The sequence below is a fragment of the Dermochelys coriacea genome, chromosome 2, assembly GCF_009764565.3.
Source record: "Dermochelys coriacea isolate rDerCor1 chromosome 2, rDerCor1.pri.v4, whole genome shotgun sequence".
NCBI classification, from domain to species: Eukaryota; Metazoa; Chordata; order Testudines; family Dermochelyidae; genus Dermochelys; species Dermochelys coriacea.
The window spans coordinates 125,636,540-125,697,487 of NC_050069.1; the positions used below are offsets into that span (position 1 = coordinate 125,636,540).

Here is a 60,948-nt window from a genome sequence, read left to right on the forward strand (position 1 = left end):
CTCAGATGTTTCCAAACAGTTTCCAGAGAAAAGTTGTTTCCAAACCAGATGTTTCCAAACACAGTTAGCAGAAGTGCTTCACCTTCTCACTACCTTATGCAATTTAACATTACAGGACTGTTTCCCTCTTTCACATAGAATTCCCTTCTAACTTACTTACTATTGTTTAGGCTTTGCTCTGTATCACTGAAAGGTTTGTCAAGGTTTGTGATCATTACAGACAAGTTTACAATGTATTTAGAGCACACTTGGGGATCAGTTCACTCTTTCCAGGTGAACCCCCTCTCCCGCACTCAAGAGATTTCAGGGCCTGATTTATGGCTTCAGGTGAAACCATATACTGTAATTGTAAACAACGTACCATGTTCTTGATCCAAAACCAAGTAAACCTGCCTCTTTTCAGCTGAGCTGTATTTGCAGTTTTGGGACTCATTCAAACTTCAAATAATATTCAGGAGGTGTAAACCCATGTGCACCAAAACCAAAGAAGAATTCGTCAATCCACTTGATGGCCTAAAACTGTTCCATTTCACACAGTTCCAGTGAAGAGGAAAGAGTTTCTGGGAAAGAACAAAATAGCTTTTGCCCATCAAAGAGTGAATAAAAAATTGAGTTAATTCTATGACCAAAGAAAGGAAAAACAGCAACTATGTTGCTCAGGGATGTGATCATATGACCAAAACTCTCAGGATAGATAGTGCTATGTCACCAAGATGGCTTCTCCCATTGACACAGCTACTGCCTCTTGGGGAGGTGGATTAACTGTGCCAATGGGAGAATTTCTTGTTGGCATAGATAGAGTTTTCAGTAAGCACTACAGCAGCGTAGCTGCACCGGTGTAGCACTGTAAGTGTAGATGAGTGCTGAGTGTAAATGACAGCATGGAGTACCTTATGTTCATAGCCTTATTATTACAGTTTGCATTAAAGTGGCACCTAGAATCCCAACTGAGATTAGTGCCTCATTTTCCTGTGCACTATATAATAGTGAGAGGCAGTCTCAGCCCCCAACAGCTTAACATTTGAACAGATAAGAAAAAAGGTGAGAGGTGAAACAGCGGCATAGAGAATTGAAGTGACTCACCCAGGCTCACTCAGCAGTTCAGTGGCAGAGCTGGGAATAGAATCCAAGCCCCTTGACTCCCAGTCTGGTACCCTATTAAAAAAGCCACATTACCAACAGTTGTAGTCACATTGCTATTTTTCAGTTTCTCTGGAGTCTTCAGAAAAGTGATATACGTGATAGCAACATGTTAACTAAAATTCTCTTGTTATTTAGTTTTATGAATCAATAAAACAACCTAGAGTGAACAGCATCTGTCCCTCTTTCATGAGCACAAGATAGATATTTACAATAAGTGCCTCTTGTTTATATAATGGTTCCTTATTTAAAGTTATACCTAGATACAGTATCTTTATTTAGAAGGTATCAGTGAGTAAACACTTTGTTGGGATTCCCTCTGAGACCTTGTCCATTTGGCTTATCCAGAAAACTTTGTCCAGTTCTGGGAGAACACTCATCCAGTTCTCTAGGGGATCCAAAACACTCACTTCAGCTCCAGATTTCATCACTCAGGTTCCTTTATTTGGCATAGAACAAAGCTATACTGAGCTGATCAGACTCAAGCATAGGGATGGGTATATGGAATACCGCACATCCAAAGTTACACAGAAACCCTCTCCTTTGACATACCGTCTCTCATTGCATTTACTATACATTACAAAAAACATATTTTGATTGGCTTGATCACTTTGCAGGAACCAATCCCTGTGCAGCATACTCAACCTTCTCTTTACATTCCTAGTTTATCTTGTCCATTGCTAATAAATGGTCCCCTGCGTGTTCTCCCTCTTGTCTTAACTGGCTCAGACATTGTGTCTTTTTTAGCCTGACCTATTTACTTCAGCCTAATTCTCTGTTTACCCCATAATTCTATCCTCCAAGAAATGAGGCCTCCCTCCATGTGTTAATTTCTCATGTCAGGCCAGGCCTCAGGTATACCTTAATGTCTTAGAGCTTGTCTGCACTGGCACTTTACAGCACTGCAACTTTCTCACTCAGGAGTGTGAAAAAACATCCCCCTGAGTGCTGCAAGTTTCAGCGCTGTAAAGTGCCAGTGTAGACAGTGCACCAGCTTCCTGTGCTGGTAGCTATGCACCTCATGGAGGTGGTTTTTTTAGCTCTCTCCCAGCACGATGCTGCAATTACACAAGCCACGGCAGTGCTTTAATATTGCCAGTAAACACGTGCCCTTAGTTAATCAGAGTTTCATCTCTTGCAACACAACTGCATCATTGTCCTTTATGGCTCTCTTATTCTAAGAATGAGAGAAGAATGTTGATTAGTCAAAAGATGTCAACATCCCATTCACTGATATGTAACAGCACATATATCACTATGATACAAGCCTACATCTACTGTGGATGAATTTTTACACATAGAAGAAGTTTTCAGACCTGATCTATTGCCTTCCAAATAAAATTTCTCTTCTCATTGAGCTGAATTTAAAAATGTGAATGGCCTTTTGCCCCCAATTTTTTTGTAGTTCAGTGTTACAAAGTTGCTTGGTCAAAAATGAGACAGATCAAAGTAGAAATGAGAGGCATTTTCCATGGAGATTTAACAACTACTTATTAGTTATTGTAGTCGACCAGGCACTCATTGTGATAGGTGTTGTGCAAACACAATCACATTCTTTGTTTTTTCTGCCTAAAATACGTAGCGATTAGCCCCCCTGGTAACTATTCAAAAATAGTATTTCTTAACACTTATTAAACAATGTGGGATAAAAGATTCCATAGGCTTTCCCTTTGTATATGTGAGTGTCATAATTGAAATCTTAATGAAATACGACTAGTATTGAAAAACCAGCTGGCATAGTATATACTACTGTACTAATATTCAAACTGGAACAATATTATAATCTTCCAGTCCCACAAGGAACACCTTACTTTGATATACAGAAAACTTCTGTGTGTGCATGTCTGTGAGAGAGAGTGCACGTGTGAGCTGAGATATATTTGTGAATTAATGAAATTTTAGGAGTAAGGATGGATCATGCTGTCAGTAACTTCTATTAAAGTCAGTGCGAGCTAGGTGAGTGCAACTTACCAGACAACCCAACAATGCGGCAGTACCACTTGGCTTGAAGTGGTTTCCATTATATACAAGGTTTACAGTTTTGTTCAATGGCTCTCAGCACCCCAATATAAACATTGTTCCAATGCCACAGGGACAACCTACTCCTGGAAGCAAAAAGAGGGAAGAAATTTGCAAAATTTTGGCTTTCAAAGCACATAGGAAATAACGACTTCCTCAACAAACACACCCTAATCTTTCACTTTGTTCACAGGATTCAAATAAAAGGCAAAAAACCAGTAATCCTGAATGCTGAACTGCCCTTGAGCTGAATTCCATCTGAAGTCATGAAGAATTGCAGAAGGAGACCCTAGGAACAGAGTGTTTCAAGAAGCGCAAAATTGGTCCTCTTAACATTACATCAGCTCATCCCTGCCTGTATGTGCAAAAAGAATTACAGGGAAACCTGCATTAAATAGAAAGTCCTTTGCCTGCTGCCCAGCTGAGTACCTGGTCCGGGCCTTGGGAAGATGAATTGGTGAAGGGGGGGGAAAGAGTCTTTCCCCCAGTCTATGGAGCCAATGGTCCTTCTGCTATCTCGTATAAGGTGGAGGCTGGGAGGACCCAGTCAGCAGTGCACTGCCCAGTTCTCTCTCCTGTTCCTCTTTTCCATTACCTCCTAGACAGCTATGTTGATATCTACATTCTGCAGGGATGTGTCCCCCCTTCAAGGTCTCCTTGGAATCCCAGTCCTCCTTGTGCAGCAGTACTGCATCAGTTCCTCGCCCAACTAAGTCAATGTAGCCAGGGGCCAGGGTGGGATTTGCCAGCAAGAAACTCCCCTAGTAGTCAACTACCTGTAAGACATCTTAAAGCTCCCTCTAAGATTTCCCATCAAATGTTCCTCAACTTTGAGTCTCACTTCTGCTAAGCAAGGAGTTTCTTGCTGATCCTCTGAGTGTTAATTGAGCTCAGGTCTCACAGTACACAACTGATATTGCCTCAAGTAGTTCTTGAACTGAAACTGCAATCAGTCCAGCACTTCTGCCTACTTAACTCAAAGGGCCAGATCCTCAGCTGTTGTAAATCAGCATAGCTCCACTGAAGTCATCCCAGCTAAGCAATTGGCTCAAGAGTGCTTAGGACTCTTTCCTCTAAGTGCACTGTTTCCTTGTCTGTATTTCTCAGCCATTTGCCTAATGAGATACATTAAGTTTATGATATATAAAATGCCATGATATTTCTTTTTAACAAGCCCCTGGGCTGCTTTTAAACCATCTCATCCTAATTTAAATAGGACTGAGCAGGAATAGTGTACACGTGTCCTCAATGCATTTGTCAGTTTTGTTGCTTTGGGGATAAAAAAGTAATTGAAACTGTTTATCTCCGATATTCTATTTCACAGCTTTTATCATCCTAAACTTTGGGCTCAGTCTTCAAGCCCATTGTACTCCTCTCCCAGAAGCACTAATTAAAGTATTTAGCCTTTCAGTGCTTGAACAATGCACAACATTAAAATTGCAACAGGTTCCATTCGATCATTTCTGGTTTATTACAGTATATGCTGCTTGCACCTATGAGGAAATAAGAGCAAAAAGACAATGCTGCCTTTGTATTCTGCAGTTGTGAGTCTATCACCAGAATACTGGGTCCAATGATAATGTCCATATAAGATGTTGAAAAATGAGCTACAAGAGATGAACTACAAGAATGATTCCAAAGTTACAAGAGACGCCTTCCAATGACATACAAAAGGATCTCAAACTATTTAGCTTATCCAAGGAAGGATTAAGATGCAATTTAATTAAAGTCCATTCAAGGAAAAGATATCTGACATTACAGGGCTTTTTAATGTATCAGACAAGGCATAACAAGAGGACAGAAAAAATCTGGAAGCTGAGGACAGAAAAATTCAAGCAGCAATAAATGTTTCAAGCAAATAAATATGGTCGATTTGGCTCATGACAATCATAGTACCAGAATATCTTCAAAAAGTGCAATTCCCCTAAAAGGTTAATTTTAGGATGAAAGGATTTAATTAACAACAACAACAACAATAATACACTGATGACTACTGAATCCTTTGTCTTCCCTGTGCATGAAAAAGTGTACAGAAAATTCTCTGTTGCCCCTGCAGAACTGGAACAACTCATTTCTTCACAACCCATTTTACTGATATTAGGGAATAAATGACAGGTTTCAGAGTAGCAGCCGTGTTAGTCTGTATTTGCAAAAAGAAAAGGAGTACTTGTGGCACCTTAGAGACTAACAAATTTATTAGAGCATAAGCTTTCGTGAGCTACAGCTCACTTCATCGGATGCATTTGGTGGAAAAAAAGCTGGTGTTTTTTTTTCCACCAAATGCATCCGATGAAGTGAGCTGTAGCTGACGAAAGCTTATGCTCTAATAAATTTGTTAGTCTCTAAGGTGCCACAAGTACTCCTTTTCTTTTTAGGGAATAAATGTCTGTTACTTAGGACATTTATTTGTAAAATTAGCTCTAGTAAATCCTTCTTCTCAATAGAGTCTTCTTTGGGATTATTGATTTCCAAAACTTTTAGCAATAAAAAGCACTTACAAAAGATGTTAAAACATCAGTGGGGCAATATTGTCTGATAGATTTTTTTTTAAATTGATTGCAGTTTCCAAATGCATCCAAACAAGAAGCTGGATAGCAATTATGAGGTCCAAGTATCACAAGCAAAACTACCATTTTTTTTTAAATGAAACCTTAGAATAAAGAAATCTACAAAATAACCTTTGGATAGAAAGCAAACCCTATTGCTTGACTATGGCATATAAATCATGACCATAAATTATACAAAAAGAAAAGGAGTACTTGTGGCACCTTAGAGACTAACAAATTTATTTGAGCATAAGCTCTCTAAGGTGCCACAAGTACTTCTTCTCTTTTTGTGAATACAGACTAACATGGCTGCTACTCTGAAACCCATAAATTATACAGAATGTTACAAATAGAATATATAATTGAGAAGGAAATTGAATAGATAATTAATCTTCAGTGCCCAATTCATCTTTATCTTTAGAAGTAATCTGCATGGAAGGAAAAGCTTTAACTTAAGTATAATTGAAAAATAATTGTTTCCATCTTTACTTTGAGGAAGCTTAGTGGGGAACAAGACTAACATCTTGAAACCAAAAGATAAGAATTCAGCTGTGTGAGGCTAAAATCTTTATTAGTCTTCATGTTCCTAGAGACATCCGAGAATATATGAATGTTTTAATTAAAAGAAATGGCCTTGTTATTTCTGAACTTGATCCATTAGCTTTTCCATTAGCAATGGGTAACAGAAAATACTATCTATTATGTGTAACAGCTTTCACTAGTGGAAGTAGACAAAAGAACCTGATTAGGAATCCCATAAATTTAGATTTATACAGGGAAGGGTTCACGTTTCAGTTGCGTCTTATACTCTTTATTCAACAAACAACAACAACAGGTAAAAATAACATGGATACGGTTGGGTCACAAATAGCCATGTTTACTAACTTAATACAAACATTCCAGGCCTAGCTACATATATACTGCTGCTCCGACTGGTTTTTTATTAGCTTCTAAGGCCTGGTCTACACTACAAGTTTATATCGGATTGAGCAGCATTAAATCAAATTAACCCTGCACCTGTCTACACAACGAAGCCATTTTTTTCGACATAAAGGGCTCTGAAAACCGATTTCTGTACTCTTCCCCAATGAGAGGATTAGTGCTGAAATCGACATCACCGTTTCGAATTAAGGTTAGTGTGGACACAATTCAAAGGTATTGGCCTCCGGGATCTATCTCATTGTGACAGCTCTGGACAGCACTCTGAACTTGGATGCACTGGCCAGGTGTACAGGAAAAGCCCCAGGAACTTTTGAATCTCATTCCTGTTTGGCCTGGCAAGCTCATCAGCACAGCTGACCATGCAGTCCCAGAATCGAAAAAGAGCTCCAGCATGGACCGAACGGGAAGTACTGGATCTGATCGCTGTATGAAGAGAGGAATCCATGCTATCAGAACTACGTTCCAAAAGATGAAATGCCAAAACATTTCAAAAAATCTCTGAGGCCATGAGGGACAGAGGCTACAGCAGGTACGCAACACAGTGCCACGTGAAACTTAAGGAGCTCAGACAAGCGTACCAGAAAACCAAAGAATCAAACGGACACTCCAGGACAGTGCCCCAGACATGCCGCTTCTATGCTGAGCTACATGCAATTCTAGGGGGGCCACTACCCCACCCCTGTCCATGGACTCCGATGATGGGGTACTCTCCGCCATGCCTGAGGATTTTGCGGATGGGGAAGATGATGAGGAGGAAGACAAGCTTGAGGAGAGCACACAGCACACCGTTCTCCCCGACAGCCAGGATCTTTTTATCACCCTGACCGAAATACCCTCCCAACCCAACGAAGCCGGAGAAGGGACCTCTGGTGAGTGTACCTTTTTAAATATAATACATGTTACAAAAGCAAGTGGTTTTTAATGATTAAGTAGCCCTGAGGACTTGGGATGCATTCGTGGCCAGTACAGTTACTGGAAAAGTCTGTTAACCTGTCTGGGGATGGAGCAGAAATCCTCCAGGGACATCTCCATGAAGCTCTCCTGGAGGGACTCTAAAAGTCTTTGCAGAATTTTTCTGAGGAAAGCAGCCTTAGTCCATCCTCCATGGTAGGACACTTTACCACGCCATGCTGGTAGCAAATAATGTGGTATCATTGCATGACAAAGCCTGGCAGCGTATGGTCCCGGTGTTTGCTGGCATTCAAGCAACATCTGTTCTTTATCTCTCTGTGTTATCCTCAAGAGAGTGATAACATTCATGGTAACCTGGTTGAAATAGGGGAATTTAATTAAGGGGACATTCAGACGTGGCCATTCCTACTGGGCTGTTTGCCTGTGGCTGAAAAGAAATCCTCCCCGCAGTTAGCCACGAGGTGTGTGGGGGGGGCATTGGCCCTGAGCTGTTCGTGTTTGGCTAGCAGGGATCTTCCCTGATACCAGCCATGTGGTGCCATGAGAGGTAAAGCAATCATCCCAGAGAATTGGACAGGGGCAGGGGATTAGTTTGGTTTCTGCTGCTGCACGTTAACAGGAAAACCACAGCACTAAATGGCCAACTCAATGAGCTCTGCTTGATATGGGAGCGGAGGGCACTGCTGTTATGAAGGTTGCAGAGGCCGAAAGACTACGGCTTACCATGGCCGCCTGCAAGCCGAATTCTGTTGCCTGGCATTGCGTGTGTGATCTCTAACACCAAAGCCCCAGGCACTCAATATAAGATGCAAAATGCGACCTTGTACCAAAATCACATGTGCTATGTAATGTGAATAGTGTTGTTCACCGTGAAAGAGTATAGCCATTGTTCTCTAAAATGTATCTTTTAAAATACTTCACTCCCTTTTTTTCCTCCAGCAGCTGCAAATGTTTCAAGCCTCCCTTCTCTGTCCCAAAGGCTATCTCAGATAAGGCGGTGAAAAAACACACACACGATGAAATGTTCTCTGAGCTTATGCAGTCGTTGATATAGCACTGATAGAGCTCAGCAGAGTGGAGGGACACAATAGCAGAGTACAGGAAAGTGGCCGATGAACATGAGGAGAGGTGGTGGCACGAAGATCAGAGGAGGCATGAGGCAACGCTGGGGCTACTGCGGATCAAACTGACATGCTCGGGCGTCTAGTGGAGGTGCATGAACAGCAGGATCACAGACTGCCACTGCAGCCCCTGTTTGACTGTCCTCCCTCCTCCCCAAGTTCCATAGCCTCCTCATCCAGATGCCCAAGAACACAGGGGGAGGCTCCGGGCACCCAACCACTCCACCCCAGTGGACAGCCCAAGCAACAGAAGGCTGTCATTCAAGAAGTTTTAAAGTGGCCTTTTCCTTCCCTCCTATCCTCCTCCCACACCTCAGCCAGGCTACCTTGTGAGTTATCTCCCTATTTTTATAATCAATTAATAAAGAATACATGTTTTTTTAAACTATAGTGACTTTATTTCCTTTGCAAGCAAGCTGTGATCAAAGGGGGGAGGACGGGTGGCTTACAGGGAATTTAGAGGCAACCAAGGGGGTGGGTTTTCATCAAGGAGAAACAAACAAAGTGTCACACAGTACCCTGGCCAGTCATGAAACTGGTTTTCAAAGCTTCTCTGATGCGCAGCACTTCCTGCTGTGCTTTTCTAACCGCCCTGGTGTCTGGCTGCTCGTATTCAGTGGCCAGGCGATTTGCCTTAATCTCCCACCCCGCCATAAACATCTCCCCCTTACTTTCACAGAGATTGTGGAGCATACAGCAAGCAGCAATAACAATGGGAATATTGGTTTTGCTGAGGTCTGAGCGAGTCAGTAAACTGCGCCAGCAACCCTTTAAACATCCAAATGCACACTCTACCACCATTCTGCACTTGCTCAGCCTATAGTTGAACAGCTCCTTACTACTGTCCAGGGTGCCTGTGTACGGCTTCATGAGCGAGGGCTTTAAGGGTTAGGCTGGGTCCCCAAGGATAACTAAAGGCATTTCAATATCCCCAACAGTTATTTTCTGGTCTGGAAAGTAAATCCCTTCCTGAAGCCATTTAAACAGACCAGAGTTCCTGAAGACATGAGCGTCATGAACCTTTCCCAGCCATCCCACATTGATGTTGGCGAAACATCCCTTGTGATCACCAGTGCTTGCAGCACCATTGAAAAGTACCCCTTGCAGTTTATGTACTGGCTGCCCTGGTGGTCCGGTCCCAAGATAGGGATATGCGTTCCATCTATAGCCCCACCACAGTTAGGGAATCCCACTGCAGCAAAGCCATCTAGTATGCCTGCACATTTCCCAGAGTCACTACCTTTGATAGCAGCAGCTCAATGATTGCATTGGCTACTTGCAACACAGTAACCCCTACAGTAGATTTGCCCACTCCAAATTGATTCCCAACTGACAGTAGCTGTCTGGTGTTGCAAGCTTCCACAGGGCTATTGCCACTCACTTGTGAACTGTGAGGGCTGCTCTCATCTTGGTATTCTTGCACTTCAGGGCAGGGGAAAGCAAGTCACAAAGTTCCATGAAAGTGCCCTTATGCATGCGAAAGTTTCAGAGCCACTGGGAATCATCCCAAACTTGCAACACTATTCAGTCCCACCACTCTGTGTTTCTTTCCCGGACCCAGAATCGGCATTCCATGGCATGAGCCTGCCCCAGTAACACCATGATCTCCAAATTGCTGGGGACCATGGTTTTAGAGAAATCTGTGTTCATGTCCTCATCACCGCACTGCCATCACCTCCTTGCCTGGTTTTTCAGGTGCTGGTTATGCATAAACTGCACGATAATGCGGGAGGTTTTTACAATGGTCATAACTGGTGTGTTGAGCTGAACGGACTCCATGCTTGCTGTGCTATGGCGTCTGCTTGGGCAATTCAGGGAAAAGGGCATGAAATGATTGCCTGCTGTTGCTTTCACGGAGGGAGGGAAGGTTGACCGATGACATTTACCCATAACCACCCGCGACAAATTTTTGGCCCCATCAGGCATTGGGAGCTCAACCCAGAATTCCAATGGGCAGCGGGGACTGCGGGAATTGGGATAGCTACCCACAGTGCACCATTCAGAATGTCGACGCTTGCCACGGTATTGTGGACACACACCATTGAATTAATGTGCTTAGTGTGGACGCATGCACTCAACTTTGGACAATCTGTTCCCAAAAATCAATTTCTGCAAAATCGGAGTACTTTCGTAGTGTAGACATGGCCTAAGACATGGAACACAGTGAGAGCCACAAGAGGTCTCACAAACTATTTAAAGGGATACTATCTTATTCCTATACAGTACAGACTCCAACAAAGTTTTAGGATATTTGTAATAATGTCATAAAGGGCCACTCCCACATAATCTTCAGCATGACAACACTGTTAATCTTAGACAAGTATTTCTACTTTCTTATACCATTCCATGTGATCTTTAACAAGCAATTCAATTGTACTCTCTCTCTTTAATACTCTGTGCTAAAGCAGCTTTTACCTTGAGCAGGAATATTTTTTAAATACAAACTCTAGGGTGTTTTTTCCCTTAAAAGGGTGAAACAGGGCATGCTGACTCAGGAGCTAACTCAGCACACTGTCACTCTAATACCCCCTCATGTATATTAATTGGGACTTAATTGGATGACAGGGAGTTGACAGAGGGTGCTAACAAAGCAGAGCTACAACTGAAGGGCTAATTGAAGGCGAAGCAACGCCAGCAGGTGAGATTATATAAATTGACAGGAAAGAAGGGCAAGGATCCTGAAGAAAGGCGGAGGTAGGCAGGACTGGCTGCTGCTGGCACAGCTCCCAGAGGTCAGTGGCCATGACCTGGCTATGGAATGTAAATACTTGTAAATCGCACTACAGGCTGCAGCCTGCTGAGAGAATACAATCAAGCAGTGGTTCTCCACCCTTCCAGACTACTGTACTCCTTTCAGGAGTCTAATTTATCTTGTGTACCCCAAGTTGCACCTCACCTAAATACTTGCTTACAAAATCAAATACAAAAATACAAAAGTGTCACCGCACATTATTACTGAAAAATTGCTTCCTTTCTCATTTTGTCTGTATGAAATGTTAGTCTGTACTGACTTCGCTAGTGCTTTTTATGTAGCCTGTTGCAAAACTAGGCAAATATCTAGATGAGTTGATTTACCCCCTGAAAAGCCTCTGCATACCCCTGGTTGAGAACCACTGCAATAAAGCATAGTGGTGGTGAAGGAGTGGTTGTGATCTGTGACTGAGGCATCAGAGGACTCTCAGGGGAACCACCCTGTGACAAAGGGTCAAAACCGTCTTTGTGCTTTTGAAAAGCACGAGGCATTTTCATATATAGCATTAGACTTCATGGAGGGAACCCTACACTTAAGCAGTTATTACTATTTCATCCAGTTTGTCAGCTTCAGCTCACAGAAGAAAGAATGACAGGGAGGGTGTAGGTGGGGGAGGGGAAGTTTGCTCATATCAGCACATCTTACCTAAGACACTTCCAAAGTGCCATTGATATGGACACCGTGGCAAACTGAGGACCGACCCATGCATGGAATTAAGCAGCAGGCCACAACTTTTATTAAACTTTAACACAGAGAAGGGGCAGTGTCTGCCCATCACCCATACTCACCTATACCAGACATTTAATTGGCTCCAGTGAGGTGGTTATAGGGCTGTTACCATGTAACCCATAATACCGGATGGCTCTCCTTGGCCTATACCCCAGGACTCAGCTCTCTGAGTCCTAGCACCCTCCTCCCCGTGAGAGGGACAAAGGTGCAGCAGGGTAGGAGCACTGGCCTGTGGGGGACACAAGGTCTCACCCTCTCACATGAGCCCAAGGCCCATCACCAAAATCCCAGATCTTTTATCTCTGCTGGAACGGAGCCGAAAGAGGTTCCACATGGCCCTTGCACTGAGCTAAATCCTGGGAGTTGGCGAATGCTGGTCAATGAGCACGCCTCTCTCCCAGCTGACCAATGGGAGCCAGAGACTCTCAGGGAGAGAAGCTATCTATTGTCCCTTGGACAAAGTCTCCCTCCCTTGCTACTGGGTCTAGCCCCCTTTTACCACCAACCCCATCAATTTCCCCCCACCTGTTGATGTGGGTGGCATTTCCCCCAAGTATGTGCTAAGATGCTGTTGTGTCACTCTGAAGAAGCACTTGCAGACTATTTTCATTATGGGAATTATATTCATGCATGAGCAAATCACTATTTATCACAGCACTGTAATAAAGTGATGCCAATTCTCCATTTTGTGACATTGGTGTTATACCAGTGTAACTCCATTGGCATCAAGGAGGTGAGATATAGACCCTTTATTTTTAAGCCTGACCTTTAAGTCTTCATCTGTAATAGATAATTCTCAATTTCAGTCATAAAACTGGCAAAGGAGCAGTTTCATACATACACCTAGTTAAAAATATTGCAAACAATTTTTCTTGTTGTTTGAAGTTTTCCCCTTGAAATGAAAAACTTTAATTTTGAATCAATTCACAAGAAATTGAAAAGAAACATTGGCATTTTTGTTTGCTTCTCCAAGCTTTCTCTCGTTTTCTTCTCTTTTTAAGGGGGCGGGGGGGAGGAATCTGAATGATTTTTTTTCTTTTCATTAAAAAAAAATCAGCAATATTTTGAATGAAATTCCTTTTTCCCTTTTGTCTGAATTTTTTTTAAAGAAAAGAATTCCCATTTTCAAATTAGTCCCCATATGAGCAACTGATTAGCATTGATAATTTACTTATCGTTCATCATAGAGCAAAAACTAATGATCTGCTAATCAAGCCCATATTTTCTAAGGCTAATTCTGCCTAGTTTATTAAACTCCTTGATTTAACTCAAAATACGCATAAGTTATTATGTAGTAGTATATCACTTAATTCTATGGAACGCTTTATGCAAGCCAGAGGTAGGTAAAACTTTATAATTTATAAAATGTCACAGTTCAACTCCTCCGCATCCTATCTACCCCACACATACGACCTATTTTTGCTCAGCATTGTGCAGGGTTTTTTAAAAAACTCTAATTTATCAGAAAATCTTATGATGAATCAGATATTCACAAAAGATGAAAACAATAACCGGGCTTCTCTAATATAAAGGTCAGAGCTGCATACATTTTTAAATAGATATGAATTTTAAAGATGATCCCTTCTTTCTGTAAAGTTCACTTTATGATAGATGAAGCAAGAAGATAAATAACTAATTGATTCTGGAAGGGTAGATTTTCTGATGTTGTGTGTTGTTTGATGACATTAGTATTTTCAAGTAGATTTTTCCAATCCAGTTTTACACTCAAGAGCTGCTAAAAGGTAATAGTAAAGAAGTGTGGCAAGATTTTGTTTCATCTCATCTTCCCCTTAAAATGCAGTTTTACTTTGAAAAATGACTATGTAAAAATGACCCCTTCTTATTAGACAGACCTTTCCCTTGTCTAAAAAGTACAGTGCAAATTATGCTCCCATTTCTCTTGTACAACATCAGGATAAAAAAAAATCTAAATCTCAAATCCCATGTTGAGATTGTAGAAATGTCAGCAGGAAAGAAAGGAGGAAAAAAACAGTTGTACTTACAAATGGAACATTTCTAAACTGAAAGGTAAACATGACAGTCCACAATGCCATTCTTCTGAAGTTGCTTTTCAGAGCAGTACAGTACATGAAGCAGCAATATTCAGATTTTCCCCTTTTACACTGGCTATCTAGTGCAGTCTAATGAATGACAACTGAGTCTTGTCAGGTTTGTATTTTAAGCTCTGCCACTGACCTGTTTTGTGACCTTGTGCGACGCTTCCCCCGGGGGAGCCAGGGCTGTGAGCCATGGGCAACACAAGCACTACTCCCTGTTCACCCCCCACACCTTGCATGCCCTGCTGTTACTGTGCAGGTTAACAGTTGGCACACTCCAGCCCCTGAGCTCTCCAAGCATCTCCTTGGAGTATCTAGCCCTGGTCCACTGGAAACTTGTAGTATTAACCAATTTTCTGCTTCCAAAGAAACAGTATACACCACAGTTTACCAGATCGTTGCTCTGCCTAACACACAGCACTTAGATTTGTTCATAGTAAAATCAAATAAATTTGTTTAACAAGGCACAGAGAATCAATAGCAAGTGGGGAACAAATGGTTACATCAAATCAAATCATAAAATGCAATCCAAAGCCTAGACTTAATTACATATCTTGTAGAAATTTGCTCACTCAAGAATCTTGCAGTGCTTTACAGCCAGGCTGGATGTGATTTTCTTTTCATGAGACAGACACAATGCCAATTTGCCTCCTAGGTGAAGGATTCAGTGCGTATCTCTTCGCACTCCAAGATATACCAAAACAATCTTTGGTTTTTATTCATAGGCAGGACTCTCCCTGTTTGTTTCTTTCTGTAAATTTCATAATCACACAGTGAAATTATAAAGAACCTTCTATTTAGGTTAGTAGTGGAGTTTTAGCACAACGCTAACCAAAAGCCCACTTCAGCACAAACTGTATGTGTAACTTTATGGTGGCTTAAGGGGAAAATAGCAATGAAGGATTTGTTTAAAAAAAAAACAATAATAGTACTTACTCTGTATCTCTTGTGATCCACTTTGTCTGACAATTTATTGTGGCCTAATCAAAACTGCAAGATCTGGATCAGTAGACTCTGTTTAAGCATTCTCATTATTTAAGCATTCTCAAAAGTGCATAATTAAACAGATATTAGAAGGTGGATAGAAAAACAAGAACTTTTTAATCCCCTTTTTTTATATTGTCCTAGAAATACTCACAGAATTGCACTAAGAGACTATTATCAGAAGGGTAGCCATGTTAGCCTGGATCTGTAAAAGTGGCAAAGAGTCCTTTAGGTTTCTAAGTCCTTTAGGTCTAGATCCTCAATAGTATTTAGACATCTACTCCCAACACATAAATTGCTTTGAGGATCTGGGCCTTAGGGATGTTTGAAAATGTCACCCTTGGTTGGTACAAACCTGAAGATGTCTCTGATTAAGCCTCTAAATCCAGAAGCACCCAAATTAGCATCTACTTTTGAAAATTCAGATGACCCTTAAGCCTGCAAGGTGGTGATCAACTCCCAGTGGGCCTAACCTGGACCCCCTTGAAATCAACAGCGAAACTCCAGTAGACATCAGCAACCAACTGATTTCAATAGGCATTGAGGATCCTCATGAGGAAAATTTTTGTCAAAATCTTACAGCTCTATTACCTAGTTTAAAAAAAAAAGAAAATATTTCATCCAAATCTGAAAAATTCCAGCCATCTCTAATTGTGAACAATAACTTAAACAGTGAGCCAATTCTATAATTAGAATAACTTACTGAAGGGATTGATGGAGATGGCAAAACATATGAGGGAAGGCTACCACATCCTAATTTCTACAACGTGTTTTGAACACAACATAAACAATATGACCTGGAACAAAGGCAGTGGAGACTACGGCAAAATCAGAACAAAGGAATTTGAGGCAGATCAGTGCTCTGGTCTCCATGCACTGATTTCTCAGTTCCTCTGAGAAAAATCATGTCTTACTTGTTGTTCTAATTCTTCCAAATGATTTATGAAACTTGCCAAACAATTTCTGCCTATATAATGTATTTTCATCTTGCAGTGAATGGAGAAAGAGAAAGCCATGCTTCGCAATACTGACTTTAATCCATAGTCTTTCCTTTCAGAACCCCCTGGGTTACAAATCCATATTGATTTAACGGGGTCAAGATTTCACCGCTGGTAATGATAGACATAATGCTTACAGTAAATTGTATTGGTAAATACAGGGCAGCAAATATAGACAATTTAAGATTTCTGAAAAAACAGATGCACCATTTTACTCTGACTGCTTACCTGTATGGTACTCTTAAGATTTGACATCTTTATGGTACTTCCACTGAATAGAGATAAGTTAGCTAAATGACCAGAAATGTTACTGTATGTTTCCTGTCTCTTTAAAGCATATCAGAAAATTGGCATTTTAAATTGCAGTTGATGTCAAGGACAGGTTTAAACTGAATAGTAGGTTCACAGAGGATGTCAGAAGGCTGTTGTGATTAAACAAAACTATGCAGTACATCTGATTTTCCAAAAATAAATGAGTGGTGGTTGTAATGCACCAGAATCAGGTTTACATTTAGAAATAAAGCATCAGCTGGCTAACTTTCCACCACCCCTGCCATCTATAATTTATTTTAAATGGTTAAAGAGGTAAAGGTTATACTTCTACTGAGTGAATCTGTGGCAGAATAATATTAATAGCCAAAAATCTGACTGCAACCCTGAGAAAACAGAAAAGAGAATGAAATTGAGGAAGAAATTGTGTTGGTGATTATGTAAAGAGAAGGCTTTCATGCTTTGCCAACAACAATGAAGACAGTGGAGGAAGAATGGACGAAGAGCACAGAATATTTAATTAAGGCAGTAAAGGCAATCTGTGGCAGAACGCATGTGTGACATTATCTACTTAAAATATAACCTTGCAAACCATTGCTACCACTGCTATATAGTTGCAGCAAATCTTATACAAAATAAAAAGAAAAGGAGCCACAAGTCTTCCTTTTCTTTTTGCAGATACAGACTAACATGGCTGCTACTCGGAAACCTGTCCCTATACAAAATATAACTCATGGCTAGAAAGGGTTAAACAGCTTGCAGGCTGAATGACCCAAAGCCCAACTTTAAAGTCATGTTAGAAAGGTATGCAAATGATAAATAGGCTAGAACTTTGAAATGCAAACCTATATTGTTAGAAGTAATACTAGTTGTGTGTATCGTAGATGCTACCCCTAAACAGACTGTTCCTGTCTGTCACTATAACTATTGATTCTGAGATCAAAAGGGTACATTAACATTTAGATGAATGTTGGGTGAAATTATGTCAGTGTCTATATGTCTCTCGGAAGTTTGTAATAGACTGCCTAATGGATTAATTGCCCTATGTTAATTTGTGTAACTAATTACTGGTGGTGTTTAGGAAGTAGAAGGTTACATCAAAGGCCTATTATTTACCAAGGACTGTGTGGTAAAGTGAATGCTAGAACACTGTATAAAAATACCCTTGGGTCCTGATTCTGTCATCTCAGATCTGCTTGAGGTTTCATGCAGAGGAAGCCTAAGCCACCAGGATTGAGATCCCAGCTCTGACTGGATTGCCCTGAAATATAAACATTGGACTATAACCTATGGACTATTTCTGAAAAAAACTCTTTGCAACTACAAAGCTCACCGTCTTTGCTATGAATCTGAATCTTAAGAATTGAACTCATGTCTGTATGTATATTGATCTTTTAACCATACTCTCTCTTTTGTTTTTTAATAAATTTTAGTTTAGTTAATAAGAATTGGCTGTAGTGTGTATTTGGGTAAGATCTGAAACAATCATTATCCTGGGAGATAATGTGTCTGATCCTTTGGGATTGGTAGAATCTTTTCTTTTATATGACGAAATAAGATTTTCAGAAATCATCATATGTGACTTAGGTACCTGGATGGAGGCCTGAGGCTGGATCACTTTGAGGGAACTGTGTTTGAACTTCTGAGTAAGCAGTAAGATAATAAAGAAGCTGTTTTATGCTGGTTTGGTGAATCTAAGTATTGGAATATCCACCAGCTTTTGGGGGATTGTCTGCCCCATTCTTTGCAGTTCCCCCTAACTGAGTGATCACAGCTGGACCCTGGTCACAGCATGGTAAGAGAATAAGCTGGTGGTGGCAGTCTGATGCAGAAGAGAAGTTAAAAATGAATGAATTATTCAAAGAGTTTGAGGAAGCAGGTTGTGATAATGAAAAGCAAAAATGCATACAAGCAGGCAAAAAAATAAGGCTAAAAAGGCAGTTGCTAGGGCAAGAATGGAGGCTGTAAAGGAATTATACAGAAAGCTGAATGAAAATGTCAGAAAGTTGGTTTTTAGTCTGGCAGAAAAGAGAAACAATGAAACATAAAATATGAAAAAATCTGTGTGTGAAGGATGGGAACTGCTGGGTGACTAAGGAGGTGGTAGAGAGTTGGGGAACAAAATTCCAAATGCTGTTAAGTAAGAAAACAGAGTTGCAAGCGCAAGCACCACTGACAGTTATGGAGAAGCCTCAGAAGGTATCTGTATAGGAAGTAGAAGCAGTGCATAAGATGAAGCTTCTGAGAAAGATGAGATAATAGTTGTTATGATCAAGTTAGTTGGAAATACTAGAGCAAATGGCTTCATAGATTACTATTAGGTTTCAGAGTAGCAGCGGTGTTAGTCTGTATCCGCAAAAAGAAAAGGAGTACTTGTGGCACCTTAGAGACTAACAAATTTATTTGAGCTGTAGCTCACGAAAGCTTATGCTCAAATAAATTTGTTAGTCTCTAAGGTGCCACATGTACTCCTTTTCTTTTTATAGATTACTGTGTGCTTGCTGGGATCAAGCTAGGATACCAGATGACTGAAGAATGGGTTGATTGTGCCTTTTTGAAGGGGTAACGGTGATGCAAACAATCCAAACACCTATTGGTGCATAACCCTGTTAAATCACCCTCTCAAAATCCTTGAGAGAGTTTTGGAGGCAAGGCTGAGGTGCCAGATGGAAGAAAATATAGGAAAAGAGCAAATGTGGCTTTAGGAAGGGAAGGAGTACTATAAACATAATATTTGCAATGGTACAGAAGTTTGAAAGAATGATAAATTGAGGGTATAATTGTTATAACTGCACTCACTGATCTTGAGAAAGCATACAACTTGGTTCTATGAGAGCTGGTGTTTGAAGTACTGAAATGGATTGGAGGGGGGGGGGCCTGAAGTGGAGACGACAAAGGAACTGTATCAAGGGTCAAGAGCTCAACAGTACATGGAATTTCAAAGGGTTTTCAGGTGATGACCCTCCTTGTCTACTGCGTGTTACATGGGGTTTGGCATATTTGTTACAAACACACAATCTAACTTTCCATTGCAAATAAGAGTTTGAAACCAAAACTACAAAACTAAAAACCAATAAATAACCCAAAACGAATTCCCATCATCTCCAGCAGAGATAGGTATTCAGATTAAATTAAACTATAAGTCTTTCAAAGAAAGCTGAATCTTTAAAGCTATAGGTATGTTTTCTCAAGCAATTTGAAATTTACTATCCCCCTACCCCCCCCCCCCCCCGCCCAGTGCACAGCAGAGATGAATACTTTGAAAGAAAAATGTCCCTTCCAATTAATGAATAAAGAAAAAAAGCAAGTGATGAGAAAAAACAATAGATTCCAAAGGAAGGTAAAAATATTTTCCACAGCAGGTAAATGAAAGTTAAATCATAGAAGGAAAAACTGGATGAGATAATAGGCCTTATTCTAAAAGGATGACTGACATTTGGAGATTATGTGACATTTACAAAACCAACAACAGGTCAAACAGAAGATTTCACAAATCATGAGACATTGCCTTAATTACCCAACGGTGTGTGCTGAAATGTATTATCATTACTCAAAGATGATTAGAAGCATCATTTTGCTTTGTAACATGCATACCCTTTCATATTCTACAATAAGCTTCTATCTATTGTGTTCTTACAATCACATTTAGTTAGGCAAAGACTTCTGAAAGCTTCATTACACACATTTAATAGTCAATGTATGAATTTTAATGTATAACTGCCTATTCAATATAAGTAATGAATTTCTCAGCAATGAACTCACTGATTAAACTATAGGGAAAAACTTCTTAGTGTGTGTATGTGTTTTTTTTAAATGTGAATCATCAATCATTTATACCAATATAGCTTCAGAACATAGTCTCTGGGGTTTATTTTATGTAACCTAGAGATCTTAATTGACATAATTAAGCACATAAGAAAATCTGATAGTTTAATGAGTTGAAGATGTGGGAATACATAGTACTAATAGTTGTTTTGAATTCTAATGTGTTTGAACCATCTTGGGACCTGCAACATCAGGGTTTGATTCAAAGTCTGTGAAAGTCAATAGTTTGGGATCATGCCCAATGACTGTAGTCTATTTAAGCTAGCTCATGCTGGTGTTAGGTTTTTGGCTTTGCAGTGATGTAGCAGAATGCTAGAGAGCCAAGTTTAGACCATTATATCAGCCTCATGTTCCTGAGGCTGGCTTGAAGAACTGGTGTGCTCAGTCTACAGCCTGATATAAGTACTGTAGGCAGTTCTTAGGGAATTCTGAAAGCAGCTCCAAGCATGCTTATTAGTTTGTGATAATATTCCCGGAGGGAAATGGTAAAAGCCCCATCAAATAAGTCAGTTAAAAATTGGCAGGACAAAATACCCAGGAATGAACTCAGGAATTTATAGGAAACAACACTGAACTAATAGTGGGATGGACACGACAACCAAATTGTTTTCCATTACATAGAAAATCTGGCTCAAGGGTCTCTTCTAGCCATACTAAGATGCTAATTTCAGTTTAACTGGTGCACAATAAGTCTGCATAAATGCAGGTATGTAAGGGTAAGTCTACACTGCCATTAAAAACCCATGGTTGGCCCATGCCCACTGACTTGGACTCATAGGACTCAGGATAAGGAACTGCTTAATTGCAGTGTAGATGTTTGGGCTTGGGCCGGAGCCTGGGCTCTAGGACTCTGCAAGGTGGGAGGGTCCCAGAGCTTGGGCTGCAACCTGAGCCCGAACGTCTACATTGCAATTAAACAGCCCTTTGTCTTCGCCCAAGCACCTTGGCCCAAGTCAGCTGGCATGGGCCAGCCGCGGGTGTCCAATTGCAGTGTAGACATACCCTAAAGCAGTGGCTCTCAACCCTTCCAAACGACTGTACCCCTTGCAGGAGTCTGATTTGTCTTGATGCCCTTAGTTTCACCTCACTTTAAAAACACTTGCTTACAAAATCAGACATAAACATGCAAAATTGTCACAAGTACATTATTACTGAAAAATTGCTTCCTTTCTCATTTTTACCATACAATTATAAAATAACTCAATTGGAATATGAATATTGTACTTACATTTCAGTGTATAGTATATAAGAGATGTATAAACAAGTCATTCTCTGTATGAAATTTTAGTTTGTACTAACTTCACTAGTGCTTTTATGTAGCCTGTTGTAAAATTAGGCAAATACCTAGGTGAGTTGATGTACCCAGTGGAAGATCTCAATATACCCCCAATAAGAACCACTGCCCTAAAGGATAAGAAGAATATTTGAGACAAGTGGATAACCCGTATTTTGGCAAATGTTCATCCCTAATACTAAAGGACTCTACTGATTATATTCACCACCATTACCAATGGCGGTACATCCTTTAGTCTTGTGTGTAGTTATCCTCTTCCCTAATGCTCTTGGTTATTCTTTTCCTATTATCTATCAGCTTGCTTCTTAAACATAGGAGCAGGTGTTTGTTTTAATTTTTGTTTTTGTTTTTAATAGTGTCGTGTAAATAACCAGGATGGGAAAATCATTTGAATTGTTAAACAAATGTGGATGGGTAGTGTCCGTGTCCAATTTATATTCACTTTCTTCTTCCATATTTGTGGAATTGAGTGTTGGAAGCATGAATGCAAACTCACAGAAAGCAAAGTTTAAATGGATTTCCCATGAATATTTGCACCAGAAACCTCATTGTAAGAGTTACATTTATCCAATCGGGAAACAGAACCATGTGACCTGTGATCACAGATGGAGTGATTTCAAATAGTAAGATGCAGAATATAAGTAAAATTTATCCTGTATGGCAAATCCCATAGTCAAGTATTACTGACAGGAAGGTGGAAAAAATAACCTAATAGCAAAGATTGGAGAGGAAGTGTTTATGATTTTGCCACTAGATGGGTCTCAGTTCAATGGGTTCAGTTTCTAACTATGATAAGCTTCATCTGTGACCTTAGACAAGTCATTTACTCACTCCATACCTCAGTTTCCCTTACCTAAATGAGGAGATTAATACGTTCTTTTCCTACCTTTATTCTATTTAGATTATAAATGTTTTGGGACGGAAACTCTCTCTTAATAGATGTATGTACAGTGCCTATAACAATGAGACCCCAATCTCAGTTAGAATGACAAACACTACTGTAATAGAAATAATTAATAACACTGCATTGAAAGACAATGTGTCCTTTGTGCTGAAAGTTGAGGTAATTCCACGTGCAGGGAACTAAGCCTTTAGGCGTCTTTGCTGGAATGTTCCTGTACACCATTTCAGAGACTGCTTTAGTGATCCAGCTTCCAGTAATATTAACAGGAATTGGGCAAGTCAAATACTGAGTTCTGAATCATAGAAATGTAGGACTGGAAGGGACTTTGAGAGCTCACCTAGTCCAGCCCCTTGTGCTGAGGCAGGACCAAATAAAGACCATCCCTGACAGCTATTTGTTTAACCTGTCCTTAAAAACCTCCAGTGACGGGGATTCTACAACTGCCCTTGGAAGCTAATTCAAGTGCTTAACTACTGTTATAGTTAGAAAGTTTTTCCTAGTGTCTAACCTAACACTCACTTGCTGCAGATTAAGATGAATTACTTCTTGTCCTACTTTCAGTGGTCATTGAGAACAGTTGATCACCATCCTCTTTATAACAGATATAATATACTTTTAACATATCAGTCTTTTCTCAAATCTAAACATGCCCACTTTTTTTAACCTTTCTTCATAGATCAGGTTTTTTAACCTTTCCGCATAGATCAGGAAGGAACCTTTTGTTCCTATCTTCTGACTGTCTCCAATTTGTCCACATCTTTCCTAAACTGTGGTGAACAGAACTGGACACGGTACTCCAGCTGAAGCCTCACTAATGCTAAGCAGAATGGGACAATTACCTCTTCTATCTGACATATAACAGTCCTGTTAATACTCCAGAATGAAATGTACCTTTTGCTCAACTGAATCACATTGTTGCTTCATAGTCAATGTGTTATCCACTATTCTTACCCTGAAAATGGATTTTGGGGTACCCCTAGAAAAACCTGCCCATCACCCCCTAAACCTGTTCTTCACAAGGTAAGGGTTTCTAGGGGAAACACTTAAAGGACATGGATATAACTATCTGATAAAATGATTGACACAGGTAGTATTCTTTTCCTTAATATTTTATTAATTAATATTCCTAATCCTTTTCCTTTTTTATTAATGTAATTTATAATTCCTACTACAATCTAGTCTAAAATTTAAAATCAGACACTAATCCCTTATTGCAGGTTAGAGAATATCCAAACTGCAATAGCATACAGTTTAAATGATTCTAAGCGATGCACTCTACTGGAGATGGCCAGTCTACAATAAATTGCTGAGAGCAGTTCTTAACTTACACTTTAAATTTTACATAGATAAAATACAATTCACACACACACTTCAAGCACACACATACTAACACTAATCCTAATCTTAAGTGATCACTCTCCTTACAGTGTGTATGATAAACCCATTGTTTCATGTTCTCTGTGTGTGTATATCAATCTCCCCTGTTTTTTCCACCAAATGCATCCGATGAAGTGAGCTGTAGCTCACGAAAGCTTATGCTCTAATAAATTTGTTAGTCTCTAAGGTGCCACAAGTACTCCTTTTCTTTTTGAGAATACAGACTAACATGGCTGATACTATGAAACTAATCCTATACTAAACTATAATTGAAACCTAGGAAGCTTATTCTATCTGTGGACTCCGCTGCATTGTTTGTGGCTGCCACTGCCTGCTGCTGCTTTCTCCACCACTGTCAGCTTCAGTCAGCTATCCATCTCTGCTCCTCTGTCTTTTCCTTCTTTGGCAACTTCTGACTTCCTTGTCAGCTCCTCTCCTGACTGGCTTTCTCTGCTACAAGCATCTACTTTTATACTGTTCTGTTAGCTATCATCACCTAGTTGTTTAACACGGAGTTGTGATGCACCTGTTTGTCTTTTTGCCTATACATTTTTTTTCTCCAGCTAAACTTTTGACTTGCTGAACTTTAATCTGGGGAATTTCTATGATATCACAATGACCCTCCAGATCCTTTTCTTCAGTGGTACTGCTAGCCAGGTATTGCACAGCTATAAAATGTGGATTTGATTTTTTTCTTCTCAAGTGTAGTACTTTGCACTTATCTATACTGAATTTCATCTTATTGATTTCAGACTAATTCTCCAATTTGTCATGGTCATTTTGAATGCTAATCCTGTACTCCAAAATTCTAGCAACCTCTCCCAGCTTGGTGTCATCCACAGATTTTATAAGCATTCTCTCCAGTATACAAGTCTTTAATGAAAATATTGACTAGCACTGGACCCAGGACAGACTGCTATGGGACCCCATACATATATCCTCCCAGATTGACAGAGAACCATTGATTTGCCCTATCCATTAGGCCAGTAACCCAGACAAAGAAGGAAATTAGGTTGGTTTAGCATGATTTGAAAAATCCATGTTGGCTATTACTTGTATCCTCTACTAGGTGCTTACAAATTGATTGTTTAATAATTTGCTACAGTATCTTTCCAGGTATTAAAGTTAGTCTGACTGGTTTATATGTCCCTGGGTGGTCTTTGTTCCCCTTTTTAAAGTTAGGTGCTATGTTTACCCTTCTCTAATCCACTGGGACCTCATCATTTCTCCAGGAGTTTTCAAAGATAACCTCTTAATGTTTCAAACTTCCTTCAAGTAGTCCCTTAAGTACCCTAGAAGGACTTTATCAGGTTCTGTCAACTTGAATACATCTATCTTAACTAAATATTCTTTAACCTACCCTTCCCCTATTTTTGCTTGCATTCCTTCCCCTTTTTATTGTTAATTGTAATTGTGTTAAGAAAAGGAGTACTTGTGGCACCTTAGAGACTAACAAATTTATTAGCGCATAAGCTTTCGTGAGCTACAGCTCACTTCATCATCTGAAGTGATTTCTTTTTGCGAATACAGACTAACACGGCTGCTACTCTGAAACCTGTAATTGTGTTGATTACCTGATCACTAAAGCAAAATAGGCATTAAACACTTCAGACTTCTATATGTCATCTGCTATTAGTTTTCCCTCCTTGCTAAGTATAGGGCCTACATTTGCCCATATCTTTTCCTGCACCTAATGTATTTATAGAACCTCCTCTTTTTGCCTTGTAAGTTCCTTGCTAGGTGTGATTTATTTTCTTCCTTAGCTTTCTGATTTTTTCTTCTACATGCTTGTGCTATTTTGTATTCATCTAAGCCATTTGTCCATGTTTCCACTTTTTCCTAGGATTCTTTTTGCATTTTGAGGTCATTAAAGAGCTCCTGATGGAGCCATATTGGGCTCTTACTATTCTTCTTATCTTTCCTGCACACGGGTAGTTTGCTCTTGCACCTTTAATATTGTTGCTGTAAGAAACTGCCAGCTCTCCAATTCTTTTTTCCCCTTATATTTTCTTTCCATGAGACTTTACCTACTAGTTCTGAGTTTATTAAAGTCTGCTATTCTGAAGTCCATTATTCTTACTCTGCTGCTCTCACTTGTTCCTTTCCTTAGAATCATGACGCCTATCATTTCATGATCACTTTAACCCAAGTTGCCTTCCACCTTCAGATTCACAACCAATTCCTTCCTGTTAGTTAGAATCAAGTCTATAATGACTGTTCCCCTGGTTACTTCCTCTCCATGTTTGTAGTTTCTTGAACTGACATTTAATATTTTCATCTCTTCCATTTTAAAAGGTCAATCAAAATTTCCAAAGTTAGACTTATTAAAATAGGTCAAAAATTTATCATAAAACTAATGAATATTGACAGTTTGTCAGGCATCCCCACCCACAGTATGTATGTAGGATACAATCCTGTTTCCATTTGTAATCAATGGAACCTGAAACAGGACCCTATAAAACAAATATTGCCACATTTTTATAAAAAATGAATGCAACCACTTCCGAGTTCTGCTTTTAATGACATGTTTCCTAAGAGAGATTTAGAATTGCTTGGAGAAGAAATTCACCAGCAATGAAAGCAAAACGAAACACTCAAAGCATTCCCAGGACTAACCCAGACACAGGAAGGTCTGGCCTATTAGTAATTGGGGTCACTAATAAGTTAGTATAATTGCATACCCAAGATATGGATATCTGTCCAGAGGGCAGTGGTCAGTCATGATTTAGGATACTCTGGGTCACATTTGGGTACACATAGGTTAGATAAACTATGAGTAAGGTTAAGATTTTTCATGGTTATTTTTAGTAAAAGTCATTGACAGGTCACAGGCAATAAACAACAAATCACAGAAGCCTGTGACCTGTTTGAATTTTCCAAAAAATAATCGGGGGGTGGGGTGCTGACTGCTGAGGGGGGAATGACATCTCCAAGGCCCCTGCCACCACTGAGCTCTGGGGCTGAAGCGGAAAATGTCACGGAGGTCTTTGAAAGTCATGGAATCTGAGACCTCTGTGACAAAATCTTATTTTTAACCATGACTTACTTTGTAATGGTTAGCCACATCCCAGTCTTTTGATTTTGAGCGAGGATCTACTTCGTGGCATTGAGAGGGATGTAGAAAACCCAAAAGACATGCCTTTGACATACTGCCATATGTCAGATTTATGATGAAACAAAATACACTATGGCAAAACTGACACACAGGGGCCACTTGCCATCTATTTTTAGGCAGATGTCGTCACTGATTTCTAGGAGGAGTTTAGCTTTAACTCTGGTGGCAAGGCATGGTATACCGTAAGACGAAGCAGAGATTTTGTCCACTGCCATAGACAATATGCTACTAACTTTTTGAAACATCCTGCTTTTGGCATCTGGGCCTGTGGGTGAACTTTTCCCTGAAAAATAAAACTGGTACAAACTCCATTCAGTTACATTTGTGTTATGTAAGTGTGTGTGTGTGGTGGTGGTGTGTGTGTGATGGTGGTGGAGGGGAAGTGTGGAATTCATTCTTCACATTATCAACACCTTGTAACCATATTTCTTTTTTGAACAGGGCTGTTTTCAAGTATGACATAATAGGGGACAAAATACCAAGAGTTAAAGAATACTTATAGGTTTCAGAGTAGCAGCCGTGTTAGTCTGTATTCGCAAAAAGAAAAGGAGTACTTGTGGCACCTTAGAGACTAACAAATTTATTAGAGCATAAGCTTTCGTGAGCTACAGCTCACTTCATCGGAGAGTGATCACTTAAGATAAGCCATCACCAGCAGCGGGGGGGGGAAAGGAGGAAAACCTTTCATGGTGACAAGCAAGGTAGGCTAATTCCAGCAGTTAACAAGAATATCAGAGGAACAGTGGGGGGTGGGGTGGGGGGGAGAAATAACATGGGGAAATAGTTTTACTTTGTGTAATGACTCATCCATTCCCAGTCTCTATTCAAGCCTAAGTTAATTGTATCCAGTTTGCAAATTAATTCCAATTCAGCAGTCTCTCGTTGGAGTCTGTTTTTGAAGCTTTTTTGTTGAAGGATAGCCACTTTTAGGTCTGTGATCGAGTGACCAGAGAGATTGAAGTGTTCTCCAACTGGTTTTTGAATGTTATAATTCTTGACGTCTGATTTGTGTCCATTCATTCTTTTACGTAGAGACTGTCCAGTTTGGCCAATGTACATGGCAGAGGGGCATTGCTGGCACATGATGGCATATATCACATTGGTAGATGCTCAGGTGAACGAGCCTCTGATAGTATGGCTGATGTGATTAGGCCCTATGACAAAAAAGCTTCAAAAACAGACTCCAACGAGAGACTGCTGAATTGGAATTAATTTGCAAACTGGATACAATTAACTTAGGCTTGAATAGAGACTGGGAATGGAAGAGTCATTACACAAAGTAAAACTATTTCCCCATGGTATTTCTCCCCCCCACCCCACCCCTGACTGTTACTCTGATATTCTTGTTAACTGCTGGAATTAGCCTACCTTGCTTGTCAGCATGAAAGATTTTCCTCCTTTCCCTCCCCCCCCCCCGCTGCTGGTGATGGCTTACCTTAAGTGATCACTCTCCTTACAGTGTGTATGATAAACCCATTGTTTCATGTTCTCTGTGTGTGTATATCAATCTCTCCTCTGTTTTTTCCACCAAATGCATCCGATGAAGTGAGCTGTAGCTCACGAAAGCTTATGCTCTAATAAATTTGTTAGTCTCTAAGGTGCCACAAGTACTCCTTTTCTTTTTGAGAATACTTATAGATGGTTTTATTGGTCCTGATGGAGATGAATAGCTCCTAACTGAAAAAAGAAAAGGAGTACTTGTGGCACATTAGAAACTAACAAATTTATTTGAGCATAAGCTTTCGTGAGCTACAGCTCACTTCATCGGATGCATTTGGTGGAAAATACAGACTAACACGGCTGCTACTCTGAAAACTCCTAACTGAATTACTGAAGATTCAGACCATGTGTCTGCATTTATCTCACTAAGTACAGTAACTAATGAGGAAAAAGTCAGAACACTATAAAAACTCTGGCAACATGTTATAATAGGTATCACATAATCACTGAAGCTTCGTTTATAACTGGTGTGCACTGTGACCAAATAAACATGGGTTGTTTGGAGGGAAACAGACTTCATACAGAATTATATTTAAGACAAATCCCTATTTGGTTCACTAATAATCCTGAGATTATTCAAAATGAAAGGATTTTTAAAGTCTGATTTTCCTTTTAACATCAATTTTGTTTGTCTTTTAGAATTTAGCTCATCTAAGATGATGTAGCTATGTGTATCAGGTTCACTCTCTGTATTCTCAAGAACTAATACAATGGTGTATTAAAGGTTCCAAACTCTGTTCTGTGAACCTAGAGCTGGATGAAAAAAGGAAATTCAATACCATGGAGAATTTTTATATTTTGAAATTTGGTTTTGTTCCAATTAGATGCTCTGGAATCCCAGACTCTGAGGAAGTCTGCCTGGTAGGCTGTGAATCATAGAAGACCTGGCATTCCCATCCCTGACTCAGTCTGTAGGGCATCTTCTTGAAAGGGTTTTCCAGCTACTTCAGTGTCTACACGGTTTCTATTTTATATAAACACCAGCATGTAAGAACATCCCATTTAGAAGTCTAGTGGAATTTGAGCATCTTCTGCTCTTCTTCCAAAATAGGCTTTGCTATATATTTATTTATATAGATATATATATATTTGGGATATATATTTTTCCTTATTTCATTCTTTCTTTCTCCTCCCACACTTATCTGCTCACTGTGGGACATCTTTATTTTTAAAAAGAGTATATTATATGAATTAAGTATTCCAAATGATAATTTTGGCATAAACTTTAACTGTTTTACACTACTATATTTTTGTCTGGTTTCAGAGTAGCAGCCGTGTTAGTCTGTATTCGCAAAAAGAAAAGGAGTACTTGTGGCACCTTAGAGACTAACAAATTTATTGAGCATAAGCTTTCGTGAGCTACAGCTCACGAAAGCTTATGCTCTAATAAATTTGTTAGTCTCTAAGGTGCCACAAGTACTCCTTTTCTTTTTGCGAATACAGACTAACACGGCTGCTACTCTGAAACCAAGAGATCTTTGTAATGAATGTGACTGATTTCCCCAAAGGGGGGATTAAGGTTGAGAACCCAGACAAGAGTGGGTTCTTCGAGGAGGCTGAGCAATTTGAGCAATTTGACTCCCATTCATAAGTTAATGAACATATCACTGCAGTTAAAATTATCTAACATTTGTTAGAAACATATCAGAAGCAGCTATAGTGAAATTTTTGAAGTCTGCAATGACATACAATCCTAGAAGATGCTTGACTTGCTTCCCTCTGAAATGAGCGATGATTTGAAGAGGCTGTGTTGTGAATTGGTTACGCATTATCCAGAAATGTTTAGCCCTGAGGTTAACATTCACAAAGTTATATTTCATAAGGATGACATGCCCAAGAAACCATATGAAAGGATGTGGTGGATTTGCATTCCCTCCCGAAAGTGACAAGTAACCAGACCAAAGGCCTTACTGGAAGCAACTAAATCTGGAAAAATTACCCCTCTGTGTGAGATACAGAACAGTATTGTTGGTTGATCTAGATGTAACCCCTGTGAGGAAGTTTATCACCTTACTTCAGAAAGCATGGTTAACCAGAGATTCATAGTAGGGGTTGATTACATCATCCCTTTGTTGCTTTCTTTCTGTTGTATATGAAGGTGTTTATTACCCAATCACACAAAGAATGTCAGTTTCTCTGGTGTCATTTCTAAACACGTCTTATTTCTATCTCTTGCTTGTTTTGTAAAAATTGCCGGGAGCATTTACCAACTGGTCTACAGAACACACAAATTGTCAAAAAGTTTGATCCACACAGTTAATTGGTCTATGTCAACCTGGTGTATCATGTTATTCATTTGCTCAGGTCACCCAAGAAGCATATAAATACACTGTCAGGCAGAGTGTAAATGAAGTTACAGGGCCAAATTCACTCCAGGAGCTGCACTAGTAGAATTTGTCACAGATCCTAGTGGGAGAAAGCCTGACAAGGAAAGTCATGCTTCAGTGGAACTAAGTTCCCACAACCTCTTTTCCATCAAAGGGGCCTGCAGGGTGCCCACATCCACCCTAAAATAAATTATATTAGCAGCTAAATCCAAGGAGGGGGAGTAGCTAAGGAGATACGCTGATTCAGCATGTCCCCTCACCAGCCTCAATTAGCAGGTCTTTTATGGCTATTTGGCAGAGATTACAGCTGCTCTCCCCTGCTGGAAATCCCAAGGGCAAGCAGGTACCAGTAGTACCCTGGGTGAATGCCTCTCTAAAATACAGTGGACTAGGGTAGTCCCCAGAGACTAAATGTGCAGTAAAAATGCCCCAGAAAAAAATGAATTGGCCATACATTAATAGGAAATACAGACATTGTAAAGAGCCATCACACTAATGCTAAAACCAGTGAGTCATATTTATCATAGTGACAAGCTGTCAAAGAGGTGAGCAGTGGCAGATGGTTTAAAGACTGCTGGCTTTTCAGATAAGGACATTTTTGATGAGCAAATAGTAATTAATCTTCATTAAAAAGGTGGGACTAGGTGGCTGGAAAAAAAACCCTGATAATGAGTTATGGGCTTTTCATCTCCAAACTGCTGCTTCTAATCCAATGTACAACTATATTGAAAGAACCTGTCAGCCCTCAAAAGTTGTTTGTTAGTCCCTCTAATATACTTCGGTGGTCTCAGTCCAAATCCTTTGGACGGGGTCTGTCACACAGACCAAAGCACACCATAAAAATAAAAAGCTGAGACCACTTCAGCTCTACGGAATGAGATATTTTACTGAGGGAAATACATAATCTCCTAAAAGAGCTAGTAAACACATGTTTATTGAGCATTTTTCTTAGTCACTGAGAATAATCGATTCTTCATATTTTCTAAAGTATTCTCAGCTTTTTATTTGCATTCATTACATTTATGTTTTATGACGTGGATACTTTTCCATTAGGTGTTGGACTGAGATGACCAGTTTGTGTCACCAAGACCCCAAAGAGCTGTCAGAGGGTAATTACTTGCAATCAATACTGCAGTGATCCATATTAAAATCAGTCACAGAGCTGAAAGGCCCAGCAGCTCGTCTCCTGAGTCATCTGCAACTCACTTTTTTTCCTTTTAATAATTTAATTTTCCTTTTCTCTTCTAAAATTCTCTTGACTTCCAAAATGGTGAGGTATCTGCCTGGTGCATCCTCTGTTTCTCACCAATGCTTCCTGTATCATCTGGTCACTTGCCCAATTTTTATGGTTCCAATCTCTCCCGTCAATAAATTATTCTAAGATGTGACATAGGGACAGCCTGCAGGCATAAAATTTATATTTCAACATGCTAACTAATGAAGTTACATCTCCAAGGGAAAGAGGTGCACACGCAAAAAATCAGTAAAGCTTATTATTTGGCAATTTGTCCGAAACAAACTGGCTGTTCCCAGCTTGAGGGCTTGTTTCTTCTTTACGTGACTGTGCTACTAATTTGTGTCTCTGGAGAAACTTGGTGTTCTTTTAAGGGTCTGTGGCACTAACACCTGCAAGCAATAAATGACATATCCAGCACATTGGATTACTATGCTTCTTACACATTAAAAATTCTACTGCATAAAAAATTCCCTTTGCTCCCCTCCAAAGCCCTTAGTCTTTTATTTTTAATATTGCACTTTCCTCAGGCACCTCTCCAGAAAACCTAGCCATTTATGGAAACTGACAAAATGCATAACATTCATTTGTTGAGTGTGTTTAGTGTTTGAAAGAAGTGATAGTCTGACAGCCCTGAAGCAGGCAGTGTTGTGGTTATCCACAGCTACAGCACTGGCAGTTGCTGTACAAATTTCCTCTCAATACTCCCATCTCTGACTCTTGGGAACCACTTCCTGCCCACCCTTCTTCATTTTTGTGAGCACAGGCCCTGCTAGCCTTTGCACTTCTGATTGGCCTCCTTTGTAACACAGGCCATAGAATTTCCCTGAACGAATTCTTGTTGAACTAGAGCATATCATCTAGAAAAAAAATCCAATCTTGATTTTAAAATAACCAGTGATGGAGAATCCACCACAATCCTTGGTAAATTGTTTAAATGGTTAATTACCCTCACCATTACAAATTTGCACCGTATTTCAATCTAAATTATTCTAGATTAAATTTACAGTCATTGGGTCTTGTTCTTCCTTTGTCAGGTAATCAGGCTCCAAGTATCCAAGTAATTCACACAATTCTGTTAATTTTTACAAAACATTATGGGAATTTCTGTATTATAATGGCTCTTGGAGTCCCCAATCAGTGTCCACGATGCATTAGGTGGTGTGTATATATATATATATACACATACACACACACACCCCATCATCAGGGACTACTTGCTCTGAAAGCCTTATAATCTAATGCAGATAAGAAAGTATAAACAGCCACTTGCAATATATGTATTATCTTGACCTGTGTGATAGCCTGTTCTGGCTCTCAAAGAAAATAAATGGTGTATATTTGTATACATACATACACACAGTTATCCCCTTGTATCAGAGAGGAACTGCTATAGAATTTATTACATGGAGGTGATGTTTCAAGCATATCATTGCTGAACTCCAACATTTAATATTCAGAACGGACTATGTACCAGCTTTTCCCCAAGAATTTAGAGTGAAATATTGTACTCTTTCAGCAATCTGAAATATGTAATTACACTCATTGGCCATTACTTCTCAGAAGTTGCTTTCCAACCACCATCCTTCCTATGCGGCTCCTGCTATGAAATATTGAACAACCGAGGGAGCACACCCCTAGATAAAACCAGATTGTGTATGTCCCATGTGAAAGGCAAAAGTGAGCCTTCCTCTTCATGCATTCACAGTTCTTGCACACGGCAGTAAATAAGGCAACAACTATTAAAGTCTTAAGTGACCGAAGTAAAGCCTTCAACAAGTAGTTTTAACATGTGAACACTATATGCAGTGCCAAAAAAAAAAAAGATAGTTGGCTGAAAATTTAAAGAAGGGATAAAGGACTTGATAGATAACTACAGGTCTATTAAACTGAATCCAGTTGTGGTGAAGAGACTGGCAATCATGAGATGTGACAAGATTTCCAAATATTTACAATGTAAAAATTAGCAGGCAAACATTCAGCTTGGATAGCAATCCAAAGGAAAGTGGTGCCTTACAATTTTGCTTGAGTTCTACTAAATCATCATAGTAGAGTTGTAGATATGTACTATATCTGGATTTTCAAGGATGAATGTATAGTTGTACTATAAAAGCTGATTGAGAAAGTCAAAGCATATAAAATGATTTTTACTTTAAAACATTTTCTGTGTATTTCTCTCTTGCTTTCATGGATATTAAGCTATTTAAATGTGGTATTTTGGATATTCTCTTATGTACTTTTAAAACTTGTTAGCAAATTTGCTGTAATCTCAACTCTATTTTTTTCTTGAAACTTATCCATTTCAGTAAAAAAAAAATCTTTATTTTTAGAGGGCAGATTAGTAGTTTATTTTCATTTTTCTAAGGATATCTATAAATCAGTACACAGGTAAATATATATGTATGATTTATGTGTGGTACTCTATGTAGGTTAGTTCTTTGGGTCTGATCTAAATCCTACTGACGTCAATACGAGTTTTTGGATAGCTGATACAAGTATTGTTATTATATACTAGAAAATACTTTGTGTATTCTACCATTTCTGCAAGAAATGGTAGAATATTTATATGTAGGTATATATATATGGTGTGACAAAGTTCCTCCTCTGCCTTGGTGGGTCCTGCGCTTATTGGTGGATTTGCCTCAGAGATTCACGGCAGCCCTCAGTTTGGCTACTTTTGCTAGTGGCTCAAACCTACCATGCCCTCAGCTAACCTCATCACTGGCAAGCATGGGGAAAGGGAGGAGAACAATACCCACTGTCTCTGCTGTCTACCTAGTGGGTTGGGGGACAGGCCAGGGATCTTCCCCTCTGGTGGGACCCACAATCCAGGTCAACTTCTCCTGTATCCAATAGGGAGTTGGGGGATAGGGGGAACCCAGATCTGCCCTCTACTCTGGGTTCCAGCCCAGGGCCCTGTGCATCACAGCTGTCTACAGTGTTTCATGCAACACCGACAGTGTTTCGTGTGACAGCTACAACTCCCTGGGCTACTTCCCCATGGCCTCCTCCCAACACCTTCTGTATCCTCACCACAGGACCTTCCTCCCGATGCCAGATAGCATTTGTACTCCTCAGTCCTTCAGTAGTACGCCCTCTTACTCTCAGCTCCTTGTGCGCCCCTCACTGACTGAAGTGAGGTCCTTTTTAAACCAGGTGCCCTGATTAACCTGCCCTAATTGATTCTAGCAGCTTCTTAATTGGCTCCAGCTATCCTAATTAGCCTGTCTGCCTTAATTGGTTCCAGCAAATTTCTGATTGTTCTGGAACTGCCCCTGTTACCTTACCCAAGGAAAAGGGACCTGCTTAACCTGGGGCTAAAATATCTGCCTTCTATCACTCTCCTGTAGCCATCTGGGTATTTGATGGGTAGAATTATTATGCATTCATTATTGATTCAATTTAGATGGGAGAGTGACATTTTTCATATGTATACAAATTATTTTAGGAGTATCTAATCAGTTATTCTGCTCTCTATCTGGTGGGGGATGGTGAGTGGGCTAAAATCCAGTTTGTTTTCTTTTCTTTTGAGCAATAGTAAAATGATGTATTTCCTTGTGGCTATACTTATTGTATTGAATAAAAATATTGTTCCTTCTTATTTTATAGATCTGAGGGTGTTTCTTTGAAAATATATTGGTTTTTCATCAGTTTATTGATGAAAATTTTCACACATTAATTATCTGTGACCAATATGTTAATCTGGGGTCAGATTGAGAAAATGCGTGTGTGTGTGTGTGTGTGTATAGTAACCTACTTGCCTATCTCTGCTCCTGGAAAGGTTGGGGTTGATGGAGTACAGAAGCAACATACAATTTACTTTGTATTAGGATTCTGTTCATGTCAGTGAAATAGTGTTACTGGAGACATTCTAGAGGAACTCTCTCCAGAAACCATAGTTTTATGCTAATCTGAGTTTCCGTTCTCTACTTTTGAATTTGAATATTGTAACTGAACCAGTTCTCCCTAACCTGCTCAAATTGTATTCCATTTTCCACCACCCCTTGCCTCCCATCCAGCATTTTGACTCCTTTGTAGTTCTAATGTTGATTCTGTGGCCATGTTTCAGAAAGAATTTCAAGCCAGAGTAAAATATTTCTTCAATAAATAGCAAGAGTTGAACACAAAAATAAATGTCCACCACACTAAATAGTAGACATCTTTGACTGAATTTGTGATTGCACTTTAGTTACCAATATACTAGAACTACAGTCATTCTCTTTCCTCAGCTGGGGGAAAAAAAACTAGTATTTTCATCACTAGTAGTCTTCAGTATATCTTGAAGTTGCTCCACCAAAAAACTAGGATCACTAAAAAAATAAAATCATCAATACACAAGCAACTCATAGAGCTACCCACAGGGTCATAAAGCACCATATAAATGAAAATATTTTAAAATGGCCAAAAATTGGTCTTTTTTGTGCAAAATTCATGTAACCATGGATGCAAGATTTTATAATATTATCTCCTGGCATTTTTCAATCTTATTCTTTCTCTGAAATCTGATTCAGATAGCTAACAAAGACGTACGCTCATCCTTTTAAACCACATCCTAATTTTCATCTGTCTGGGTAGTACATGACACTTGTTTTGAGTTGCCCTATATCAAGATATAATTTGTTTTGCTTCCTTTAGCTTTTCCAAAACAATCTTAACTCTTGGAACAGTAAACAAGAAGTAGGCTATTTTGCTCAACAGGCTACAGAAAAGATATTGCTTTATGATGGTTAGCCAGCGTCTAACTGTGTGTGTGGGGGGACAACTTATTAGCGCTCTCTTTCAATGCAGTATTGACTGTGTTGCTATAGCAGCATCCAAATTAAAAGTAACCTGCTTCTTTCGTCGGCCTCCAGTAAGCATTCAGTGATTTTTATCATCTCTGGTTTTCTCCTGTTTACAAGTAGGTTCAGAGCAATGAGCTCTTAAAGACCAGATCCTCAGTTAGTGTCAATCAGGATAGTCTCACTAACGTTACTAGAGCTACAATAGTTCATAATAACTGCGGATCTGGCCCTTAATACATAATGTCTGAGGAAAAGCTGAAGTAATAAAACCTAAAATTAGAGTTACCCAAAGGGTTTAAGATGCTAAAACTAACTCAGAAATGATCCTTTGGTCACTGGAGAGATGGAAGCTACAAAACTGTGTGCAAAGGCATGCTTCAAAATATGACAAATAGACTTGCTTCTTAAAAGCAGATTCCATTTGTCTATGCTATTGCTACCACCCTTTGCCACTACTGGTGCTCAACACCTGGTAGAAGTGGTGGGAAGTTTCTAATGAAAAAGCCTCCAAGACCAGGCCTTAGAAAGCAAACAGATTTCGACCAGTAGCTGCTCATTAATCTAGCATTTGATAGCATGCAGAGGTAACAATTCCCTCTTATGTATTGTACAGGGCAGCTATAATTATGCAAGGACCAAAGGTCATCCTCCATTTTGGAAGGCAGGGCCTTGGGCTGCAGGCTCTGGTTGCTGCTGGGTTAGACTTATATAACATTTAATAAAATAAATAAAACAAAAAATAAAATGTTAAATATAAGCTCTCCATGCTTTAATACCACCACGCCACCCATTTCCCTAAATAATTATTTGAGAAGTAAGTGCTGCACTAGCTGAGATGCTGCTATTGAGTTAACTTCTATAAGAACCCTTTGATTGGCAGAGATATTAGAAATTATCCTCAGAGTGCTCCTGCTGTGATAAAGGTACCATTCCCCAGCTGAATTAATATATCAGAAACGCATTTGGCATGAAGTGTGCTCCAGCAAGCAGAGGATAGCAGTGTTTTGTTAGCAGTGGCTCATCGGGGCTCTTCAAAAACCCTACCACCCTCCCTATCCTAGGGCCTACAGGGAAGTAATTAGCATTAGGCCCTAGCAAACGTGGTTTTTTAATATATTTTATTTCTTTTAAACACACACACTCAGCTTCCCTGGGCTTAAAATAGTACCAATCCCTTCCCAAAGCAGCTTTGATTCAGGGGAAGAACACCTTGTCCCTTGCTAGAACATTGGAATAGGTAGGTAGAAGGCAGAAGAGTTCTCTACTGTATAACAGAGTCCCCTCAGCCTAACTTTTTCTCCAGTAGTTTCCCTCCTAAACCCAGCTCTCAATCATGAAGAGATGGAATGAGAAACCAGAATGTTCTCTAAAATTAAAACTGTAGAGTTTTTTGTTGTTGTTTTTTTTAAATTGGCAGAGAGTTTATAAACAAGTTTTTCAGCTAGGGAAAGTTGTCCTCCAGGTGAGAGCAACAATTTAAAAGATTATTAAATGCTAATTTCTGCTAACTGCCTGCTCCTAATGGAACAGGCAAGAAATGCTTTATCTTAAATGGCAGAGTAATAAATTATTGGTTGTATCTCAAAGTCCATTCTCGCATCACAAATTCTCATCACTAGTACAAAGAGGAATGTGTTCCTTGTTGAGGTTTCTAATTTAAAATTACCCTAATAGACTTTGTTGCTTTCTTAAATATATATGGCTAGTGAATTATGCAAAGCTGATGGAGTCCTCCATTCAAACTAATCCTATTAGCACAATGATACTCATAGAAATGTAATTTTAATCAGCCAAATTGATTCCTGTATTTAAGTTATCTCAAAGTTTAATGAGTGGTACACAAATGATATTCACACAGGGTTTTTCATATTCCAGCAGTAACTGGGGTTTTTAGCAGATGGGTGTTAAAGAGATAGATCTGCCATTGGGACATTGGCCCATTCAGGAAAAAAAGAGAAAAGAGAAAAAAACCCAGGAACTTATAGTCCATCTCATTCCCAGCCACTTATAATGAGTGGGAGGGGGCAGGCAGAAATGATGGAGGACGGGTAATGGAAAGAACTCAATGAAATTTAGCTTGTACAAAGTGTCTGGCAGATAAGCCTATTTAAACAACATGCACTGAAAAGTGACCCTTCATATCCTCAGGTTTCAGAGTAGCAGCTGTGTTAGTCTGTGTCTGCAAAAAGAAAAGGAGTATTTGTGGCACCTTAAAGACTGTCATAAATATAAAGGGAAGGGTAAACACCTTTAAAATCCCTCCTGGCCAGAGGAAAAACCCTTTCACCTGTAAAGGGTTAAGAAGCTAGGATAACCTTGCTGGCACCTGACCAAAATAACCAATGAGGAGACAAGATACTTTCAAAGCTGGAGGGGAGGGGGGAGAAACAAAGGTTCTCTCTGTCTGTGTGATGCTTTTGCCGGGAACAGAAAAGGAATGGAGTCTTAGGGTATGTCTACATTATGATATTAAGTTGAATTTATAGAAGTTGGTTTTGTAGAAAGCTTTTTTATACAGTCGATTGTGTGTGTCCCCACACAAATGCTCTAAGTGCATGTAGTCGGCGGAGTGTGTCCACAGTACCGAGGCAACCGTCGACTTCTGAAGCATTGCACTGTGGGTAGCTATCCCACAGTTCCCACAGTCTCCACCGCCCATTTGAATTCTGGGTAGAAATCCCAGGGCCTGATGGGACTAAAACATTGTTGCATGTGGTTCTGGGTACATATCATCAGGCCCCCCTTCCTCCTTCCTTCCGTGAAAGCAAGGGCAGACAATCGTTTTGCAACTTTTTTCTTGAGTTACCTGTGCAGACGCCATACCAAGGCAAGCATGGAGCCCGCTCAGCTAACCATCACCGTATGTCTCCTGGGTGCTGGCAGACGCGGTACTGCATTGCTACACAGCAGCAGGTTATTGCGTTTTGGCAGCAGACAGTGCAGTATGACTGGTAGCCATCGTTGATATAGTCCTGAGTGCTCTTTTAACCGACCTCGATGGGAGTGACTCAGCCAGATAATTTCCCTTTTAAGTTTCATCTCATGGCGATTGAGTCCTACTGGCAGTGCACTGTCTTTTAATCAGCAGCCAGCAGAAGATCATGGCCAGTCATCATACTGCACTGTCTTCTGCTGAGCACCCAGGAGATGACAATGGCTAGCGGTCGTACTGCACAGCCTGCTGCCAGCAAGATGTATAAAGATAGATGAAGTGTCTCAAAACAAGAAATAGACCAGATTTGTTTTGTATTCATTTTCTTTTCCCTCCCTGCGTGAAATCAACAGCCTGCTAAACCCAGTTTTGAGTTCTATCCTTGAGGGGACCATTCAGTTTCTTGCAAAGCCACCCCCTTTGTTGATTTTAATTCCCTGTAAGCCAATCCTGTGAGCCATGTCGTCAGTTGCCCCTCCCTCCATCAGGGCAACGGCAGACAATCGTTCCACACCTTTTTTCTGTGCAGAAGCCATACCACAGCGAGCATGGAGCCCACTCAGATCACTTTTGGCAATTAGGAGCACAATAAACACCACATGCATTATCCAGCAGTATATGCAGAACCAGAACCTGGCAAAGTGAAACCGGGCGAATAGGTGACGTCAGCGCGGTGATGAGAGTGATGAGGACATGGACTTCTCTCAAAGCATGGACCCTGGCAATGTGGGCATGATGGTGCTAATGGGGCAGGCTCATGCGGTGGAATGCCAATTCTGGGCCTGGGAAACAAGCACAGACTGGTGAGACCACATAGTGTTGCGGGTCTGGGATGATTCCCAATGGCTGCGAAACTTTCGCATGCATAAGGGCACTTTCATGGAACTTTGTGACTTGCTTTCCCCTGCCCTGAGGTGCAAGAATACCAAAATGAGAGCAGCCCTCACAGTTGAGAAGCGAGTGGCAATATCCCTGTGGAAGCTTGCAACACCAGACAACTACCGGTCAGTAGGGAATCAATTTGGAGTGGGAAAATCTACTGTGGGGGTTGCTGTGATGCAAGTAGCCAACACAATCAAAGATCTGCTGATATTAAGGGTAGTGACCCTGGGAAATGTGCAGGTCATAGTGGATGGCTTTGCTGCAATGGGTTTCTCTAACTGTGGTGGGGTGATAGACGGAACCCATATCCCTATCTTGGCACCGGAACACCAAGCCGGTGAGTACATAAACCGCAAGGGGTACTTTTCAATAGTGCTGCAAGTACTGGTGGATCACAAGGGACGTTTCACCAACATCAACGTGGGATGGCCGGGAAAGGTACATGATACTCGCATCTTCAGGAACTCTGGTCTGTCTCAAAAGCTGCAGGAAAGGACTTTATTCCCAGACCAGAAAATAACCGTTGGGGATGTTGAAATGCCTATAGTTATCCTTGGGGACCCAGCCTACCCCTTAATGCCATGGCTCATGAAGCCATACACAGGCAGCCTGGACAGTAGTCAGGAGCTGTTCAACTACAGGCTGAGCAAGGGCAGAATGGTGGTAGAATGTGCATTTGGATGTTTAAAAGCACGCTGGCGCAGTTTACTGATTCTGTTAGACCTCAGCGAAACCAATATTCCCACTGTTATTACTGCTTGCTGTGCACTCCACAATATCTGTGAGAGTAAGGGGGAGACGTTTATGGCACGGTGGGAGGTTGAGGCAAATCACCTGGCCGCTGGTTACGCACAGACACCAGGGCAGTTAGAAGAGCACAGGAGGGTGCGGTGCACATCAGAGAAGCTTTGAAAACCAGTTTCATGACTGGCTACAGTGTGAAAGTTCTGTTTGTTTCTCCTTGATGAAACCCCCCGCCCCTTGGTTCACTCTACTTCCCTGTAAGCTAACCACCCTCCCCACCTCCCTTCGATCACTGCTTGCAGAGGCAATAAAGCCATTGTTACTTCACATTTATGCATTCTTTATTAATTCATCACACAAATAGGGGGATAACTACCAAGGTAGCCCAGGAGGGATGGTGGAGGAGAGAAGCACCAGGAGGGGTGGTGGAAGAGGGAAGGACAAGGCCACACAGCACTTTAAAAGTTTAAAACTTTAAAACTTATTGAATGCCACCCTTCTGTTGCTTGGGCAATCCTCTGGGGTAGAGTGGCTGGGTGGCCAGAGGCCCCCCCACCGCATTCTTGGGCATCTGGGTGAGGAGGCTATGGAACTTGGGGAAGAGGGTGGTTGGTTACATAGGGGCTGTAGCAGCGGTCTCTGCTCCTGCTGCCTTTCCTGCAGCTCAACCACATGCTGGAGCATATCCTCCAGCAGCCTCAGCATTGAATCCTGTCTCCTCTCATCACACTGCTGCCACCTTTCAGCTTCAGCCCTCACTTCAGCCCTCCACTTACTCTCTTCAGCCCGCCACCTCTCCTCCTGGTCATTTTGTGCTTTCCTGCACTCTGACATTGTCTGCCTCCATGCATTCATCTGTGCTCTGTCAGTGTGGGAGCACAGCATGAGCTTATAGAACATTTCATCGCGAGTGCATTTTTTCATCTTCTAATCTTCGCTAGCCTCTGAGAAGCAGAAGATCCTGTGATCCTTGAAACACATGCAACTGGTGGAGAAAAAAAAAGGGACAGTGGTATTTAAAAAGACACATTTCATAGAACAATGGGTATACTCTTTCACTGTAAACCTTGCTGTTAACATTACATACATAGCACATGTGCTTTCGTTCCGAGGTCGCATTTTGCCTTCCCCCAGCGCATGGCTAGCCCCTCCACCCTCCCCACTCCCCATAGTTAACAGCAGGGAACATTTCTGTTCAGCCACAGGCAAACAGCCCAGTAGGAATGGGCACCTCTGAATGTCCCCTTAAGAAAAGCACCCTATTTCAACCAGGTGACCCTGAGTGATATCAGTCTCCTGAGGATAACACAGAGGGATAAAGAACGGATGTTGTTTGAATGCCCGCAAACATACACTGCAATGCTTTGTTCTACAATGATTCCAGAGTACGTGCTATTGGCCTGGAGTGATAAAGTGTCCTACCATGGTGGATGGAATAAGGCTGCCCTCCCCAGAAACCTTTTGCAAAGGCTTTGGGAGTATATCCAGGAGAGCCATGAATGCCAGGGCAAATTAATCATTAAACATGCTGATTTTTAAACCTTGTATAGTATTTTAAAAGGTACACCCACCAGAGGTCCCTTCTCCACCTGGTGGGTCCAGGAGGCAGCCTTGGGTGGGCTTGGGGGGTACTGGCTCCAGGTCCAGGGTGAGAAACAGTTCCTGGCTGTTGGGAAAAACGATTTCTCCACTTGCTTGCTGTGAGCTATCTTCCTCGTCCCCAAAACCTGCTTCTGTGTTGCCTCCATCTCCATTGAAGGAGTCAAACAAACGGCTGGGGTAATGGTGGCTGAACCCCCTAAAATGGCATGCAGCTCATTATAGAAGTGGCAAGTTTTGGGCTGTGACCCGGAGTGGCCATTTGCCTCTCTGGTTTTCTGGTAGGCTTGCCTCACCTCCTTAAGTTTCATGTGGCACTGCTTCGGGTCCCTGTTATGGCCTCTGTCCTTCACGCCCTGGGAGTTTTTCACAAATTTTTGGCATTTCAAAAACTGGAACGTAGTTCTGATAGCACGGATTCCTCTCCCCATACAGCAATCAGATCCCGTACCTCCCGCTCCATGCTGGAGCTCTTTTCCGATTCTGGGACTCCATCATGGTCACCTCTGCTGATGAGCTCTGCATGGTCACCTCTGCTGATGAGCTCTGCATGGTCACCTGCAGCTTGCCATGCTGGCCAAACAGGAAATTGAAATTCAAAAGTTCGCGAGTCTTTTCCTGTCTACCTGGCCAGTGCATCTGAGTTGAGAGTGCTGTCCAGAGCGGTCACAATGGAGCACTCTGGGATAGCTCACGGAGGCCAATACCATCAAATTGTGTCCACAGTACCCCAAATTCCGATTTCAGCGCTAATCCCCTTGTCGGGGGTGGAGTAAGGAAATCGATTTTAAGAGCCCTTTAAGTCAAAAAAAGGGCTTTGTCGTGTGGATGGGTGCAAGGTTAAATCGATTTAACACTGCTAATTTTGACCTCAACTCCTAGTGTAGACCAGGGCTTAGAATTTAGTAAATAATCTAGACAGATATGCGTTAGATTCTGTTTTGTTTAAATGGCTGATAAAATAAGTTGTGCTGAATGGAATGTATATTCCTGTTTTGGTGTCTTTTTGTAACATAAGGTTTTGCCTAGAGGGATTCTCTATGTTTTGAATCTGATTACCCTGTAAGGTATTTACCATCCTGATTTTACAGAGGTGATTCTTTTACTTTTTCTTCAGTTAAAATTCTTCTTTTAAGAACCTGATTGCTTTTTCATTGTTCTTAAGATCCAAGAGTTTGGGTCTGTGTTCACCTATGCAAATTGGTGAGGATTTTTATCAAGCCTTCCCCAGGAAAGGGGGTGTAGGGTTTGGGAGGATTTTGCGGGGGAAAGACGTTTCCAAGCGGGCTCTTTCCCTGTTATATATCCGTTAGACGCTTGGTGGTGGCAGCAATAAAGTCCAAGGGCAAAAGATAAAATAGTTTGTACCTTGAGGAATTTTTAACCTAAGCTGGTAAAAATAAGTTTAGGGGGGTTTTCATGCAGGTCCCCACATCTGTACCCTAGAGTTCAGAGTGGGGAAGGAACCTTGACAGAAACAAATTTATTTGAGCATAATCTTTCATGAGCTACAGCTGTCATCTCCGTATATTTTCACCCCCTCTTTCCCAATCCTCTCATTCCTTTGCTGTATTATCCATGTTTGTATTCTCTCTATTGAAGACAGAATTTCAGAAGATTTGGTTTAGACAGGCAGCCACAAGTTTATCCACATAGTCTAAAGGTTATTGGACTCTCCACCCTCTCCCACATTATATATAAAGAACAAACTTACATTTATATTAGGATAAATGGCACAAGAAATAGAAGCTGAAGTGGGGTATTCTCAGCTTTCCCAATGATGTCGAGCCTTCATGGTGCAGTAGTTACTTTTCCAAACAACCACTTTTGTGCTTTCTCCCAGGCTGCCCCTCAAACAGAGGAGGAGCTCTCTATAAATGTTGCCAAAACCCCCTCTTTGTCCTCCTTCAAATCCCTCCTTAAAATTCTCCTTTAACACAACGACTACAAAACACTCAACAGCTTCTGTGCTGACAAGTGTTTTTCATTTGTTACCATATGCTCCCCTTGTCTGTTTGTAGTATCCATCTGTTGTCTCTTGTCTTAGACTACAAGTTCCTTGAGGTAGGGACTGTTCTTTTGTTTTGTTTTATAGTGCCTAGCACAATGGGCACCATGTCTATGATTGGTGGTCCAAGGCACTACCACAATACCCTCCCCCGCCCAACCAACCGCCCAATCAGCAAAATAAAGTGTATATGCTTGAATAATTCAGTCCGCCATCACTTTCCAACTCCAAAACTTTGGCATTGGGCTCTGACAAATCAGTCCAATTCCAATACTAGCAAACACTAACAAATAAATCATTACGGTCATCAATGTCACCACCACTATTACTGCAACTTCTGTCAATTCCCTGACAATGACTAAACCCAAATGACTCAAAGATTAAGTTCTCAAGTACAAGCAGCTGATTAACACATAGGAGGGTTCACAGGAGTTAGTGAAAAACACTAAACCAAATAAAATAAAAATTAAACAAACAAGAACTCTCTCTTCTGTACTATTGTCTCCTATGGATGCTAGCATGTAACAACAGTAGCCAGTCTACTGGCCTGGCACCTGGAAGTTACCAAAACAGATGGCTGATAGGATAATTTATCCTGTAAATCTGTTTTACATCAAAAGCCTGCACCAGAATGAAGGCTTTAGGATTGACTGGGATTATACTCAAAGGACGTCTTCCCCATCATGGTTCCCTCTTAAAGAATCATTAGACTTTAATAAAGAGGAAAGTAACAAAAAATTAAAAAACAATTATCTTCCGATTTCAAGTCCTCCTCTAGCAATTATAAATGTTGGCAAACGTAAAGAAAGAGGAAGTGTAGTTGTACCAGTATTCAACATGAGCCAGCAATCCCTGTATTCTTATCCTCTGCTACTGACTCACTTTGTTCCCTAGGTCAAGCTATCTAACCTTTGTCATTTCTACATCTGTAAGAGGAGGATAACAGAAACAGAAAAATCAATGTTTTGAGCTGTTCTAATTGTAATACTTACCTCTCAGTGATGCATTGTTAACTTTGGCCACTTTTTTGAAAAATTTGGATTGTGATTTTGAGTGATTCAGTTTTTAGGTCCCCAGCTTGAGGTCCTTTAAACCAGACTTTCAGACGTGTTGAGCATCTGCAACTCCCAGCAACACGAGCGGAGTTGTGGCTGCTACACACACTCCCCAACCATACAGAAGTCTGATCCGGCAAAACGAATGGCAAAAGCCCTTCCTGCAAATGTGGCAAATCCCAAAATTTAGGACTCATGTACTCCCCTTTGTACGGGGCAGGGGGAGAAGTAGAGAAAGGAGAAAAAATTACCATTAGGAGAAACCCACACTGCCATCCTTAACTGTTTCATTTCATGTTTTATAAGCCTTCTCTTGTCTTGTGAGAGGCAGAGATTTCTGTAAGAAATGGACTTAATCTGCAGCTAGGGGGATTTAAGTTAGATATAAGGGAAAAAACTTTAAACTCTGGAATAGGAAACATAGGGAGGTTGTGGAATTTGCAAACTGGATACAATTAACTTAGGCTTGAATAGAGACTGGGAATGGATGAGTCATTACAAAAAGTAAAACTATTTCCCCATGTTATTTCTCCCCACCCCCCCGCACTGTTCCTCAGATGTTCTTGTTAACTGCTGGAAATGGCCTACCTTGCTTGTCACCATGAAAGGTTTTCCTCCTTTCCCCCCCCCCACTGCTGGTGATGGTTCATCTTAGTGATCACTCTCCTTACAGTGTGTATGATAAACCCATTGTTTCATGTTCTCTGTGTGTGTATATAAATCTCCCCACTGTATTTTCCACCAAATGCAGCCGATGAAGTGAGCTGTAGCTCATGAAAGCTTATGCTCAAATAAATTTGTTAGTCTCTAAGGTGCCACAAGTACTCCTTTTCTTTTTGTGGAATCACTGTTACTGGAAGTTTTTAAGAACAGATTAGGCAAACACCTTTCACGGCTGGTCTAGGTATACTTAAACCTGCCTCAGGCCATGTCTACACTACCCGCCGGATTGGCGGGTAGTGATGGGTCTATTGGGGAGCGATTTATCGCATCTAGTGTAAACACGATAAATCGATTCCCGATTGCTCCGCCATCGACTCCGGAACTCCACCACAGCGAGAGGTGGAAGCGGAGTTGATGGGGGAGTGGCAGCCGTCGATCACGCGCTGCGAGGACACGAAGTAAGTGATTCTAAGTCGATCTAAGATACGTCAACTTCAGCTACACTATTCTCGTAGCTGAAGTTGCGTAACTTAGATCGATTCCCCCCGCAATGTAAACCAGGCCTCAGTGTGGTGTGGATGAACTAGATGACCTCTTGAGGTCTCTTTCACCCCTACATTGCTATTATTTCTATTTCTATGTACTGAGTGACCTCAGCTCCCACTGTGCTAGTAGATGCTGTGAACTTGGACTGAAGATTTTTCTGCTCAACTATTAAAAGCCACAAATGCTATACAAAGCTCACTTTAGAAAAGCCACATATGGCTTCAGACAGACAAGAGCTACCATGCTGCAGTGGAGGGATGCAGTTGTTTACGATGAGGAGTTATTCAGTTGTGGGACTGACAGGAACATTAGCAGTCTGTCCTTGACCTGCCTCCCTGGATTGCTCTACTGTGTTTCAGTACTACTATTCCCAGTAGCATCCCCAAAAGTAGTTTATATTTTGAAAATGCCCCAGTAGAGACCTTTCTTATGGTCAGGTCTACCCTAGAAACTTTTGCCAGTGTAGCAATGTAAGTTTAGGTGGTGATTTTGTTTGTTTGTTTGTTTGTTTGCAATGTTTGTGTATGGGCAGAAGCTCCCTGGAGTAAATGCAGTTATACCCCACATAAAAGTGCTCTTGCCAGTATAGCTTATTGTGCTCTCCAACTGGTATAAACTATGCTGTCAAACACTTTCTAGTGTATACCTGGCCTAAATTGTAGCTTCATATTAATTTCCTCCTGAAGCCTGATGCTAGCAGCAGCTTTGAATGGAGGCTGAAAATGTTTTAGGGCAGTCAAAAGGTCCATGACCTTTTCCAGCTCCAGTTAATTCAACATTCTTAATTGCTTTGTTAAATAGTTAAATGAAATACCCTAGTCCAGTGCAACTGCTGAACAAGTCTGTTTTTAAAGAAAAGGTTTAATATTTGCTGAAAGTCATGAGTCACTGGGCTCTAACATGACGTTAATGAAGGATTCAGAAAAGGTTGAATTAAACAGCAGGATAGAAAGGAGAGCTATGCAAAGAATGGGGTATGCATAATTAGAGTTGCAGAGCATCTCATAACTCACTGCCTGATATTTACTGTTATTGTTCTTTCCACAACATTAGCTGTGGGAAGGGAGAGAAAGATTAATCTTTAGAATTTTACCAGCTTACAGTTCCAAGGTTTTTTTTTTTTAATTCATGCTTGCTCCATGACTGGTTTATCTCTACCAGTCCCTCTGCCTAGCTCCTCTCTTGGTGGTAAATATATTAGGATGATTAATTGTTTCTTTGTTGTGATCCAAGCTTCAGTTTATGTTTGTAAAACAAGCAAGCAACACTCTGAACGGCTAATCAGATTTGTAAATGATTTGTGGTTTTTATGATGAAAGCATAAAATTTCCCAGAGTCTCAAGGCAAGACCTTAATAAAGATTCAGATATAGGGGCCATTGCCAACTCATACCGTTATGTCAGTGGCAGCCATTTATATTCTAAAATAATTTTTTTCCAGTGACATTTTCCTGATACTAATTGTTAGGATATAGATATTCAGGCCTGTCTGTAAAGGCCTATACTCTAAGAATTTAGGTGTATTCTTATCACTTGGCTAGTTATAGAGGTATAAAAGAAAAAATCATAATCTAGTGTAAGGTCCTTCTCTTACTGTGACAGCATCCTGTCTGGCAAGAACTCACTTATCAATAGCTGGGATGTGAAATCCTCATTTTTGTGTTTGTTCTATCACTTAGTCCCCATTTCCCAATTGTTTGTCTGTATAATCTCTGTCTGGTTCTGTGATTGTTTCTGTCTGCTGTATAATTAATTTTTCTGGGTGTAAACTAATTAAGGTGGTGGAATATAATTGGTTACATAATTATGTTACAATATGTTAGGATTGGTTAGTTAAATTTCAGGAAAACAATTGGTTAAGGTATAGCTAAGCAGAACTCAAGTTTTACTATGTAGTCTGCAGTCAATCAGGAAGTGTGTGGGTGGGGGAAATGGGAATCATGTTTAGCTAAAAGGGGAAATGGGAACAGGGACACAGGTAAGCCTCTGTGGTGTCAGAGCTGGGAAGGGGGACACTAAGGAAGGAAACTGGAATCATGCTTGCTGAAAGTTCACCCCAATAAACATGGAATTGTTTGCACCTTTGGACTTCAGATATTGTTGCTCTCTGTTCATGCGAGAAGGACCAGGGAAAGAAGTGGGTGAAGGAATAAGCCCCCTAACACTAATGGTTTATGGTATTAAACCATCCCCGGAGGAGGGTGATATTTTTGTACATTATATTCCTATTAAACAGAAAAGGAGTACTTGTGGCACCTTAGAGACTAACAAATTTATTTGAGCATAAGCTTTCGTGAGCGACAGCTCACTTCATCGGCTGCATTTGGTGGAAAATACAGTGGGGAGATTTATATACACACACAGTAAATATAAAAAATTCTAGGGTAGACCTGACCATAAGAAAGGTCTTTACTGGGGCATTTTCAAATTATAAACTACTTTTGGGGATGCTACTGGGAATAGTAGTACTGAAACACAGTAGAGCAATCCAGGGAGGCCGTTCAAGGACAGACTGCTAATGTTCCTGTCAGTCCCACAACTGAATAGCTCCTCATCGTAAACAACTGCATCCCTCCCCTGCAGCATGGTAGCTCTTGTCTGTCTGAAGCCATATGTGGCTTTTCTAAAGTGAGCTTTGTATAGCATTTGTGGCTTTTAATAGTTGAGCAGAAAAATCTTCAGTCCAAGTTCACAGCATCTACTAGCACAGTGGGAGCTGAGGTCACTCAGTACATAGAAATAGAAATAATAGCAATGTAGGGGTGAAAGAGACCTCAAGAGGTCATCTAGTTCATCCACACCACACTGAGGCCTGGTCTACATTGCGGGGGGAATCGATCTAAGTTACGCAACTTCAGCTACGAGAATAGTGTAGCTGAAGTTGACGTATCTTAGATCGACTTAGAATCACTTACTTCGTGTCCTCGCAGCGCGTGATCGACGGCTGCCACTCCCCCATCAACTCCGCTTCCACCTCTCGCTGTGGTGGAGTTCCGGAGTCGATGGCGGAGCAATCGGGAATCGATTTATCGTGTTTACACTAGATGCGATAAATCGCTCCCCAATAGACCCATCACTACCCACCAATCCGGCGGGTAGTGTAGACATGGCCTGAGGCAGGTTTAAGTATACCTAGACCAGCCGTGAAAGGTGTTTGCCTAATCTGTTCTTAAAAACTTCCAGTAACAGTGATTCCACAAAAAGAAAAGGAGTACTTGTGGCACCTTAGAGACTAACAAATTTATTTGAGCATAAGCTTTCATGAGCTACAGCTCACTTCATCGGCTGCATTTGGTGGAAAATACAGTGGGGAGATTTATATACACACACAGAGAACATGAAACAATGGGTTTTATCATACACACTGTAAGGAGAGTGATCACTAAGATGAGCCATCACCAGCAGCGGGGGGGGGGAGGAGGAAAACCTTTCATGGTGACAAGCAAGGTAGGCCATTTCCAGCAGTTAACAAGAACATCTGAGGAACAGTGGGGGGGGGGGGAATACCATGGGGAAATAGTTTTACTTTGTGTAATGACTCATCCATTCCCAGTCTCTATTCAAGCCTAAGTTAATTGTATCCAGTTTGCAAATTAATTCCAATTCAACAGTCTCTCCTTTGAGTCTGTTTTTGAAGTTTTTTTGTTGAAGGATAGCCACTCTCAGGTCTGTAATCGAGTGACCAGAGAGATTGAAGTGTTCTTCGACTGATCCTAAAAACTAAAGCAATGGACTATGTTGTCTCAAAATTATACAAAAATATTAGAAATTAACATTTTCTGTCATGTGTCACCAGGGGATATTTACTAAAATATTTGTTATATAGAAGACCACCACAATAAGTTTACAGGTTTCTGTTCATGAACATTTCTTTTTTGCTAATCACAATATTTCAGGTTGATCTATGTGTAACAGGATATTGCTGTGTCTGAAAAAGATTGAAAAGGCAGCTTTCATAAACATACAGCCTAAAACAAATTAAGAAACAAAGAAGTCTTTCACAGTCAATATATTGAAACATCACATTCCCCACCCCAATGCTACTGAGCAGCACAACTCAGTGCTGCCTTGACACAATTATGCTTTCCCGGCCCCTTGATCCGCAGCCACATCTTAGCAATTCACAAAAATCACTTCCTATCTGGAAGGTTGTCCACCATCCATTGGTGCCCCCAACCCATCTCCATTTCTTGGGTAAGGGGAGCTGAAAAGCAGGTATCAAGGCCTGACACCAGCAGTGTCCTGGTTGGTATGCAGCTCGCCTGTGTTGAACCAGATCAACTTTGGTCAGTGGGAGGGTGTTTAGTCCCCACATGGACAAAGAAGGGGCCAGCGAGGCCCAGGCAGCATGGCTAGCCCCAGCTCTGCAGCTCTGTCAATCATATATGATAGGCAGGAGGCTACAGTCAGAATGGGGGAAAGAGGGGGTGAAGAAGCAGGATTGCCCTAAGCAGCAGATTGCAGGAGTGACTCTCAAAGATGTGGAGGGAACTCCTAGTCATGAAACCTTCACCTGACCCTGATGAGAGTACAGCAGACTCACATGGTAAGACACTCAGGCTGAGCCTGTCTCAGAGACCCAGCCAGAGGGATTTCTCCAAACACATTGCACTAGGGCTGAGTTGTTGACAGCACTATAGACTCACCCCCCCACCACAGTTTTGTTGGGCCCATCTTAGAAGATGTGGGGGTCTGACTTTCATTTTGATCCCCCAGCCAAAGAAACTTAAGGAGGCCCACAAAGGGCATATTCCATCCTCCTCATCCTCACCCCCTCAAAGAGTGGGGAAGTTGTGACCACCCAGTGTAGATAACTGGGTGTGGTCAGGTTCCCCCAGCTTCCTGAGTGAGGTGGGGGAACCTGACCTGCGAGAATAACCACCAAGCACTCTGTTAGAGGAATTCCATAGCTCTGCCCTTCTGTGTGAAGAGTTGCTTGCAGGGCTCATCAGCACTGTTTGTGCTACTTTTTCTGCCATACAGTAGCACCACAAAGCATCCCAACAGAGGATAGATGACTGAACAATGTATTTTGGTGCAGCAGACAAATCCACAAAAGCAGGGGTCACTTCTGCAAAATGCCTTCCACGTCTCCCATGAGGACTTCTTTCCTCTTCTAGCAAAGGCAGACAGTGTAGCAACCAGTAAGAGGCATGAAACACTGGTGAAGCCTTTGATTTGTTTAGGCCAAGCGAAGAAGCTATTTCATGAGAAGGTATATATCAAGTTAGGGTGACCATGTGTCTGGTTTTCTACTGGAACACCTGGTTAAAAAAGGATCACAGCCCACCTGGCTGTGCCTCTGTGTAAGAGCCGAAGGGGAAACATGCCCGCTGCTTCCGAGAGCCGCCTAAGATAAGTACCGCCCGGAGTCTGCACGCCCTCCCCTGCCCCAGTTTAGTGATAGAGGGATATAAGCCTTGGAGCTCCTCTTGACTCCCTGTCTTCTGTTGCTTCTGGTCTGGGTCTTGAAACTCTTAGCAATGTAAACATCCCACACTACAACACTGCAGCTGTATCTTGAGCTATAAAATGTAAAAGCTTTCAATGGCATAGTCAAGTGCGTTGCTAGCAACTGGTTTCAACATGTTTATGAGAACTGTCCCATCAAAAATTATTGCATCAATTGCTGGAACACTATCTTTCAATGGAACATAGCCATCCAGAATAGCCATAAGGCCAGATTTCTTGGCAAGGTGTAGTTTTCCAATCTGCAACAATGAAGGAGGACATGCCTGATTCTCATGTTGAAAGAAAAAGTTGCCATCCCATGTTTAGCAAGCTTTGAGAAGAAGGAGCTGCAAGTTGGTCTTGGAGATCTCTCTTATAGGTAGTCTGCTGAACAATGGGAAAGGAGTACTTGTGGAACCTTAGAGAATAACAAATTTATTTGAGCATAAGCTTTCACGATGACGTGAGCTGTAGCTCATGAAAGCTTATGCTCAAATAAATGTTAGCATTTAAATAAATAAATTCGCAAAAAGAAAAGGAGTACTTGTGGCACCTTAGAGACTAGCACAACTGCTACTCTGAAACCTGAACAATGGGAGTTTACCATGCTTGATAGGCTCTGTTAATGGCTTAGTTTTGTTTTGCAATCCTTTACAAATGTAGTGTATTGCTGCTGCTCAATCTTCTCAATCTCCTTAAGACCGATAATCGCAGCAGGGTTTACAATGTCTTTGAAGTCAACATTCTCTTCCAAGAGAAGGTTGTCCATATCTGACCTCAACAAGTGCCTTGACATGTTGTTCAAAAGAAGCAGGGACCCTTTTCACCATGATTAGAAGCATGCTCATGGTGCTTTGTGTTAGCCCCTTTTTGACACTTCTTGCCCCACTATCAACCACCACCGAAGAGCCTCTGGACTTTGAGTTAGACTAACAGCTCCACCATTCCATTGATTATGGCATTATTTTGCTCATGATCTTGGTCAAGTGCAATTACAGAAAAAACACAGTGTCTTGCCAACTGTGAAGTTTCCCTTGAGGGGCTCTCTAGCTCTTTCTGGATGCACTATCAGAAGACTTACTATATCCCAGAAGTGAACAGGCACCCAAAAAGCGTAATTAGTATGACCTAATGCAAAGAACCAGGGTAACAACTTTCCAAGGCGTGCGACGTAGAGAACAAAGTACATGCCTAGTATATGTGACATGGGACACTTGGAGGGAATCAGCTGCTCCTTGGGAAGATATTTGTGCCTGAAAAAGGGCTTCCATCCATTCACTATCAGCTAGTCAATCTCCATCAGCTTTAGACTTGCCATTTCCAGATGAAGACCACCCAGCATTGTGACATGTTTGTCTTCTCCATACCCACCAAGCCAACTCCACTGTATCTCTTTGGTTTGGTGAAAAGGGGCTGATCCACAGTGATCACTGGCATTTTGGAAGGATTTAGGTGTTGTACAGCATTCCTTATCAGATCCATGGTGTGACAAATCATTGCCACAGACTTGAATCTGGAGAGAGGGCAAGAAGTGCAGTGATGGCTGGGGCAAAGTCTAGCCCTGGATGTTTGCTAGCATGGTAAGCTGCCCAGGAAACATCAATCTTCATTGAATGTATCTAGACTTGCTGCTTGCCTTACTTGTTAAAGCCACCTGCATTCTTCTTGCAGGCCTTGGGTAATCAGTTGGCAGTCAGTATTGATTTCACCAATTGTGGCAGGGATGGGAGCATTCAGGATCAATGGAGGGATAATTGTGTAAGACTCGAAAATGATGATATAGTCCTGTTCATTGATGCTGCAGTCTCACAATCCAGGGTGGCAATACCATTGAGAACTTCCTCCACTGGGATATCAGTACTGGGATGCTGATATCCCAGTTCTTGAATTGAGTCTATTGCTGTGGACTACATTGTTTATAGCTTCAGTGGTGAACAGACCACCATGAAGTTTTAAAAGGAAAAAGTACATTCTCATCCTCGAAAGCATTGGCATGCACTGTTTGCTATGATGGTAGAGATGGACAACCCAAGTTTAAAGAAGATACAGTAACTCCTCACTTAACGTCTGCCCAGTTAATATTGTTACGTCGCTGATCAATTAGGGAACATGCTCGTTTAAAGTTGTGCAATGTTCCCTTATAATGTTATTTGGCAGCCGTCTGCTTTGTCCACTGCTTGCAGAAAGAGCAGCCCGTTGAAGCCAGCTGGTGGGGGTTTGGAACCAGGGTGAACCGGCAGCCCCCCTATCAGCTCCTCTAAGTTTCCTGTGTGGCAGCCGCCCAGCAGGCTATGAATTGCCGGGCAGTTTAGGTGTCTATCCCTCACTGCCATGTGCTGCTCCTGCCCTCTGCCTTGGAGCTTCTCCCAGGAGCCTCCTGCTTGTTGTGCTTGATTTCAGGGTGTCCCGCTCCCCCCGATCCTGTATCCCATCTACACAGAGTGGGGGTGGGGAGGATGACACAACAGGGCTCAGGATGGAAGGAGCTTGCTGGCAGCAGCTGCTGTCTCAACTTGTTGATCTACTTAAAATGGCAGGGTACTTAGAGTGCGGTCAGCGTACTTAAAGGGGCAATGCACGTCTCTGTCTGTCTCACACAAACACACGGTGCGTGTCTCTGTTTCTCACACACTTACATCCCCAGCACTTTGGAAAGTGGAGGGAGTTGTGCACTTCATTGGGATAGTGTGGGTTCATCAGCATGTTCAGTTTCCTCAGGGAATGTTCAGAGCCACTGCCATGTGTCTATTGTGTCTCCTCCCTCCATTTGTGCTTCCGTGTAGAGTGTGAGGCTACATTAACAATGTGTTAACCCTTGAGGGCTCAACTGAGTGCTAGTTCATCATTTAGCAGCAAGGCATTTCCTGGGAAATATCCCACCCTCTTCCACCCTCTGACTCCACCACCTCAACCAAGCTTCACAATCATCATTGCTATGTACAGTATTAACTAACTTATCCTGTACATACAATGGCTTTTGCCTGGTGGAAAAAAAAATCCTAGAACCTAACCTACCTATTTATATTAATTCTTATGGGGAAACTGGATTTGCTTAACATCCTTTTGCTTAAGTAGCATTTTTTAGGAACATAATACAACGATAAACGAGGAGTTACTGTATGTACTGGATCATTTTTTCATGTCTGTGCCTGAAGTGCCAAACCAACATAGATTGGTAAAGAGACTTTTCTAGTTTTGCTGTGGTACAAACTTTCTGTTCTTTCACGGTGAGAGATGTGGCTGATGTACTGCAATAGTTATGACCAAAGTAAGGGTAGCTGGATTAATAGAAACTGGGTTTTAATGTTTGGATCATCCAATATCATGGACATCAGTGACAACAGTGATTCAAACACAGATTCTTTAAGCTGGTCTTATTTGAAATATGTTCCATATTTGCTGGTTGGAACAGATAAGGGGTTCTTCATCACAGTTTTCCTCACATGCTTCTTGGAGGTCATGTTCAATATCCTGATTGAAGGCAAGCAGCAATTTCTGTCATTCTTTATGTGCTTGGAGATCTGAAATGTATGAAAGGGGATTCTAGTTCAAGGTTGAGAAGGCATCTAGTCAGTATCAACCCCAGCCTTATAGACATTTTCTAATTTAAAGACTGGAGCCACGTCTTCAGTGTATGCTACCAGTTCAACTAAGGCAATCCCATGTTAACATCATCTCTGTATTGTTTTTCCCTCTGTTTTCTTATCCCTGACTTTGTTGCAGAGACATCAAACATCTTGCATGATACTTGGCCTCTTTGGCTACTAAAGCCCCTGCACTTAGTTTTTTGAGCAAATATGAGCCTTGTGGCTGAAGTGCACATCTGCAGACTTGACTATCAATACTGAGGGTTGAAGCTTCATGGAGGTCTTCTACAGTGAAAATTAATATAGCATCAGAAGTATGTTTCTTTTTCACTTTTTACTGAACACAGAAAAACTTTCATATTTAATTCATTTTAGGCTGCATGTTTATGTAAGCTGCCTTTTCATTCTTCGAGACATAACAATATTTCAGACTTATCTATGCATAACAGGATATTGCTAGGAAATAAAAATGTAACAATATCCTTATGGTGTTATTTTTCTATCATTAATATTTTAAGTAAATATTCCCTGGTGACATTACAGAGCATGTCAATTCTTAATATTTTTGTATGAAGTCAAACCATTGCAATTCACAGCTTTAGTTTTTAGGACTCCTAAGACAATAGGAATAACTGTACAAAAAATACACTAGAATAGTTTAATAAATACCATAATCATTCAGAATTTACAATGGCTGCCATAGCCAATATGGCATAAGTTGGAAATGGCCCCATATCTGAAAAATCTTTGTTAGATCATGTCTTATGTCTCTAGCAAATTTCATGCTTTTATAAATCCCACAAACCCCTCCCCCCCGTTAATCTGATCAGCTGGTAGATTCCTTTTTTTCCTATGAAAGTTAACACCCTGTAGTATATGGACTAAAATCTGGTCCTACTGAAGTTAATGGGAGTTTACCATTGATTTCAATGGATTCAGAATTTGGTGACAAAGCAAAAGACAATGCAAAGATAATATATTAACATTTAGGCCTTAAATAGAACATTACATCTACAAGATGTGTTGTGAAAATTAGTTAATATATGTTGTCAAGGCTAAATCCCCACTCTGGCACTTTGAGTGAAGAAGGTGGGGGCCCACAAGGACTCTAAAAATTAATACTGGCCACTCCAGGCTTGTATTAAACTCTCAAGGTTACAGCTTCTCTCTGACCTTGGATGGGTAAATGCTGCCACAACCCAAGTGAAAAATCCCTTGAGAACCCAGGAAGGTGCACTTGGGAATTCCTTCCTGTGCGGTACCCTCAAGCCCTTTTACGCCCCCATCTAGGGAAGAGCTGAGAGAGAAAAAACAAAAAGGAAATCAGCTGTTGACACCAGCTAATAAAAAAAAAAGTGCACAAACCTCTTAAGACACAGAACTCCAATCCTGTTCTTAAAAAGGTAAATTTTATTAAAAAGAAAGAAAATACATCTGAAATCTCAGGCTATTGCTAGATTTAAAAAGAGCAAATACAAGAATAGTTTTCTTGAGGTCCAGCTTAAAGGTTACAAGCAAAACAAAAGCACCTGGGGTTAGCACAGAGAAATCCACAAGCCACAAAGAAATAAAAGAGATAAACCTAATCGTGTCTTCCTCGAGATTTCCTGATCTACTTTTATATCTGGGGTTTCAAATGAGTAGTTTGATACAGATCATTTTTCATACCTGGCTCAAAGCTTCTTACAACATCACTGCTCTGTCCCCCTCTCCCCAGGAGAACAACCACAGACAGACAAAGGGGAAGTTTTTTCTCAGTTTTAAGCCTAGTCTTCCATTGGCTCTTTAGATCAAGTGCCCACTCATTTCCTCTTACCTATGCATAGCAGTGAGACTTTTTAATCCTTTACAGGTAAAGCAAGTAGAGAACAGCTACTAAGAGGGGTTTTATAGCTAACTGGATGGCTGGGTGTCCATAACAGAGAGCTACCCCTTCCCCTTTATTTATCACATATGTGCATACTCTTAGGTATGTAATTCATAGAATCATAGAATATAAGGGTTGGAAGGGACCTCAGGAGGTCATCTTGTCCAACCCCCTGCTCAAAGCAGGACCAATCCCCAACTAAATCATCCCAGCCAAGGCTTTGTCAAGCCTGACCTTAAAATTTCTAAGGAAGGAGATTCCACCACCTCCCTAGGCAATGCATTCCAGTGTTTCACCACCCTCCTAGAGAAAAAGTTATTCCTAATATCCAACCTAAACCTCCCGCACTGCAACTTGAGACCATTACTCTTCATTCTGTCATCTTCTACCACTGAGAAGAGTGTAAATCCATCCTCTTTGGAACCCCCTTTCAGGTAGTTGAAAGCAGCTATCAAATCCCCCCTCATTCTTCTCTTCCGCAGACTAAACAATCACAGCTCCCTCAGCCTCTCCTCACAAGTCATGTGTTCCAGTCCCCTAATCATTTTTGTTGCTCTCTGCTGGACGCTTTCCAATTTTTCCACATCCTTCTTGTAGTGTGGGGCCCAAAACTGGACACAGTACTCCAGATGAGGCCTCACCAATGTCGAATAGAGGGGAACGATCACGTCCCTCGATCTGCTGGCAATGCCCCTACTTATACATCCCAAAATGCCATTGGCCTTCTTGGCAACAAGGGCACACCGTTGACTCATATCCAGCTTCTCATCCACTGTAACCCCTAGGTCCTTTTCTACAGAATTGCTGCCTAGCCATTTGGTCTCTAGACTGTAGCGGTGCATGGGATTCTTCCGTCCTAAGTGCAGGACTCTGCACTCATCCTTGTTGAGCCTCATCAGATTTCTTTTGGCCCAATCCTCTAATTTGTCTAGGGCCCTCTGTATCCTATCCCTACCTTCCAGCATATCTACCTCTCCTCCCAGTTTAGTGTCATCTGCAAACTTGCTGAGGGTGCAATCTGCTCCACCTTCCAGATCATTTATGAAGATATTGAACAAAACCAGCCCAAGGACCGATCCTTGGAGCACTTCACTTGATACCGGCTGCCAACTAGACATGGAGCCATTGATCACTACCCATTGAGCCTGACAATCTAGCCAACTTTCTATATACTTTATAGTCCATTCATCCAGCCCATACTTCTTTAACTTGCTGGCAAGAATACTGTGGGAGACCGTGTCAAAAGCTTTGCTAAAGTCAAGGAACAACACATCCACTGCTTTCCTGTCATCCACAGAGCCAGTTATCTAATATAGAAGGCAATTAGATTAGTCAGGCATGATTTGCCCTTGGTGAATCCATGCTGACTGTTCCTGATCACTTTCTCTCCTCTAAGTGCTACAGAATTGATTCCTTGAGGACCTGCTCCATGATTTTTCCAGGGACAGAGGTGAGGTTGACTGGCCTGTAGTTCCCCGGATCCTTCTTCTTCTCTTTTTTAAAGATGGGCACTACATTAGCCTTTTTCCAGTCATCGGGGACTTCCCCCGATTGCCATGAGTTTTCAAAGATAATTAACCTATAACTTAAGGCTGGTGCAGTGATATTCTATAGCAATGGGATCTTGTGCTTTGTATAGTTTGATTAGAAGTGCTGTGAGTTAAAACTGGTTCTAAAACAGGAAGACTAAGCATTTTGAGTGTATGGGCATTACAGTGATGGTGAACTGTGGAGGGATCTGCCATACTAACGTGGCACACGCACACACAAGTAACAGATGCAACATGCTTCCAAATGGCTGCATCTGGGACTAGATTTTTCCAAAGGGCACCTGGGAAATGTGCTGATTCAGCAGCTCACAAAGCCATCATAGAAGGACTTTTATGGAGCAATAGGGTAAAAAATTTTTTAAAAAAATCAGTCAGCTAAGAGCCATATTTTTAAAGATATTAGACACCTAAAGATGCAGTTGGGTACCTAAGCGCCTAACTTCCATTGATTTCAATGGGACTTAGGCACTGTTGTAAACATCTAATTATCTTTTAAATAGATTTGGAAGGATTAGATTTTTCCATCCTCACACAAATATTTCTATCAATAATAATTGAAATGTACAGAGGCAAAGAAAGATGCTGCTGGAGAACTTAAGAGTTTAATTAAAGGATGTTTACATTGTATGTTTTGATACAACGTTGACAATGTGTCTCTGAATGGTGATAACACTTTAATGCCAGTAGGCGTTGTGATTTAATAAATAAATAGTCAGACCTCACAAAAATTTTCCACAACTCTACAGAATAGAAAATAAATGCTTAAAACTTCTAATTTTGTGCAATTGTGTAAAAACAGATCTACAAATTAAAAAAATTGAATTCTGCCATGCCCACTTTTAAGGTATGGCCCCTAGAATTCTAATTCCCATTTGACTTTCAATGGGACCTAGACTCTTAGATCACTAAACAGCTTTTGAAAAGCTTACCCCTGTGTTCAAAGTTTGACTCCCTTATGCTGAAATCCCTGGAAAAGTCAAACAGTGATGGTACCATAACCTGCCCTTCCCTAATTTATGAAATTCGTCCTATATTAAATGTCCTGAGCTTCCAATTACACTTTTTTGTGGAAACATTGGAATTAAGCCTTGACTTTTATGTTTTTTTCATTATGTTCTCCATATGCTGCTGGGTTGGAGACTGGCATTAATCCTTTCCTACCAGAGTTGTTTGTTCACACTTAACCTTTATTTGTGCTCTGGCTGGTAGTCTATTTTATAAGGAGTTTGATTTTG

General features: G+C 41.0%; 1 long non-coding RNA gene across 1 annotated transcript; it reads right to left on the reverse strand.

Moving 5' to 3' along the window:
• Window positions 1-37,961: 37,961 nt before the first annotated feature.
• Window positions 37,962-60,342, reverse strand: LOC122458798. The gene is made up of 3 exons (XR_006279072.1): window positions 60,247-60,342; window positions 56,642-56,648; window positions 37,962-37,975 (listed from the first exon to the last, which is right to left on the reverse strand). It is a non-coding gene; the product is annotated as an uncharacterized LOC122458798 (long non-coding RNA).
• Window positions 60,343-60,948: the final 606 nt, after the last annotated feature.